The sequence below is a fragment of the Lycorma delicatula genome, chromosome 11 (genome assembly GCF_047948215.1).
Source record: "Lycorma delicatula isolate Av1 chromosome 11, ASM4794821v1, whole genome shotgun sequence".
In the NCBI taxonomy this organism is placed as follows: domain Eukaryota; kingdom Metazoa; phylum Arthropoda; class Insecta; order Hemiptera; family Fulgoridae; genus Lycorma; species Lycorma delicatula.
In genome coordinates this window covers 20,898,256-20,970,344 of record NC_134465.1, presented here as the reverse complement: position 1 = coordinate 20,970,344, position 72,089 = coordinate 20,898,256, and the positions used below count along the sequence as shown (strand labels likewise).

Genomic DNA, 72,089 nt, shown 5'->3' with positions numbered 1-72,089 from the left:
TGGAATTTTCACAGATTTTTTACACAAAAAGAAACTACATACCATAACACGTAATTTTCCATTCCATTTTGATGATGAGAAAGGATAAAATATCTTCACTTATTACACCACTACTTGAGAATGCGTGCCGGAAGGTTGCAATGGTGTGCTAATTGGACTCATAGTTGTAGGAAACTCAAGGTACTGATGATGTGCCTGCATTTTGCAGGGTTGCCATGTTGTCCTAAAAAATTCAGTCTCATTACTTTATTGTTCGATTTTATATATGCACATATGTAATATTACATGTATATTTCATACCCAAAAATATATTTTTTTTAAATTTGTGAATATGCTTACTTATTAATAAATAAAACAAATTAAAGCAAGTTTTTCTTTGTAAGGGAGAAAGAGTGTATTTGTAAGCGAGGAAAAATTATTGTATATTAATAAATAGGTCTAATTAAAATATAAGTTCTAGGAAATTTGTGCTAAACATAAGATAACTTGGATTTTTTTTCTAGTTTTTATCAGCCATAGTAATTATAAGCATTATTAAATTAAATTAGATTGTAAAAATATTTTAAGTAGTATTGTTTATATTATCCATTTTGTTTTATAAACTGCTTCATCAATTTGTCATCTATGGAATGTATATAAATGTATCATAAACCGTTTAAATTACATTTAATTATCTATAACGTATAATAGTCATTAGTTAATATTATATCTTTATTTTGAAAGATATTGTTTTGTTTTGGTTATTGTTTGTTTTGAATTTTTTTTTATCTAACAATAGATTTAAGTTTTAATTGTATAGATTATTGTTATTAATATTATATAAACAATTAGCACAATTATTTGTTATTAACTCAAACATAGCCTTACCTTACAGCATAATCTCTTTTGAAAATTACTTTTTTGGTCTCTAAAAATTTTGTTTGCTTTTGTTATCAATATTTTGGTAATTTTTATTTTTATAGTTGAAGATTTTGCTGCAAAAGATCCTTATTGTATAACCAGTATTTTGAGAAAATTGAAGTTGAAAAAATATCACTATTATTCATTGGTGATTGATTATTATTTATGGGCTTTTTCGTTCTGGAATTTATTTTATTCTCCAATTTTATAGCAATGAAATTATGTATGTAATTTTTATTTTTTCGTCTTTTACGACTGCATAGGATTACTTTATCAGTCTCTTCGAAGGGACTGGTAGGGTTGTGCAGTCCTCCCAGTACTTTTTCTTATGTTTTGATCTCTGTGCCCTTTCTGGTGTTCAAAATGTTTGTGTTTTGAGTTTCTTTCTTGTGAGTGTGAAGCGAGTGTTTTTGTAATTGATTTTTTCTGCAAATTATTTATAATAATCAAAGTAAAAAAGTCTTGTGTAAGATCTTTTTTGCATCGACCTATCTGAGACGGTAAGTAACTTTTTTTATCACGAATTATTAAGAAAATAAATATTTGTAAATAAAAATATTTAATTATAAAAGAACAAAAAAAAAAAAATAACGTCTATAATTTTCAATAATATTAAAATTTACAAAAGAAAGGTCTATAAATCATATGATTGTAAATAACCAGATATTTCATTCATCCTCACCATTTTCACGTTTTAGTTTGTAATACTGGTGAGAAATATTTCAAATCACCTTTCAAGAATTCTCTATAAAAAATTCAAACAAATTGGAGATCTTCTTCTTTTAAAAAGCTTGATTTCAATTTTAAAAGCTGATGGTATTTTATTCAGACTTTTTCAAAGAATCACTTATGAATGAAGATAATTGGAAAATTGGACCGTAGTCCTTACTATTAAAATGGAAGTATTTAATATGAATGAATGCTAATCTGCTGTAATATTATATAGCGAACACATTAATTATGCTATAGGTTTTTACTGGAAAAATTGTTCTAGTGAAAAGCTCCAGTGTTTGATAATTCTTGCATCGTCAACAACGATTAGCCAATTACAACATCAGTTATAGGTATAATTTCTATAGTTGATATTTTTTTCAGGGACTTACCACAGATACCAAAGTTTCTATCATACTGACAATAACTATGTCCTCTGACTGAAAAAATATAATAGATGTTAATGTTGAACTTGCAGGGAGGAAAGGTACTGAAGGCACATGTACTATTTTTATTTTTCCCATTATCATTATCTGAAGAAAAAAAAATTGAAAAGGACATTTACTTTCACTGATCTTTTTCTCTTTATTTGTAATCAAACAAAAAAGATGCTACTGAACTCGAGTTTTTTTTTGGCTTCATTTTGTAAATAACAGTATACATAATTTACCTTCTTTTATAGGTATTTAATTTTAATCAGTTTATCGTGGTTGTGCATGTACAGAATGATCGTAAATGTTAAACATATTAAGCTACATGCTTATGTGCATAATGAAACACGGGCAAGTGTTCATGTTTCATAATGATAGTGGTTTTTTCAAAAATTTTTTAAAAGTAAAACATTTTAATTGACCTCTGAATTCTGAAAATAAAGCCTTTAATTTTTTTTGTGACTAGTGGCTTACAGTATGTGGAGAAAGTACCATAATCAAATTCCATGTATTGTCAGTAATTTTTTTAGTATCATTCTGTTTTAGTCTTTTTTTTTAAGGATGTGACTTCTTTCAGAAACCTTTTGTTTACTGATAAATTAAAGAGATTTAATATTTCAAAATTTTTCACAAAATATTTCTTATGAAGATAAGAAATATTTTGTGTCAAATTCATTCATGAATAATGTTTAAAAGGTTATGGCTTTATTTTCTTTTTTTCTTCACTTTTTGATAAACATCTTCACAGGGATACCTTTATCTTTAATTCGAAAAATTATTATTTAATTTCTATTTAATAATGTAAAAATGAAAAAGAAATATATTTGTATCTAAAATTTTGCAATATAAATTTTTTCTATATCATTTGCTGTAGTCTACCATTTGCTGTGTTTCTCTGCAGTATTTATATGTGAAATGTAAAGTTTGAAAATGAATAAGACAATTAAATTACCTACGAAATTTGACAATCTCTTAACAAAGCGATAGCATCTGGGAGTCCCAGGTTTGGAATCCTGGTCAGGCATGGTATTTTTCATGCGTTATAAAATTCCATTTCCATATCCCCATGAAGGAGCTTCAAAGCTTCTGTACTGAATTAATTCATAAGCATCCGATCGTTGTCTATAGCGTTAACACAATGAATAAAAATGGTTGAAAATTTTCTGAACAGTATAATAAGTGTACATAACAAAGAACATATCAGGTGACCCTCAATCATACAGATGCCTTGAAGAACGAGATTGATGAAATAAATAAAAAAATTGTTGATTTCTCATCACAGATTTAAAATTGATTTTTCAGATATTAGAGCAATTGTTGATGAAATTACCACCAAAAAGTATGCTACTACATTACTTGTTAATTTTGATTACTATATTCTAATACATTCATTGATATTCTAATATTAAAATGTGTTACGTTATTTATTTTTTAACATACGGTAATAGATACAAAAAAAAAAATATGAAAATATATTATCAAACTGAATTAAAACCATTTTTTTCCTGTTTAGCCTCTGGGAATCACCATCAGGTATTACTTCAGAGGATGAATGAACATGATATATATAAGTGTAAGTGAAGTTTAGTCTTATACAGTCTCGGGTCAACCATTTCTGAGATATGTGGTTAATTGAAACTGAACCACCGAAGAACACAGGTATCAACGAAATAGTGTTCAAATCTGTATAAAAGTACTGCATTTACTAGGATTTGAACTTTGGAACTCTCGACTTTGAAATCAGCTGATTTGCGAAGATGCGTTCACCACTAAACCAACCCGGTTGGTCTGAAGTAGAATCTTGGATAAATATTGCATGTACAAACCAGAAGATAAATTTAAAACAATGAATTCATGATTACTGTTTCTAGAAAGTACTATGTAAAAACTGGCATTAACGGAAAATTTTCCTAAATTATGATAACTAATTTAAAAAATACCACATCAACAGAATAATAGACTTATTAATGCATTTCCAATTCCTCTTTGAGCTTGAGAAAAGTGACTTTATAAATGTATTTTAAATGGCAGAATAAAGTTTATTTAATTATTATTATTATTGATATTTTTATTTATATATAACTGGTTTTATTCACAGTACCTCTTGATATTTTAATTAGGATATATTAAAAACAAAAAAAATTGTAAAGTAACAAAAAAAGATTATAATAGAAAATAATTTTCTGTAATAAATGAAACAATATTCTAATGATTCATATTTATAAAACAGCTTTAAGATCTTTTAGAATTTTATTTGGGAAGATATTCCATGATTGATCTTATACAAAAAAAATATCGTTAAATATTCACGATTGATAGAACTTCCAAGTATACTTCTGAATGAAAATCTTTGGCAACCTTAATAATTGTTTCTTTTTTAAGAAAAACAAAAGTGGTTCTTTGTAATACTTGCTGAAAATAAAATGATAAAATAATAATATTTACTGGATTTTAATGAATATATTTTTTTTTTTTTACCGCTAATTTTTTTAACTATTATTAGATTTACTTGTAAATGTACAATTGGTAGCAGTTATGTTTTAAACTAAAAATGTTTAAAAACAAAAACTATCAAATGAAGAAATGTGTTACTTTTGTTTAATGTATTAATTGACCAAGGACTTTGCCTTTTCGTGGACTATCTTATTGTTGCATTCACTACCACAAACTGATGTATTTTTTTTTTTAATGGATCATAAACTACCAAAACTGATAAACTAGCTGATTATATAAATTAAATTTTTATTTCATATAAATCTGATATATAAATTCTAATACTGAAAAGTCCAAGCTCCAAGTACCCGGAACGAATTTAGTATATAATATTGTAGCAGGTAACTAACTACTAACCAGATGACTGAATGGAAATAAATGTATATACTGTTAATCAAAATTTGAGATGTAAATAGTCGAACACTTGTGTACCTCATCTATCTTTATATCACACCTACTGAGAGTTTAGATGTAGTATCTGACTAGTATTTTTTTTTCACAACTTTATATAGTTTTCCTGGTTTTTTAATTTTATGCTTGTTTGACTTTTTCCCTTGAATACTCTCTTATGAAATGGCTACAGCCAGTTGTAGCATTGGTAAGATGTTAAGCGTTATCGGTTCCTCAAAAAACTTGTTTGGATCAATTCTCAGAATTTTTCATTGTTTCTCTTATAATTTTATTATACGATAAAATTATTACTCTTATTGAACACTTGTCGCTATAATAAATAGTTACAATAACTAGAAATTTTAGTTATGGATTTAGTACCAGCCTTAGACAACCTATCGCATGACAGAAATTTCATAATAGTTCAAAAATTGTGTACGAACTAATAACTAAAAGTATCAAAATGTTTCATCGATTTCCAAGTTTGTAATGAAATATTAAGATTGATAACCTTCAGTTTTCATTACAATATTTTATATTGAGATGCCATTAACTCAGAGACGCTGATAAATTAATAAAATTAAATAAAGATTAAAACCTATAAAAATTAACTCGTAAATATTTCCTAAATAATAGTAATTAAAAAGTATAATATCAGACATAAGTTATCGCAATCAATCGATTGACTTTTTTTCTTTTTTGTGGAACTAAATGACATTATATAAAGAGAAATTAACATGTAATAAAACATAGGAATCTATTTTGTGTTAATTATCAGGATTATTTTTAGAGCTGTGTAAACTGTAAATGTTTTGTGCCTGCTCTAACATCCGATCACTAACATAAGGTACCTCTCCCACACTTTTTAATCCCACCCGTAGATTACAATTTTTTAATTAAAATTGTATGTGTGGTGTGGCAGAAAAGTAATGACCGATTTATTTCTTTTATTTTACTTTTATACACTAATGTTATCATCTTCAAAGTAGTTCCCTTAGACAGCTTACATCGGCATAGTTGTTTCCATTGTTTGTAGCAGTTCTGGAAGGCTTCAACTGGAATTGACATCAGCTCTTTGGTTATGCTTCTTTGGACATTTTTGGCAGACCAAAATATGTCCTTTACAGTGAGTTTTGATCCTGGGGAGCAAAAAACAAGTCATCCACTGGCTGTGTGATAGGGGATGTTGTCATTGTGTAGAATCCAAGTCTGACACAAAGCACCCTTTTAAGGGCTTCCTTATAAAAAACTTTGTTGACAATTTGTCCGTGCAACACAAATTCTGTGTGAACAATTCCCCTACTGACAAAAAACAAATCAGCATGGACTTGAATTTCGATCTCCTCAATTGAGCTTTCTTTAGTCAATGAGAAGTGTCAGTGTGCCACTCTTGACTTTGATGGTTTTTTCTGGATCGTACTCAAAAAACATGATTCATCACCAGTGATCACATGATCGAAGAAATGTGGATCATTTTCTATTATGTCAAGAAGTTCAAGACACGCATTCTTCCAACTGTGTTTCTGTTTATTGGAAAGATTTTTTCGTGCTCAAATCTTGCCCCAAAATCTGTAAAGAGTAGAAAAGTTCAAACTTAACGCTATTCATCAATCTGAAAGTTAGTTGATCTCGCAGCAGCCCTCATTCTTTCCATATATTCCTTAGTTTTCAATGTTGAAGGCTTCTTCCCTGAGCGAGGTTTGCCTTCCGCTGCTTGCCGGCCTTCCAAAAATGCTTTGTGCCACCAAAAAACTTGCGCTTTTGATAAGGAATGTTCCCCAAAGACGTTTTGCAACTTTTCATGGGTCAGACTTGTGGATTCACCAAATTTAACATAAAATTTGATGGCAAACCGTAACTTCAAATTTTGCTGTTCCATTTACTTAATGCACAACTTCACTATCATGCTCTCTAGGGTCGCATAGTTATCAAATAAAGTTGAAACTTTCACTAAAAGACTGGGAGTGGCTGACACGCTAGCTGTCTGAAGCACAGCCTACAGCATTGCTAGATCGCTTCAATTGTTAACAGTTTCATTACTTTTTTGTCACTTCTCATATACTACATTCCAATGGAATACACCAAAAATTTATTGCTTCCTACACGGTTAAATTTATATTGTAACTACAATAATTTTTGCTTAAATAATATACAATATTGCAGAATTGATTCCTCCTCATCGGATCATATTAGATTATGCAGTTACTTGTGATGTATTGTAGGTATAATATTTTTTACTTTAAATTACGTGAAATAAAAAAGTGTTAAAATGAATTTTAAAAACTAAGTAAATAATAACTCAAGCCAGTGATTGCATTTTTGAACTTTTTTCCTGCAATTAAGAAAATTTAAACCAAAAAATGCTTACATTTTCATTGCAAAAGTTGTTACCTATTAATGGAAAACATCTGAATACAGTAGTCTCTATTTACTAAAAAATTTTCTTTTCAACCTACTAGTTATTGCTAAATACAAATAAAATATTAGCAATTAAAATTGCATTAATCATAAGTTTTCTCTATTTTGTGTCATTAGTTATAATTAATAAATGCAATTTAACAATGTATTATAATGTTTATTTTTTGCTACTTTAATATTTGTTTTAGATAAAATTAAGGTACAATGCTATTCTCGGCAAAAATGTATTGTCTGATATTAAAGAAGTGATAAAATTGCTTCTGTTATGCCCAAGATATCTTCTACTGTGATGAATATTAGAATGAAAAGCAGAAAAAAACTTTTGAAAAATTAATTTATAACATAAAAGAATTATAATGATATAAATATGATGAATATAAACTTATAATTAATGAAAAATTCATTAAAAAGTATTTTATTTAACAAGGCAGTTGTATAATAAAGTTCCTTTATTAAAATTATCCTTGAAATGAAGCTTAAAAATTAGAAACGGTTGGAGATACATGGTAAAGATTCTACGTACATTGAAACAACTAAGAAAACCAAAAATTATAGAATTTTTTTTGATCTTATGATAAAAGAGAAACCAAATTTTCATCTTACTGCAGGTTAAATAAAAGCCTAAAACAAAAAAAAAGTTTTTCCACATTTGTTATAGCAATGTATGTGATTTAGTAATACCAAAAATATTACACATATTTCACTTTTGAAAAAAATTAAGTCATGTAAAACGATGAACTTTTCTATTATTTGTGGAAGAAAATAACATTTTAAAAAAGAAGTAAACTAGAAAAAATTAAAAGTGTTCGTGTTGTACAAAACAACAGGAAAATTATATATTAGATTTTATTAACAAATAATTTAATTTATTAACAGTAAAGGAAAATTAAAAAAACTCTGTTCCGCTATTCTAGAAGCAGGTTTCATTTTTAATAAAAGAAATATGTCCTCTCACCTATAGCATTAACTTATTTTTAAATCATTAAAATGGGAAACCCTTAAGCATCCACCTTTTTTCTTTTTTTTATAAAAATCCACGCAGGTTTTTTATTTATCAACTTTTTTTAACATTATACCAAGATTTTAAATCCCTGGCAATTGAATTTTATCTGCAATTTGTAGATAGTAATTGAATATATAAAAAAACAAATGTTAAACCAATCATTTATCATGATTTGATTTTTATTTACAAAAGCAGATAATCTACAAATTTTTACCAGGGATCTCTTACTTATACTTCACAAGCAAGAGGCATTGCATATGTTATTCAATATTAGTTCTTGTATTTGTAATTGCCACTAGGTAGTGTTACTTGCTCAATCTCTATCAGAAAAAAGATTTTATTCAACTAGTGCTATTTCATTGATTACTTTGTGAATGAAACTACTTATAACAATAAAGTTTTGTAATTAGAGTGATTAAAGTGTTATACGCATGGAATCCCAAAATATTGCAAATTCATTATATTACTGAATTTTTTTTTTTTAATTTCTTACTTCCTGTTTGTTAATGTACTGTAGTGTATTATATCAATCTGTTTTTAAATTTGAGAATATAATTTTATTCATAAACTATTGGTTTTGTAGGTAGATCAAGAAATTGCTATAAGTTAAAATAAATTTGTTAAATATATTTTTCATGTTTAATTATATTGTGCCTAATGATGTACTAACTAATTTTGTATTACTGTATTGTTAGTTAATACTACCCTCTTTCTTCTAAATTACTTTGGTCTTGCTTTTTGTAGGTTTACTATTTGGGGTAAATCACTGGGATAAATTTTATGTGAAAAGTTGGGCATTATTAATCTGTTATAAAATTTATAAAATCATTATATAAAAAAAAAAATTGAAATCAACTTCTTTATACTTACAAATTAATTTAATTGAATGAGTTTTTAGTATGTGTGTTTTGTTATTGTATATGGAATTGATACTCAAAGAAGCATTTTTAATATTGTGTTATATTTAATTTTAAGGACATATAAAGCATTGTTTATTTTTTTTGTTTAAAAATAATAATTACAATTAATAAATATACAGTTAAATATTATATATATATTTATAAACAGTGTCTTTCAATTTATATATATATTATATTATAGTTATTATTGTCATTATAATTATATTTTATTGTAATAATTATAATCACATTTAATAAATATTGATATTACTATTTTATTATTATTGTTGTATAAATAAATATATTGCCAAATAAATTTTTATACATAGATATAACAGATTATAAATTATTCAAATCACTTTCAAATTGTTTTATATATATATATATATATATATATATATATATAAAAATGAATGTTTGTCTGTCAGTATGTCTCTTATGCCTTCCTAAATCGTTCATCCGATAGCGATGAAGCTTTGGGGAATGGTTGGACGCATGCCAGGGAAGATTTCTGAATTAGTTTGGACCTGCTCGGTGGCGCTGGCATCAAGATATTTAAAAAAATTGTATTTATGGTCTGATTTGCCTCATATTCAGAATACATGGAAAGAATTATCTCTGCAAAAAATGAACCCGCTAGATGGCGCTGGAGTTGAGATATATAGAAAAATTATAAATATGAATATGAATATTAGTTACGTGAAAAGAAATATTTTTGCAAAAACTATGCCCACTAGGTGAGGCCGGTGTCGAGATATTTATGAAACAAACAAATATACAGACTTTTTATTCTATATTTATATATAAAAGGCATGTTCGTACGTGTGTCTGCTAAAGACCAAAAAACTAATGGACCAATTTACATGCAGGCAAAAGGGAAAATGGAAAATGGGAAAGGGTAAAAAGAAAACTGGAAGAGGGCTGAGGGAGAAGGGCAAAAGGGAAAAGGGGAAGGAGAATAAGTGAAAGGTAAAATTTGTGAAGTTCAGTTTTTCAATTTTTTTATCAAATTTTCAATTGTGTTCATTTAAACTCTCTCTCTCTCTCTCTCTCTCTCTCTCTATATATATATATATATATATATATATATATATATATATAGCAATAGGGAAGCATTGCTGGGTCTGATAATATATATATATAAATCTAGTGGTGTTTGTGAGTCTTTTACTCTTTTTGCAAAAACTATTCAACCGATTGAGCTAAAATTGTACGTAAACACAGTCTTTATATCTGGGAAGAATGTAAGACTATGCTGACACGAAATTTTACACAGTTTCAAGATAGTGGCCAGTTTAATGGCTTGCAGTAAAAATCAGATTATGTTATTTGCTGAACTTTAGTTACTATGGCCAAACCATTTGTCAAATCAAATTCGGAGACAACTTACAGTATTTGAGATTAAATTTTCTTTGAAAAAGGTCTCCTTGTCTTTTTTGATATTTCTTGGTTATTGAGAAAAGTAGCTTTAAAGGTGCAACAGTGTGCGATGCAGTGGCTTAACCAGCACCACTGTTGTCACTGTTACTTTGTGTACAGTGCGACTGGCTGCACCTGTCTTCAATTACTTAAAAACATAAAATAAAAAAAAGCACAACAAAACATAAAAAATAAAAATGAAGTACAGTCACCTCCTCATAGTGTTTGGCTAGTTGGGAAGGGGAGCGGAATGAGTCCTGATTGGCTAGAATATATGTAAGTATAATATTTTTGTACCTATAATTTAATTTTTATCGTTAGCCATTGACGAGTTTGATGTTATTTTCCATTGACTTCCTTTAAATGCTTATTTATAGTCTTGAAATATTGGCTCCATTGTACTGTAATCTGCATTATATATTCTTATATGTCTTTTACTAATTTTTCATCCTCTTCAATTCATATTATTATCAAATTAAGTGATTCTAGATGTCTTATATTTTAACCCACCGGGTTGTTGGTCTAGTGGTTAACGCGTCTTCCCAAATCAGCTGATTTGGAAGTCGAGAGTTACAGCGTTCAAGTCCTAGTAAAGCCAGATATTTTTACACGGATTTGAATACCAGATCGTGGATACCGGTGTTCTTTGGTGGTTGGGTTTCAATTAACCACACATCTCACGAATGGTCGAACTGAGAATGTACAAGACTACACTTCATTTACACTCATACATATCATCCTCATTCAACCTCTGAAGAATTATCTAAACGGTAGTTACCGGAGGCTAAACAGGAAAGAAAGAAGATGTCTTATATTTACAATTTTCATCTTTTTATGAGATTTTTTCACAATTTTTTTTTCTTTATCTGTTCATTTAAAAAACTCTCTTTTATGTATGTAAATAACTATTTACACAAACTACCACGTAGAAAACAGAGCCCTCAAATTCATAGGCAGAAATACTCCCACTAAATTATGTAAATACCAATAATTCAATCATTGTACTGGTTCTAATATCCTTAGTACACATACTTTGGACACCTGGTAAAATTGAGAAACGTGATTACTAATGAAGGAGAAAAGATTAAGGATATTAAAAAAGGGTGAATAATGAAAAAAAAGACAATCTCTTATAGCTAGCTTGATTGATTGATTATAAATTAGATAAGAAGTATGATTTTACCCAGTAGACACTTCCACAATTAGTTAGACTTTATGTGCAACAACTGATTGGAAATAGAATCCTTGGACAGTCTATATCAATAGTAAATAGGGTTACCATTTGCTTTAACCATCACTGAAGAAGTAGCTGCCAGTCCCGATTATAGCATCACACATGAACTTAGGTCAATTGACCTAATTTATTTCTGAATTAAATTATTCTGAAATAGTGTTTTTAACGTGATTGAGTTGCAGTTACCTGAACTAAACTAGTCACCATGTCAGGAAATGTTTTTACATCACTCATCTAGTATATATATTTTTTTTATTCATTAATTCACTGTATTTATTTTAAAATAAAAAATGGGATTGATTATGCAAAGATGAAAAGATTTATATTTCCAATGGTTACGCAAAGAAGAAGGAATAAAGTTTAAGAATGAGAACAATCAACCCACAAAGGGAATCCATAAGGGCCTTTAATCAAGATATTTTTCATAAGCTGGATCAGAGTTGTTAATATTGTATTGTGGATAAAATTTACAACTTCAATAAAAGAATTGTTTCAAGTCCCATGAAGAGTGTGAATACCCATACCCTCACAATTCATAAGAATTTTTTTAAAGAGGTGAAAAATACAAATTTTTAAGAAAATCAGTTCATTTTTTGCCCAGGATGGTTGAAACAAATTATTCAAAGGTAATTTTGCAAAAATTCTTCACTAGCTCAGATGCAACAGTTATTATAAACTTCCAATTGCCAACAAGAACACAAGTCGTGTGTGTAAGCCATCAGTGATCTGTTATAAAGATGAATTGAACATTGTGTCTTCTCTACAGTAACATGTTTATTACACTGTTTAGATGAACAATATGTGTTCATAAAGAATTTAAAAAAATGATAGTTATGTATTTAGGCACAAAATTCATAGAACCTGAGATCATAAAACATCTTAAAATTTACTTTCACTTGTTTAAGGTCACCCTAAAGCATAAGCCTGAATGTTTGTGCCACAAACAGCAACTGAGCCATGAAAAAGGTTAGTGACCAGTCTCCTAACTAGCTCCTACAGCTAACCTAAAAGCGTGGTACCATACACCAGTCACTTGTGTGTCCACTGCCCACTTGTCATATATCACTAAAATGGGTAGGTGTACCCCATCAACTACTAAAACATATGTGATTATCAGAAATTAATTTATCTCGTCAAAGACAGCAATTCGCTGCCACTGAATGCCAGCAAGTACCTGTCCACCATTAAAGCGCTTGGGAGCCTTAATCTGGCTGGGTAGCCAGCCATATCTCCTGGTTAGCTTCCTACAGCAGCGTGGTAGGAGTTTTTTCCCTTAAGTAAACTACTGATGTCAGTTGAACGAAGCAACCGCATCAACGAACTTCCACACGGTCTGACAATGCGGCTCTTGCCACACTGACTTGCCGCTGTTGAGTGGCCAATTTTCCCCTTGACCTCTAAGTTCCAGGGTGGGCTGAGTTCTGGCCCCCCCAAGAGCTGGGCAGTCAAACATCATGTGTTCATTCTATTAGACCTCCTCGCAGATGCACAGCTCATCAACCGCCAGGTGGAACCCAAACAAATATTTGTTTAAATTTACATGGTTGGAAGTTAATCGGGCTCCCGTTGTACTTAAAAACTAAGGAGAGGCATACCGTTCCCTAGATCCTGTATAAATCTACACTAGGACCTTCCCTTAGTCGTGGCGTGCCATTCTTGCTGCCATGCTTACATTACAAGGCTGTAAAGCCACCTCCACAGGCGAGAGATGGGCAACCGGTCCATTGAGATCACCATTCCGCTTCGGTACAGGCCCAGCTCGAAACTGCATCCCAAATACCTCAGTCTCCCTGTGTCTTCACAATTTCCACATGGCCACCCAAATTTTCACCACTAAATCGATTAGGAGAGCTTTTACCAATACAGTGGTAACCTCATAGAAAGTTGTTTTAAAACACCAGTCCATACAATTAAACGTGCTTCATAGATCAATCATGGTTTCATTCTGTGGTTTACTTAACTTTTATTTTGAGCAGTTCAAATTAAAGGTTTTCAACCATATTTACCCCTATGTTCTTGATTTGATATCAACACTCATTTCTTTATAAGATGATGGTCTGGTTTTTCACCAGTTACAAATTAACAAAAATTTAATGGAGAGAGTCAAACTCATGAACCCTAATGATGAAGTTTTTTGTTAGGTTTAAAATCAGACAGACACTCAGCGCTGCCTATGGGCAGCTTTAGTATTAAGAACATTCAGTGTATACTGGTTAGTCGGAGTTGAACAGTGATAGAGTTATGATGTAAATGCACACCAGTACGGCCTCTGCAATGAGTACTAGTTTGTTTCAGTTATATAGTTAGTAGTTTAAATGTATTGTTTTTTCATTTAAATACAGTTCCTTTCATCTTTTTTATTGTGCTTATTACAGTTTTACAGTCCATTACAGTTTTGTTAAATTCGCTATAATGTACAGCCCGTTACATTAAGTTTTCATAAGTTGTAAGTGTTGTAGTAGTATAGTCATAAGAGTAGTGAGACTATGGGAAAAAAACAGTGTAAAATTTTAGAATAGCTTGTGTGCTAAAATAGGAAACTGTGGGAAATTTAAAAATGTTGAGGATCTTGATTACTTTTCACTCAAAAACCTAATCAAAGTGAATTTTTAACCGACTTCAAAAACAGAAGTTATGTACGCGACCTTTATTTTTCTTTTTATGTTGTCTGCGTATAACTTTTTCCTTTTAATCCAACTGAAATAAATTTTGTTGCAATCAGCGCAGCTGCTTTTTGCGATGGTACCATGTTGTTGAAAAAATTTTTAGACACAAAAACTTGGTCTGAAAATTGACAAATTCTGCACAAGATATATATAGTATTGTAGGTAATTTGAATTTCTTTACAATTCCAATAGCGTTATTAATTAAACCATCAGAAATTCATATATTAAAACTGGTATATTACACCTTCACATAACTCTTGAACCCTCTGCCAATTCATCCAGAGGTTCCAAGTTTAAATCCTGTTCAGGCATGGCATTTTCACATGCTAAAAAATTGTCATTTCATCTCATCCTCTGAAGCAAAACCTAATTGTTGTCCCAAAGGCTAACAAAAAAAAAGAATAAATAGAATTGTACATTATGCAACAGGCCACCTTAGTTACTGACATCTACCAGAATAATATTCACAGAGGGCGTTCTCCCATATGTTGCAGTTTTATGATTCATCAATAGCATTAATAAATACAAACTCTGTTCGTTTTTGATATCATATCAGTTATACTATGATTATGCTTTTTAACTAATTTAATAGTTGGGAATATTTTTATAGCATTTCCATCAGGCTATTAAAGGTAATCCTCCTTCTTTTGTAAAGCATTTCCAATTGGCCAGTTATAACTTCACCAAAACGCAAGTTATTTAATAAATCAATGAATTCTATGTCATTTCTTTGTCTCATATTTATTGTTGACTCACAAAATGAAAACTGATAACACAAATTTATTTCTGCTTCACACCAAGGAGGTTGAACAAAACACTAATGGCCTTTGACTGGAGGCAGGTGCATTAAATCACCAAAAAGGTGTACATTAAATCCACTGAATAAATTATCGTTATTAATCAGACAAAGAAAATTATAAGATAATTATTTTTTAAAGAAATGGACTTGATAAAATGTACTAAAAAGTAAGAAATATTTTCATCCAAATACTTAATTAATTCCCTACACACTTTCTTGAATCGGCGCCAAAAATACATAATCATACTTACGTGGTACTTGAATGGACCTGTAGATGGCGTATATAAAAGTATATATTAATCTCTAACTGAAAAGAAATAAAAGAATATAAATATTAATCCCACTGATACAATATTGGTATTGGTTTTTATGTAGTATACATATATGTTATAGAAAAAATTTATTTTATATCCAGAAATTAATTTTGTAGAAGCAGGCGCAGATTCAAAAAAGTGTAATTAATTAAGTATTTACACAAAATTATTTCTTATTTTTTAGCGCATTTTGACGTTGGTTCCATCTTTTTTAAAGTAATTATTTTCATCATTAATATGGATCATTATGTCGGCCTCCGTGGCGCGAGTGGTAGCGTCTCGGCCTTTCATTCGGAAGTCCCGGGTTCGAATCCCGGTTAGGCATGGCCTTATTACACACGCTACAAACCATTCATCTCATCCTCTGAAGAATGCCTAACGGTGAATCCGGAGGTTAAAAAAAAAAATGGTTCATTAAAATAGTACTTAAAAATGAGAACATTATAATATAATATTGACATAAATATTAGAATATTTAACATGTAGACGGAAGATACATGCAATCTGATAAAAATAGAAGAATGCAAATAAGCAATTATGATTATTACCAAACATATGCTAAGTATCGCTTGAATTTATATATCTTTTTAATTTTGCTAATACAAAAAGTACAATCGTATATAATCTGCAGTCAAATCAATTTCTAAAAATCATTTTTACGTCTATTGTTAATAACTGACAAATTTTCTTTTAGTTTTGTGAAAAAATACTTTGAATATTGTTATACTAAATATACATTTTATATATTACGAGAGGTTATTTCTAAAGTAAAGACCGTTTCATTGTAAAAAAAAGTTATTCTGAAAACTTTAAAAAATTTGTTTTATTTCTCTTAAACAACATACTTTATTATTTTTCTATATAATCACAACATGAATTAAGGCATTTTCAATATACATTCTTCTGCCGCCAGTTCATTATATGTTATATTCATTATGTGTGTAGCACATCAAAAATTCCAAAGCAGATCCTATTCGGATTTTTTTGTGACGTTCCGTTAAGACGTGCGGTACCCGACTTGCACAAACTTTTCTGAAGCCTAAACGGTCATGAACAATGTAACCGAAAATTTGGTAAAAAATAAAATTTAAACATGTACCATAAGGATCAAACTGAGAAGCTGCATCCTTTTTTTAAGTCGCTTTTCATTATCTAAAAATATTCTTTCAGACGAAAACCTTATCAAAAATACCTGAAAACCTAAAAACCTTATCCATTGAGAGATCGCTGGATTAGTGATCTCTCGATAATATTGCAGATCTGCAGTGTAAAACAGTAAAATTTTAGATTTACTAAAAAGTATACGTATCTTCACAGTCTTCCACTATTAGTCTGACAAGAAACAAATAAGCGGCCCCCACTTTTTTATAAGGGAAGGAATATTATTTTAGCCTTCTTGATAACTATTTCTTTTACCATGCACTGAAAAATTTAAAACTGATATTGGTTCAGCAACATTGTCATCCATCAACTTTAATTATAAAATGGCCAAAACATGGTCTGTATACTTACTATATTTGCATAAATGATAGTAAATTTTTCTTCATTATTCATCCCAAAACAAATGAGGCTGGTGGAAAACGTGTCCCGAAATTTTGAACTAATAAGATATACATGAATAAGCAAAGATATAGGGGGGTTATTATGTAATGCAATTGAATTATATATATATTTTCATCCATCTATTTCTTTCCTAAATGTTCCCCCTTTCAGTTTCAAATCTTTACCTCATGTATTAACTTTGTCCTTCCTCCCTTCATTTTTCCTTCTACTGACCCTTCCAGTGTAGTTGTCAAGTTTCCACTTCTTCTAACCACATGTTCTAATCTAACAGTATATTCTTTTGTGTACATCCAAATATAGGTGTTCTTTATTTTTTAATCCTGTTCAATGCTTTCTCATTTCTTACATTTATTTTCAACATCCTTCTCCGTATCCACATCTCAAAAGCCCCAATCTACTCTCTCTCCCTATTCTTTATCATCCATGTTTCACTCCCATATAACAAGACACTCCATGCATAGCATTTGGTTAACCTCTTCCTTAACACTAATTTCAGACTTTACAATAATTCTCTCTTCTTACTGAAGATTTTCTTTGTCATCATTATATCCATCATTTTATTTCCATTGTGCTCTTCTAGTCCTCTGTCCCCATTAGTACACAAATTTCCATAATTTTTTACTTTTTATATTCTTCCTTCATTTGTCCTTACAACTAAAAGTCTCTTTATTATTTACTTCCATTATTTTGGTTTTTACTATATTCATTTTCATTCCATACTCTTTCATTCATTCCTCCAGGGGTTTTAACAATTTTTGAAGCACAATGTGTGTCATCAGCTAGAATTACCATGTAATCTGTAAATCTTAAGCCTCTTATTTTTCATCCTCCTATTCTTATTCCTTATATTTTCTATGTAAATGTTGTACAGAGTCTGTGAGAGGCAACATCCTTGCCTAACACTTCAACCTAGACCCTCCTGTCAGTCATATTCTTATTTAATTTAATTGTTGTTCTTTGTTTCTTATGCAATTTTGAATTAACCTTCTGTCTTTCCATTTTAGTTTTTTCTCTTTAAGAATCTGTATAGTTTTCTTCATTTAATTCTATCGAATGGCTTCTCTTACTCTATGAAATACACAAGACATTCTCTTCCTCTCTCTCTCTCTCTCTGCAACCATCTTTAGTAGCCTATGGCATTTCTGATTCTTTTACCTTTCCTAAAGCCAAGCTGCTCCTCTCCTGCTTTCTCTTCCATTATCTTGCCAATCTTCAGTTTAGGACTCTTAAAAATATTTTAGTGGAAAATGATGTGCTATTAAGCCTTACTGTTCTGTGATCTGTCCATTTTATAGTATCAGTTTCCTTTAGAATACGTATCATTAGTGTTTTTACAAAGTCTAAGGCCATACTCCTGTACTGTATATCCAGTTACAGAGTTCATCTATTTCTTTCACTCCTTCCTCTAACCATTTATAAAATTCTTGGGGAAATTCATTATTCCAGTTGACTTTAAATTCTTCACTTTTTTAACTGTTTTCTGTAATTCACATTTTAATATCGATGCTCTTTTCCTCTTTAGCTGAATTCAGAAAACTGATGTTTTAAAATGCCAAAAAAGCTTTTTGCTCTAATAACTAGCGCGAAATTATTTAAATCTATTGGGTGTTGTAGTTCTGCGGGAATTTCATTGCTAAGAAAATTGTTTAATTCAAAGTAAAAAAACCCCGAAAAAATAATTTACATTTTCCCGGTTATTATAGAAGTCGATTTTAAAGTGTAAAATGTTTATCTATTGGTTAAATTAAGAGATAAATATTATTGGTTAAAATTGTCTTACCTGCCCAATCACCGCTGCTGTTAAATCATTGCGTTGGTAATGGAACAGGGGGTCGGTGCTCCAATATGGTGGATCAGCTGTGCTATTTGGAAATTATCGAATTTTAAGTTAATTAAATTGAATATTAGCCATGATTTTAAGAAAATGGGTTCAATTGCTTCAGTTTTACAGTGGAATTGTGATAATTGTACTTTGATAAATCCAACTGAACATATTAAATGTATCAGATGTGGTAAACAACGTGAATTTAAACCCTTAAGAAAATCTGGGTTTAGGGGAAGAAGTGCTAGTTATAGTGGTTTACCTTGTTCATATTCAGAAATAACAGTTTCTCCAGTTAAGGATTCTAGCGGTGAATGCAGTGCCTCATTTAAAGCTGTCGAAACAACTCGTGAAGTAGACAACAAATGTTCTGTGATTGGGTAAATTACGATTTATATGTTATTTTTACCTAGCTTTTATGTTGTTTTTGTTAGCTCGTTTGTATTTTACAACTTTGTTTACTATAGGACTAAATGAAATACTTTTAAAATTGCAATAGAAAACATATTTAATCGTTATTTTATTATTCGCATAGGCGATGCTTTATCGTCAGAAATATTTTTATTTGTTTTTGTAGTTGCGTTGTACTTCAGATCCAAGTTTTCGTTTTTACTTACACATTTATAGGTGATTTTTATTTTTATTGTAGTCACATTCACGATTTTAAAAGTATATTTAATTGTAGGCATGGTTAATCTTTTATATTTATTGAATCTGCTGTGTTAACAGGCATTTTTTAATTCAAAACAGATTACATTAATATTTGAAGTAAGTAGTCATGAAAATGCATGGGGATCGAGTTTGTTTTAAAGTGTATGGATCTATTCTAACCTAAAACCCAGTATCAATGATTTTTTTTTATTTACTTGCTGTAAATAAACTTCAGCTTTGCTTTTAATTTCCGTGCTATCTGGAAGTCAAAAGATAATTTACTTAAATTATATCTATATATACCTACTAAATTTTCATCCTGCAATATATATTTGTTACTTTCTTTTCAGATGTTTATTTGTAAAGTATTTTTCTGATTTATGTAAAGAATTCATTGTTCACTATGTGTGTTGTATTGTCAGCAGACTTACATTGCTGCTGCTTATTGTGTTTAGTTTATGTATATTTAATTGTGTAAAACATTGGTTAGTTATCTTCAGTATGTTAAAACTAGCCTAGCTTGTTATATATAGCAGTTTGAGTACTCATATTTAGCTGGTAAATTAATTTAGTAGGATACTGAATTGAGTAGAGTACACTATGGTCTTGGTCGAATTAAGGGTGTAATGTTTTTTAATGTCAGCTTAGGGAACATATTTTGACTGTGCAGTAAATACAGTTGATTGAATGATTTTTGTATAATAAATAACGCTGGTATTTTAATGTGATAAAAGTAGTATTTGTAGGCTTTATTTAGGTTTAATCGATCTATTATTATAACTACATGTTTGAAATGTGATTTAGGTCTAAAATAAAAATGTTTGCTCAGTTTCTTTGACATATTTACTAAAGAATAGTACAATAAAATGTTTGAGTTTCTATATTTTCAAATTATCTTTGGCTAATTTAGCGTATATTAGCACTAACGTATTATTATTTTTCATGTAACATTCATACTTATTATATTAGTTTCTTGGTGATAGTTTCAATAAATGCATCAGGTGTGTCTTCATCTTAATGTTAGGTAATTTAATAATTTACTTGTAGCCTCGCTTGTACATTTCTATGTATGAATTAAACAAATAACTGGTGGCACATTTCATTCTTGTATATTTTTTTAAAGTTTATATTATCATATTTCTCTTTTCTTTAAACTCAGCTGTCTGTCTGTCTGTGTGACACACATATTTCTTATATGATTAATTTTTACCTTTTTAGAGCATCAGTAAATCTACATACAACATATAAGTGTGTTTCCTGACCAGACGCCTGTAGGATATTCTAATGATAAGATATCATTGGATTAAAAAATAAATAAATGTAAATAGTAAATGCCAATTCTCCGCATTTTTATTTAGTGTATAATTAAATATGTGCTGAAAATTTTTCAAAATTGTTAATTTCAATCAATAAAGTGATCATCAGTAAGTGATCTATCCTCTCCCATTCTCTCAAACATCTCATTATTACAGTTATATCTGTCCACTTTATCTTTTCCATCCTCCTGCAGATCTATATTTCAAAAGCTTCTAATCCTTTCTAAGTTCCTAATCTTCCTTGCATAAAGTCCATACCTCAACCCATACAATGCTGCACTTCGTACAAAATATTTGGAGAGTCTTTTCCTCATATGTTTATCTAGCTTTACTACACAACAAGCGTCTCTATTGAAAGGTTCTTTTGCCATTGCAATTCTAATCTTTATTTCCATTGTGCATCTCATATCATCGCAGATAATGCTCCCAAAATAATTAAAGGACTCTCTCCACCTGTTCGACTTTTTCTACTTCTAAGTTAACTAACATTTTTTCTTATTTTTGCCAACATTAATTCACTTAGTTTCCTTACTATTGATTTTCATACCAAAGTCCTTAAACACTATCTACGTTCATCAGCGTGCCTGTAAGTGTCTGTTGGTAATTTCTGCTATCAATATCATGTCATTAGCAAATTTGCTGCATTCTACTCTCTTCCCATCAAAACACACACATCCCTTTACTTTCATGCACGTTTGTATGATCTCTTTAAGGTAAATGTTAAACAGGGTAGGTGAAGACAGCCATCTCTGTTTAACACATCTTCCAATTTTGCCTTCCTCTATTAAGTTATTTCAAATTTTCACTTTGGTCACAAATTTTGATCTGGGTACAAATACTTAATAGCCTTCTTTCCTTCTAGTCATAACATCTTTATTTTTAAATGGTCATTAGTTTATCCCACTGTACTCGGTCAAAAGTCTTTTCAAGATCTACAAAAACTCTATCCACCAGTTGTTTCTCAATGTACGTTTCACCTATAGTTTTCAGTAATCCAATAGCATCTCGTGTACACCTTCCTTTTTGAAAATCAAACTGTTCTTCAGCAATAAATTTGGAAACTGTGCTAGATATCCTTCTGTTCATAACCCTCAGAAGGACTTCAGCTGTATGGGACAACAAACTTATAGTTCTGAATTCCACACACTTGATTTCATTTTTTTCTCCATTGGTATCATTACAGTTGATGAGTCTTTTAGCCATTTACCTTTCTCATAAATTTCATTACACAAATATACAATACAATATACATATATCATTATACAACAATATATCGTACTTCATTTATTTCCCAAACTTTTTAAAACTATATATAATATACATAATTTATACATATATATATATATATATGTATAAATTACACGCACATCTACACATTTGCACATGCTTATGCATGTGTAATTCAACTTTCTTGGGTGAAAGGCATTGATTCTATTATTCCATTACAGATTTTGGCATTATATTTTGTAATGAACTTATTTATTTCATTACTTTTACTTGTTTACGTTGGTTTTATTTCAAATAATTATTATTTCCATGTATTGAAATTTGAAAAACCAATTGATTGAAGTTAACAAAAAAATAATAATATCTGTGCAGAGTGTGAGCATCTTGACCTTTCCACCAGGGTGGTCCTGGGTTTGAATTCTGGTCAGACATGGCATTTTTCGTAAACTACAAGATTCCAAAAAACAATCTGAACTACTGAAACTTCCATCTCAGTTTGCCCATTACAGCCTAATAATATGTGTCCCTTACATAGTAAATGGGAACTAACAGGATCTTAAATGGTTAATTGAGAATAGAGGTAAACAGGGTGGACGGGATCTGTATCAGACCTGGTAATCATGTAATAATGATGATATAAATTAGATATAATTAGAGATCGCTGTTGGTGGTTCTTATGATAGACTGCTTTCAGAAAATGTTTAATACATATTTGTATCTCTAAAATTTATCAGATAATGGTTTCTATCATGATTTAGCAATATAACTACATCATTCTGAATAAAATAAGTTTTTTCTAGTTATCTAATTCCACTTTAATATGGACACGAATAAACATATGATGAACATTTATAAGATGGGGCGATTATTCAATCCCTTAAATTTTGTTTAGTAGGGGATTTTTATTTGGTAATTACATATAGTTACCAACTCACCTCTGTTTTCATGAAATTTGGAATATACCTTATTTAGGACCTAAGTTATTTGTTACAATTGAAATTATTCATTGGAATTGCCTTTCATCTGAGTTATGTACCTCAAGTTATTCAGTACCCATATCTAAAATTTTGTTATTTTGTACTATATATGTATCTTGATACCACAGAAAGCAGGAGCAGATAAATGTGAAGAATACAGAACAATTAGCTTTACTAGCCATGCGTCAAAAATTTTAACTAGAATACTGTACAAAAGAATTGAAAGGAGAGTGGAAGAAGTGTTAGGAGAAGACCAGTTTGGTTTCAGGAAAAGTATAGGGACAAGGGAACCAATTTTAGGGCTCAGATTAATAATAGAAGGAAGATTAAAGAAAAACAAACCAACATATTTGGCATTTATAGATGTAGAAAAGGCATTCGATAATGTAGACTGGAATAAAATGCAGCATTTAAAAAAAATTAGGGTTCAGATACAGAGATAGAAGAATGATTGCTAATATTTACAGGAACCAAACAGCAGCAGTAATAATTGAAGAACATAAGAAAGAAGCCGTAATAAGAAAGGTCCGACAAGGATGTTGCCTATCTCTGTTACTTTTTTATCTTTACATAAAACTAGCAGTTAAAGAAAAATTTAGATCCGGAGTAACAGTACAAGGTGAAAAGATAAATATGTTAAGATTTGCTGATGATATAGTAATTCTTGCAACTCTGGAGAACTGCATCAAACCAGTCAAATGATTGAAAACAAAAAAAATATGTATCTTATGCATTATTTTCTAAATAATTTGATTTCAGTTAAATTTAGATATATAATATCAATAAGAGTAAAATTAGATTTGCTTAAGATTAAGTTGAGCAGAATTCTTGAATTATTACTTTATCAGGTAAATGCTGATGTTTGTGGCAGAGTGTTAGCAATTTAGCCTTTCATCTGGTGTTCCCAGGTTTGAATCCTGGTCAGGCAGGATTTTTCATGCACTACCAAATTTCATTTTCACATGCCATGCACAAGCCTTCAAACTTATGTGGCTAAATCATCAAGCAAAAAAATAAGGTTTTTGTCAGATTTATAAATTACTTATAAACCAACCTAACTGTAACATTGACCTAACCTAACTAAATTCTGTTAAATTTCACTTAAACAAAGTTATATACTATGTAAATAATGAGTATTGTACATTTACCAAAATCCACACCTTAAGCTTAACCCAACATAATTGTGTCTTAAGTGAATCTAATCTCATTATTAATTAACTTAATTCCACCAAAACCAAACTGTTTTTTGAAAATAATGTCTATCACACTTGTACAGTGCTGAACTACAAAATTTTTCATGAGTACACTGTGTAACTTACAAGGAACGTAAGAGTGTTTTTTGACAAATAATTTCATTTGTAATGAATAAAGGTAAAATTAAATAGGGTAAATTCCAAATTACATAAAAATCAGAGGTGAGTCTAACTATATAATTATCATTTATTTGATTAGCTTAAGGTTCATTCTATTTCTATCTTTCTTGAGATGATGTTTAAGGGGTGAGCAATCTAAGTTAGTTTCAGTGGTTTAGAATGTTTTTAAACTGAATTTACATTTAATAGAGTTTGTCTAAAGTGATACTTTATAATTTTACTCAACAATTATACATATTTTTTATATACCCAGCTATAAATTCATATTTTGTACTGTTTTGTTTATTATTTATTATTATTATTGTTATTCTTTACAAAAATCTGTGGTTGAGCGTAGTTTCTTTCTTTCATCCAGAAGGTTCTAGGTTCAATACTCACTCAGATTTAGCATTTTTTATGTGCTACCTTCATTATATTTTTTTCTTTTATTTTTGTTAAGTATTTTTTTTTTTTTTTTTTAATTGTATATTCTAATGCCTCAGTATCTACTGATGATGATCACTTAAAAATCAAGAAGAAATGACCAAATAGTTGAGATTAAAATTAATTCCTTTTCTTTGTATATGGTTTGACATTCTCCAGTTTTCAATTTTCATCTCAGTTGTTTTACACATCTTTCTTTGTATATCTTATATTAATATAATTGAATTATTCAAGCCTGTTGGTTATCATTAAGATACTTTTTTTGTGGTTGAGCACACACACACACACACACACACACACACACACATGCATGCAGTTTATTACTTGAGTTAATGATAATAAACTGGTTGTTGATAAAGAATATTGTGTGAATATTGAATTGATTTGTTTTTTAACTTAGACATAATTATCTTAAAACTACAACAGTTTTTATGATAATAATTATAGAATTTATCAATTTGTTTTAATTATGTTATTATTACGTATTTTAACATACAATATATGCAGTTTTACATTATAAAATCATATGACTCATCTGAATTTCTTTAGTCTTGTTCAGTTGATAATAATGAGATTTTAGTTTTGTTTAGTTTCTTAAACAAACTGGCACACTGAATGTGCCAGTGTATTGTTAAATGTACTTTATATCATGCAGTGATCAGCAAAATTCTTTTTTACTGAGTAAAGTGTAAATCAAGATTTAGACTTTACTCAGTTTTGAAGTTCAAGAAGCGGTCTTGTACATTTTTCAAGAATGCAGTATGTTTGCAACTAATTATAAATAGTTTTAATTAATTTGTATTTGAAGATTCTTTCATTGTACGGTGTACTTAATATGTATTTTTGGAAAACTAAGATTCCATAAAAATAATATGATAAACAGTTATGTTTTATAAAGTGGGATAAAAAATTTTGTTAATAAATCTTTTAAAGTTAATTAGGAAAACTGATAATAGATATAGCAAAAATAGTAGGCTCGTTTATCTTAACTTAAACCAATATTTGGACACATTATACAATTTCTTAGTATGGTATGCTGTTCCTGGAAAACTTTTAAGAGCTGATGTATATGTTTAAAGTGTTGGATTAATAATTTTGCTGAATATTATTTTTTAGAATAACTTAATTTGTCCATTTCGTGAAAAAAATGGTTATCTTTGTTTTGCAATCTATAATAAGCTGATTTTTTTTGTTGTTGTTATAACATGAAAGAAAAGATTATTTAAATTGTAATATTTACACACTATAATCTTTTCTTTGTAAAAAGTGTCCAAGTATACAAAATTGTGGGTAAGGTAAATAAATGGATCTGGAACAATGAATTTTGTTATAGATCCTTCTATAAAAATACACATTCTACCTAAGCATAGCACTACTAGTAAGTCAGAAAGTAGTATTTTATTGTTGTGTTTAGATATAACACAGATGGTGTCCTGTGCAGTTTGTAAACAGTAAACAGCTGTTGCTATACAACAATAGTTATGTTTACAAGGAATATATTTAATTTTGTATTTGAAAGTTGTATATCCATAAGTTGAAATTTTGTATATCCATATTTTATTTGCAAATTATTTTATTTATTTATTTTTATTTTAATTTTTTATTTATTTTATTTTATTCGCAAATTGATTATACAATAAAATAATTGCAGTAAAACTAGCCTTCATATTTTTTGTTAATATTTAATTTTAGACAGTTTGAAGCTAGGCCAATAAATGAGTCCCTTACCAAAATTTGTAGAGGTATGACATCTTAATCTAATTATGCTTTTGAGAATCAATCTAATTAACTAATGTCTGATCAGACTAATCAATTTGAATTTCGCAAATCTCTTTAACTGCTATAATGAATAAAGCTTCAAAATTTAAAATGGCTGGATAATGGTTTTCAAATAAAGATTTCAATTAGTTCTATCAGAGATTGAAAAACAGGCTTGTAAAATCATATGAGAACATTTTTTAAAGGGAACAACTGTGTAAAAGGGAATCTAAACAGGCTAAAATTTTTAATGTATATGTTGAAAAATTGTTACGACAGACTATTTTCAGAATATCTATCTTGAACTAATCCACACAAAATATTTAAACCTGAGATGTGAATTTTTCCACAAAATGGTTGACCTTGTGACTTTTTTTCTAAGAGTATTGCATGCCTCTGAGTATTTAGCATTCAGTTGTTTAAAATATTTCCAAGCACTAAACTTAATATTAAACATAGTTCTCTTATTTTAAAATATTTCTTGAATACCTATGGACAGTTTTTAGTATAATTTATTTATGAATAACAATTATGAATTTGTAATTTTTTTTTTGTGTGTGTAAGCAAATTATGTGAAATAAACAGGTTTTTAATCCAACTTTTTAATTTCCACAGTGAAAGCAAATTTAAAAAAATAATTTTATAAAATTCATTTAATTTGTTCAGTTTTTGTTAAAAGACAAAGTATTTTATGTCTACATATAATTTATTTTATTGACGGTAACCGCTATTAAAAAATAAATCTTTGCAAAAAAATAATCATTATATTAACAAAATGTACATGTACAGAGTGGGAATGGATAAATGAAAAAAACTAACTGATAATATGATATAAAATTTATATAATATAATTTTATAAAATTTATGCGATATAATTTATATAAAATTTCCTCATATAAAATTTAATGTATGACCAATGGTTGCTTTAAACAAAGTACAGTTTTATACTTGCACAAATAAATATGCTCCTATTCATGTTTCAGCTTTGAACTTTTCAGGATAAGTCCATCAATCCAAGTTATTGAATGTATTAACTGGATAGTAGTCTGGTTAGATCATTATCTGAAACAGTATATTTTTTTTATTGAAATAAAATGGGATTAAGGTAATATAAAATAGACAAATATTTAATAAGACCTCAGTGTTTGATGTATAAAAATTTAGTTGTCTTTGTAAGTTTGTTAAGCTTTAATGAAAAACTGCTCAACCAGTTGAGCTCAAACTTTGCATGATCATACTTTTTACATCTGGAAAGAACATACTACTATTGCTGTTATGAAATGTTTCACCATTTCAAGATGGTGGCCATTGTAGTGACTTGCCATTATATCTGGACTGTGTTCCCTGTTGGTATTCAACTTTACTTTGGCCAAACCATTGGTTAAATCAAATTCGAACACTCTTGCAGTGTTTGAAATTAAATCTTCTAAAATGTATAATTACCAAGAAAAGTAGCTTTAAAGATGTGAAGCGTGTAGTGCCATGGCTTTTACTGTGTGTATGATGTAACTGGCTGCGCCTGCCTCTGGTTGCTTGACTAAAAAAACATATAGTTTATAGAAAATGAGAAATGAAGTACAGTCAATAACCTTCTTGTGATGTTTGTTGAGTAATGCTAAAAACCGTGCAAAATATTTTTTTGCCTGCGTGAAAATATGAGGGTGAATCAAATATAAACAGCAATTTTTTTTTAATAAATTTATTGATTAATAATATACACGATTCATACCTTCATAATTTCTCTACATAGTCTACCGCATAATCTACACACTTTTGTCAATGATTGGGAAGCTTGAAGCTTGAATTTACTTGCCAATGATTGGCAAGCTTTTTCCTTTTTCATAAAAAGTTTGAGGACATGTAGTCAACCAATTGTGCACGTGCTTCTCGATATCTTCATTGTTTTTTAATTGTTTCCCGCCAAGCAATTCTTTCAAGGCCGCAAACAAAAAATAGTCACAGGGGGACAAATCTGGATTGTAAGGAGGGTAATTGAGGGTTTCGCAGTGCATTTTTTCCAATTTATCCCTTGTCAAAGTTGCAATGTATAGCCTGGCATTGTCATGGATAAAAATGACATCTCTGATGGGCACAGTCCATCTTTTGTTTTGGTAGGCTGCTTTTGTTGACTGTAGCAGCTTGCAATAGTAAGCCACATTCATTATTCCTTGATTGTGAAGAAAATCAGTGAGTAAAACCCCTGGAGCAAAAAAAAACCATTGCAAGAACTTTTCTGGCCGACAGACGGGTTTTGGCCTTCACTGGGCAGCCCTCATCCTTCCTTTGACACTCCTTACTCGCCATTTTTGACTCCGGAGTGTAATGATGGACCCATGTCTCATCACATGTGATGATGCGCCTCAAAAAATCTTCCCCTTTTTGCTGAAATCAATTCAGAAGTCTCACAGATCTCCAACGTAACCTGTTTTTGATTTTCGGTCAACACCTTGGAACCCGTTGAGCACTAATTTTTTTAAAGCCAAGATGATGAGAGATAATGTATTGATCACTCCCATATCACCCACTTCTGATGCTATTTCTTCAACATTGAACTGGCGATCACCTTCGATAAGCTCTCAAATGACATGGATGTTGTCAGCTGTGAGTCTTTACCTTAGGCATCAATCATGATTTTTGTTTTCTACACTTTCTCGCTCGCCCTTAAATTGTCTGGCCCATGTATACACTTGGTTCTGGGACAGTGTAGCATCCCCAAACTGTACCTTTTAACAAGGTAAAATTTCCATGGGTTTAATGCCTTCATTAGTTAAAAACTTTATGATTATATGCTCACTCATGGCTGTACTGACGACAGAACAAAGCGAAGGAGTTAACCAAGCTGGTTCCCCCCCTCTAACACACCGAACATTAACCCCTCACTTCACCTTCCTGCTCGGAACTGCTTGCTGAGTAGAATAGCAAAATTACTGTTTAAATTTGATTCTCGCTTGTACTTTATCAGTATTATTCTCTCAAGTATGAAGATAATGAACACAATGGTGTTTGGGGGGGAGGGGGTGAGGCAGTGGACACTGTATACTTAATATACATATATTTTTTTGATATTAAACAAAGAAAATATGTAGTAATAGAATGAAAATTAATATTTAAATTTGTATCATGTCTCATTTTGTATTGTTAATAACATTGTTTTCCTGCTTAGTTATAGCAAATTTATTTAGCAAAGGTAAACATTTTCAATTTTTTATAATTTTTGAAGACTGCATATATATATTTGCATATAGTGTTAACTTTGTTTTTAATGTATTTTGATTTTAATTTAGCCTTTCTGTGTTTTAAGGGATAATGTCGAGTTAAGTCCAGATGAAGGCTTATTAAGTCCTGAAATAGTGAATCGTTCTGTACGGAAGAAAATTAATGAATTGACTTATAATGGGAAGTTTGCAACATGGGCTCATTCTACAGAGAATTATTTAGGTCTGTATTATTTTCTTTTTCTTTTAAATTGTTTAAGCAAATGAAATCATATTAGATAAATAATTATTTGCTGTTTATTATTATTATTATTTATTTTTTTTAAATAGAGAATTTTCTTTTTTATTTTCAATTAATAATTCAAAACTAAAATTGTTGGTAAGCCATTGCATTAAAACTATAAGTGAGATAAAGAAGAAAAATGTAGTTTATGAAAACTTCTATATCTTATGAAACATTTAATAAAAACAAAAGTTTTAGACTTCATAAATTATTATTTTTTGCAATACTGTGGTGAGTTTCAATCTGTTTTTGTCAGTTATTCCAACAGTGCAAAGTTTTTTGAGAGACTGTAGTATAGATTTTTATATGTTTTCTTGGTGTTTAAAAATACTTTTCAGATGGTCACTTTTTATATGGTGGTCAGTTCTAAAAAACATTTTTTTTCCATTTTAGTAAGTATAGAAAATATTTTTTTTTGTCCTAAATAATTGTTTTCCAGATTATTCCATTTATTTTAATTATATTAATTTCCTATCTGGTCTATGAATGTCTCTTTGTGTTAGATCTTAATTCTAATTTTTTTTGTCATTAGTATTGTAATTTAACAAGTGATATATTCAGAGAAATATCCGAACCTGTTATTAAACGTGGGTGACTAATATTTATTTTTTAAGATTTAATGAAGATAGTTGAATTTGTAGTATACATTCTTACCTTTTTTTTGTGTTGGAGGTTGGAAAATCTAACAGCACCACTAACCTGCATTAGTGGTAGTGTCAGGTTTTCATTGACTAAAACCCCTCCTCCTTCTCAGAAGACATGAGGACCAGACCCATCTTAAAAATATTATACAGTCCCCGTGGTTATCTTTTGGTGCCAGTGTATCATAAAATATATATCCAGGTGACGTGGTTATTTATATTTTAAGACCCTTGGAGTCCTGCAGACATCATCATCCTGCAACAGCTGCCCTCACACTGATCTTAGGCACCTACAAACAAGTTGCAAGCTATTCATCTACCGTTAGGTCTCTGCTTAAACTACTTACACTAATCCCATGTTATTCTCTTCTCTCTTGGTAACCATTTTTTTATTTATTTATTCCCATCTATCTTTTCCTTCCAGCATCTTCTCAACAATATCCAGAAACATTCCAAACGTTGCTGATCCCATCATGAACAGCAAAATAGCAGCATGTGTTCTGCTGTACTTTCATGTAACCTCTAATCTTCTCCTTCTCAAGCAGAGGTATGCACAAAATTTCCATGGCCGGTAAGGAACTGTTAATTTAAGGTTGTGCTCACCATGTTTTCTACTTAGCCATGGCTTTATTCACAGGATCAGCTTCCTCGTCCAATTTCCAATCTCAGCTTTCCACCACCTATCCTGCCAGCTCTCTAATATTATATCTCTTACTTGCTCATACCACCGTGTCTATCCACCTTCCTAACACCATCAAGCCTAATGGTGGAATTCTGGCAATTATAAGTGCCACCCCTACAGACACAGTTCTATATGCCAACTTTATCTTGATAGCAAGGATTCTTTGCAGCCTGTAATGTCTTTCTCTAGCTCTGTTGGATGCTGGAGCTTTTCCAAAATGGAGCTGTGTACAAAACTGCTGAGTTTGCAAATGATGCAACCGGCCTCCTCAGTGGGAACCGAGGTCCATCTGTGTAGAAAATTAATTAGGTTAATGCTGAAACTGCCTTTTCAGATTTCTTTACACACTACATGCATTTAAAATGAATGACTTTTATCTACTCAGACTTCTAAATTTTTGGTACATGTAGATGGGTACACCTGCACGTCGCCAATACTGAAGATAATCGTATCCAATCTCTTTCTTTCAGTCATAACCACCGCTTTAGTTTTCACAATAACAAGTTGCAGGCCCCTGTCCTGTAGCCGGCTTATAAATTTTAGAGCTACATTGCCAGAGCATACATTTTCACTTGAAAATACATAAATAACTATTTGTAGATTTATGCTTTAATGTAATGAGGGACTGGTCATTCCAAACAATTCTATTCCTGTCAAGTCTTTGAATGATAAGCAATGTTAATACTGATTAACTCAAATCATTCATCAGACTGATTACCATAAGTTTACTTTTTATCTTGTTTTCATTTTTGTTTATTTTATATATATAAAAAAAAAATTGTAACTTTTATAAACATTTAATATGAAGATCTCACTTGCTTCAGTCTTTTAAGAAAGATTAAGTCAGAATTAAAGTTTGATCTATTTTAAACTGAATGTAACAAGAAAGTTGTATGAAATGGAGCTTCAGCTTTGTCATTAATTGTTAAGTTTATTCTTCTGCTATCATTCAATTTTTTTTATAATGTTAAGATTTTTGTGGATTGATTTTGATAAAATATAAATACAGTTCTTATTTTCATTATATTATTGATTAATTCAACCAATTCTCTGAGTTAATGTTTCAATCTGCCGATTTAATCCTTAGAGGTTCCTTAGTTTATGATCATTAATACGAATTATTATCATGAGACACTTATAACTTATGAACGGTTTCATTTTATAAGCAATATTTAAACTGTAGTCTGTATTTGTTAAATCAAGTTTAACCTTTTTTTATGTTAAACATAATGTATGCAACATAATTGTAGCAAGAGATGAATTTCAATTTCAAAATACAACAAACGGAAATAGAATTGTGTGTTTTTTTACATGTTACTGTAACTACTAGGCCAAAAAAAATAATCATATATTTGATTCTAAATGGGTAATTGATAGTATTTTCAGTATTGATTTATTTGTATTGAAAATAGTTATTATATTTTAAGATCTGCTATGATATTGAATGCATGAATTATGGTAGTATTTATTTTATAATTATTATTACTGTTCTTATTTATTGTTTATAAACAGTTAAGAAAAAAATTTTTTTTTACGGGCAGTATGTTCAATCATGTAAGCATGCTCTTTCTTTTTCCTCTTACTTATTGTTTATAAACATTTAGAAAAAAATCATTGATTTTTTGACAGGCAATATGTTCTATCATGTAAGTATGTTCTCAGCTAAGGGGGACGGACAAACACACGCACACAGACAGACACACACACACTCACACACACATACAAATGCCCTCTATATATATATTCACACACACACACACATACATATACACACAGCTCCCTCTCTCCCCCTCTCTCTCTCTCTCTATATATATATATATATCTCACTCTGCATATTTATAATTTTTATTGTTGTACCTCGTATGAATTTTCATACATCTCAGTTTTTTTATTAACCTTGGAATAAAATTTATAATTTCAATGAATATTATTTGCTATCTGTCATTTTTATTTTCATCCTTTTGTTGCAGTTTTGGTTGGTGATATCTCAAAAATAATAATAATAATAAATAAATAAATCAAATGGTTTCACTGTTGTTTTTATTGAGAAATTTTGTATAAAAATAATGTGTCTTAAGCCCATTTTGCTATTTAAAAAATTAAAATTAAATTAAAGTTAGCAAACCAAGATAATGGACAACAAAAGCTTTCTGCAGAACATTTGTAGCATATACTTCTGTATCTTAAGTTAAATTTATAGATCCTTAAAATGTCATATTCATAAATAAGTATATCATTCATTAAGAAAAAAATTGAACCAAACTCAAAAATTTATACTTATCTATTAATAAGTCAATTAAAGTCCTTCATGAAGAAAAAATTAAATTTTGCCATTTTATTTATGTATAAAAGATGTTTTAATAAGAACTGGTATTTTAAATGACAGTCATTTTTGAACTACAAAATTCTAAGCCACCATATTTAATATCTGTCGCATTTGGAGGTTATTAGAAATGCCATGTTACACGTTAGAGCAACATTTATTTATTGTAAAACTCATTACAAAAATGGAGAGATTTTGGCCAGAAACAATGAGAAAAATTATGTTTTCATTTCAATAGACACAATGTTCATCTTGGTCAACTGTTGAAGAGATGATTAAAAAATTTGAGGCCATGTATTCAGTCACTGATGATGCACAGTGTGTGCATCAATGTTCCAGTCGGTCTGCACAAAACATCATTACAGTGAGTGAGAATGTAACAATGGATCCTAAAACATCTATATTCCATCAAGCATAAAAATTTTACATTTCATGGACTGTAGTATAATGAATTTAGACAAAAGCTCTTTGCTTTCATCCATACAAAATTCAGTTGATGCAAGATCTGCTTCCTAGAGACCATCAACTATCACAACTTGTCAATCGGAAGTAGACAAATGAATTTCAATGAAAAATAATGTTTAGTAACAAGGCTCATTTCTAACTAGCTTCATGAATTTTTTTTGTCTTCAGTTATTTGACTGGTTTGATGCTGCTCTCCAACATTCCCTATCTAGTGCTAGTCGTTTGATTTCAGTATACCCCCTACACCGTACATCCATAGAAATTTGTTTTACATATTCCAAACATTGCCTGCCTGCACAATTTTTTTTTTCTACCTGTCCCTCCAATATTAAAGCGACTATTCTATGATGCCTTAATATGTGGCATCATATGTCTGTCTTTTCTTTTAACTATATTTTTATTTGTCACAACACCTCTTCATTTGTCACTTTATCCACCCATCTGATTTTTAACATTCTCCTATAGCACCACATTTCAAAAGCTTGTAATCTTTTCTTCTTAGGTACTCTGATTGTCCAAGTTTCACTTCCATAACATATACTTTCAAAAATCTTTTCCTGACATTTAAATTAATTTTTGATGTAAACAAATATACTTCTGACTGAAGGCTCATTTTGCCTGTGCTATTCGGCATTTTATATTGCTCCTGCATTGTCCATCTTTAGTAATACTACTTCCCAAATAACAAAATTCTTCTACCTCCGTAATCTTTTCTCTTCCTATTTTTACATTCAGTGATCCATCTTCGTTATTTCTGTTATATTTCATTACTTTCGTTTTGTTCTTGTTTATTTTCATGCGGTAGTTCTTGCGTAGGACTTCATCCATGCTGTTCATTGTTTCTTCTAAATCGTTTTTACTCTCAGCTAGAATTACTATATCATCAGCAAATCATAACATCTTTATCTTTTCACCTTGTACTTTTACTCCGGATCTAAATTGTTCTTTAACATCATTAACCTATAGTTTTATGTAAAGATTAATGAATAAAGAGCTTCATGAATAAAAAGAATTTTTATATTTGGGGTAGTGAAAATCCAAGGGTAGTTCACATGCATTCCATGCATCCACAAAAAGTGACTGTATGGTGTGTAGTTTGGGCTGGAAGAGATTGGACCTATTTCTTTGAGATTGATGTTGATGTTACTATTACAGGAATGCATTTCTTTATTGTGTGATAGTCGGGAATTTTTTTGTCAGGATTTTTTTTTTTTGAAGATTTGGTTGTAGAAGATATATGGTTCTATCAGATCATGTGACCTGCCGTGTAGTACATGAAACCATCCAATTATTGCAGACCAAATTTCCAGATTGTGTAATTTCTTATTTTGGAAATCAGAACTGGACAAGGTCTCACGATCTAAACCTTTCAATTAATTTTTATGGGTTTATTTGAAGATTAACGTGTACGCCAATAACCCAAAGATACTCCTAGAGTTTAAGAATGAAATTTTCTGTACTGAAAAAATGACTTGCCGACATGTGACTTTGTATTTGAAAATACTACTAAGATTGGGGACATCTTCCAATAGAGCCTCGGGTAGGGGGGTCATTTGGCTGACATTTTCCATATTTAATCTCCTACAGTGTACTTAATATTAGAATAAAAATATTAAATATTGTTGACAAAAAAATGAGTTTTTTTAAAATACTGGTTCATATTAACACCCTACATTAAGGTATTTAAGAAATTTAAATTCACTTAAAAAAAAATTGAAAGTAATTCCTCAAATAGTAAAAGAAAAATAATAAAATATTCTGTTAAAAAATAAACAAGTTCCTAATCCCCTAATTTTTAAAAATAAGAAGAGGAATACAGAGAAATAGCATAAGGGGATAGTTACTAAGGATGAGCAATTCTTGCTTTGTGAAATGCAGAAATAAGTCTTGTTTTTTGCTGAAGTTTTTCAAACTAATTAATTTGAATTTTCATGTGAAAGTATTTAAGATATCAGAATGGCTTTAAGTTATCAGGATACATATTATGGTGCTTTAACAATTAAATACTTAGCAATGATGACAAAAAAATAAATATTTTCAAATTATTTCTATGAAAAATGTAAATATTTGTTGAAAAATTCTTGCGTAGAAGTCATTTAGAAAAAAGTTATTAACTATTTTATTTATTTAATAACTCTACTTTTAAATCTATTTTGTATTACCAAAACATATATGTTAGTGGTATGAATTTATTTTTATAATTCAAGTTTCAAGGTTACTATTTGTTTGACTTTTTGTAATGATGACATAAATATATGCCATTATGTATTCTTAAATATAAAAAAAAAAAATAATTATTTAAATATTTCTTATTCTTATGATACTGTGGTAACCTCTGTAGACACAATTATACATCTTTGTGGTTATTTTTCTTATGCGATTGTGACCTTTCTTACGATTGTGACATATGAGTCATAGAGTTCCCTTCTCTTAGAGCAAGTCATTGTAATGAACAAAAATCACTTGTAGGACCACGTATCAATTGTTGTTTGGTAGACTGAGCCCTCAAATATGCAACATTTGGCTTGGTGAAGAAGGCACTTTGAAATTACTCCATTCCTTACTTTAGTAAGCCTGGTACGGAATGTTGTATTTTAAAATGATTGGATTTTACACCTCTATGACTTCTGTCAGGTTGCCTAGATTTTTTTCAAATTATGTCTGGGGGCGGGTTCTGTGTTCGTTTTCAACCCTTTAACTCTAGAAGTAGTTTTGAAGTTTGAAAATTATGTAACAGTCCAGTAATTATTGAAATTAATGAGTAGAAGTAAATCTAGATTTACTTATAAATTCTTTAGAAAAATAGGTACTGGAAAAAAATAAGGGAAAAAGAGATTACATTTAAGATTTTAGTAATCAAAAATATGTTTTTCACATGTAATGCATCATGATAAATTCAACTCATAAATGGATGAATTAAACAACTAACAACAAAATAACTAAACTAATGTTTCTAACAGCTGACTATTGATTGAAATAACTGAACTAGGCCAGCTCTTGTTTATATTGTGTATAAGATGGCAAATCCAAAACAGGATTACTTTGAAAAACACACCTTGTAATTAATTTTCAAGCCTTCTTTAAATTTTTGCCTTTGTAATTAGCAGCAAAATAAAAACTAACTATAACCAATCTACTAGCCAGCCCTTAATTTAGCAATGGCTTCAAAGACCAACATTTAAAAGAGAATTAAAAAGTTATAATTTTTTTAGATTTTAGTAGGTTTTTAAAATCAATTTTATTATTTTTTAAATTTTGTTTTATTTTTTTAATGTTTATAATTTGGACTGTTTACAAAAATCATGGATTATGACAAAGAAGCTGCTCACAAGAAATGCAAATGCAAGAAACCAGTAATTTGATAAGGCTGAAAATCATAAGAAGAAATTGCCATAGCATGAGCTAAAGCTCTCTGGCATATGAATTATGCTTTAGTCTTTTATTTCAGCTAATTTTCTGGAATTTTCATGCAAAAATACTCTTAAATATGAGAATTGCAGGCTGTGTACCATTGTGCCATGATAGTCATTGGATTAATCATCATTATCATCACATTAATCAGTGATCATTAGACTGATCATCTGATAATGATGATAAAAAAATTATTTTCAATTCATTTATGTACAGAGAATGTTTCATTTAAGTCTGCCTTTGTAAGTGTTATGGAAAAACTTACAATGGGAACTCCAGAAGAACTTCCTGTATGAAATACAAAAAAATAATCATTGAAGTCAGAAATTTGATTGAGAAAGTTATTTTATTGAAGATCATTTATAAAAAAAAAAAAATATATATATTTATGTAATTTAGTAAAAGTTGATCTAAAAGTTTTTTTTTTTTTTTTTTTTTAATTAAGCTCACATTCTTGCATTTATCCTTCTGTTTTTACTTGATCAAGTTAGTTTCATTATCTTCAAAATAAATGAATCTGGTTGGTGAATTGGTGTTATTATTAGATTACTGAATTTTATAGTGTTAAGTTTCTATGAAAAATTTAATTTTAAGCCATTTTTAAAAATTATGTAAACTTAGATTGGTGGAAGTATAATTTTGCTTATTATGTGTTTAATTATGATTATATTCGTGTTTTGTTTGCAGGTGAAAATGAAGATAAGAGATTACAATTGGTGCGGTCCAGCAGCATGCCAAATTTGATGGCTGAGTGGATTTGTGTAAACTGTCAACTATTCAATTCAAGTGTGACCGTGCACTGTGCAGCTTGTGGTGAATCATCATCTAAGATGGCCGATCAGCAACCGTCATCATGGATTTCATCTTCGGCACCAAAATCACCAGAAAATAACAGTAACAACACCGGTCAGCTTCTTGACTCAACCGATTGTAGAAATTGTGATGAAGCTCAGTCGCAGCAAAACCGGTCCCCAAAACGTAGTAGCCCATCTGTGTATGAGAAAGTTAAATCAAAAGTTAGTAGATCGTTATCAAACGGTGGTGTTGTGCATAGACGTTGGTATGAAGTTAAAAATAGACCAAATAGTTTAGTTATAGACACAAAATCAACTGATGTCAACTGGAATTTAAACGGTTTAAAATCATGGACGTGTCAACGTTGTACTTTAGTTAATTCTAGTGATGTTGAACGTTGTGATGTTTGTGAAATGCCAAGAAAAGTTAATTTACCAAGTAGTTGTAGTAGTACTTTACCACGATCAGGTGTTGTTATAACTGTTCCTGATTGGGAAAAAAATCAGACTTTACAATATCCTTCATCTCGTGCCAGTTCAAATGTTTCATCACCAAATGGTATCGTTATAACAGAAAATCGTGAGTTAGAAACGACACCCACTAGTCCATGGCTAAAACCATTTTGTAGACGCTCATATTCAGAAGTGTTACCGAATGATATGATGAGTAAATTAGATAATAAAAGTAATAACCGTAGAAGTTTAGTTGTCGAAACTGATGCTCAAAACAATTTACCATCATTGCAGCAACAAACAACACAAACTCCACTGCCACCAAGACTTGTAAATAATCTTAATTTACAGTTAACAACAACACCGGTTAATAGACAACCTAGCACAACAAAATACTCATATATTGGTATATCGGAACCGATTGTTCAACATTCAAGAAGTCCACAACCATTAACACCTGTTAAACAAATATCATCATCGGTTTCTACTTCAACTCCTCCAGTAATTGATATTAATGACAAAAAGACTGTAATAAATTCAAATAACGATATAAAAAATGGTTCTTTTGAAAGAAAGTGGACATGTATAAAATGTTCTTATGCCTATAATCCACTCTGTTCAGATATCTGCGTTATTTGTCTTTCTGTTAGGACTCCACCGTCATTAACAGAACCTAGTTTAATTACTGTAACTAAAGATAGCGTTCGTTATATTCCACCGAAATCACCAGAACCTAATTCGGGTTCAAATAGTTCATCGTCTTTAGAACAAGTTCATCAAAAAGATTCAAATGATCATCTTCAGCAGGATTTGGAAGATGACTTTCAGTTTTTGCCCGGTGAAGTTCAGGAATTAGACTGGACCTGTAAAAAATGTACATTAGTTAACATCAATACTGATTTGGCTTGTGTTGTTTGTGGCGGTTCAAAATTACGAAGTATTACGTTAGTTCGTGATATGACATTAAAAAAAGGTGAATTCTGGACTTGTCCTCAATGTACACTTAAAAATCGGTTACAAACAACCGTTTGTCAAGCTTGTAAGGCTGCTAAGCAACAACGTTTGTTAGAGGTTCCTTCATCAAAAAGTGCAGTACCTAGAAGTCCATCTCCTCGACATAATAAATCACGCTCAGTCATATCAAATCCGGCATTAGGTGCTATACCTAAACAACGTCAGATAAAAAGAAATAGTAATAACGGTCCCAGTACACCACGAAGTAATCATAATCAAGTACGGCCAAGTCGATCAGGTGTCGTTGCAAATTTTACAAACGGTCCAACCGTTGGCAGTAATGATTTATCTGTGATACCAGCTCATGTCGGTTCTCGTAGCCCACAAAGTTGGCACTGTGCGCATTGCACGTTTGAAAATCAAACAGCTTCTCCGACATGTGAAATGTGTCAAAGTTCTAGGTCTGTACCATCCTTAAATTCTAGTTATCCTGGTACACCATCTCCATCACCAGCACCTTCTGATTCACATTCCAATATCTCAAAACCTGCTAGACAGGAGAGTGAACTTATGGAAGATCTCAGACAAATTGAAGAACGTGAAGCTTTAGAAAAATGGAAACAAATTGTTCATTTTTGTACAAAGGTATTTATTATATTTTGTAACTTTAATTTTTTTACATCATTTTTTTCTCTTTGTATTATTATTAGGTGCATTGATTTCTTTTCTCATAATGAATATGTTGTAATGTATTTGTTACCTGTTTTTATCAGCATTCTCTTGAATTGATATCATTGTAGCATAATACTGTTTTAACATGTGTATATGTTGCTGTGTTATAATTGAGATACTTTTATTTCAGCTCTTGACTGGAATGCAATTTCTACTGATATGATTGTTCTATGAGAAGGTAAGACTAAGAGTTGCTGTGTAATGTTATAAGTAAAGACTTGCCCACCTGTAAAGCAGCTAAGTTACTTCTGACACAACTTATTATTAACCAACCAAGAGCTACCAGACTTGTTCTTCTTCCTAGGAGTTAGTGTTGTTATATGATGAAAAAAATATAATGGAAGAAAAATTTAAATACTATTTATAATATATGTTGATAAATATCCATGACTTTATAATTATAATTTGCACAAATAGTAAGAACAATATCAAATTCATATAGAGAATGATTGCTATCTTCACATAATAGATAATAAAAAGTGAAATTTGATTTTTATAATTCTACTTTTTAATTTAAAATCTTCATGTTATTATATTTAAATCTTTTTTTTGTCACCTGATGCTAACTCATGAATAGTAAATTAAAATCACTACTATCATTTTTAAGTACAAGATTTATCCAAAAAGAAATGAAACTTTTAAAATAGCATGCCAATGCATCAGTCCTGATTATTTCATTGGTGCCATATAATGGGATTGTTTAGAAATAATATTCTGTCATCACGTCACTCAAATTTTTTCATTCCCTGTTTGCAAGCATGTAAGTGAGGCTTTGTCTAATGCTTACAATAACTTTTTGTTGCCAGAAGAAAATGATTCTTGAAGAGCAACTTGTTTAGGTGAAGTTTTAATTTATATTAGGCAAGACATTTACAGAGACTTTGAAAATGTTGCAAAAAGCTAATGGGTGAGCTGTATGTAGTGATTCGTATCAAAATTTCAAATCAGACTGAACATAGATTGAAAACGATAGAAAATAGCATGGCTGTCAACTTTATATGATTATAATCACGGTGAAAAAATAATTGCTATGCTTTCTCTTGTGGTCATAACATCAGTACAGAATTTTTTTAAAAAGTAATGTGGTTTTTGTGGAATGAGAAAAGGGACCTAAAGTGTGGGCAAACAAAACATGGATGCTGCACTATGACAGTACCCCTATATTTATGGCGTTTGTTGTTCAAGAAGTTTTGGCTAAATGTAACACAACTGTTGTTCTCTTATATTTTTTCCTGACTTCACATATGTGGACATCTGCTGTTTCTGAAAATGAAAGTCGCCCAGAAAAGATTCTCCCCAACAAAAATGAAGACGAAGAATTCTTCACCTTTATTGAGTAAAATCTAACTCTTTTTATATGTCTATCAGGATTAAAACATTTAAAACTAAGTTCTTTAAAATTGCTTGAATGTCAGTTTTATTCATTTTTCAGAACATATCAAAACTTGTTTGCTTTTGAACACAAACAAGCGACTACACATCTGAAACTTTGCAACTAGCAATTGAAAGGATCATATTTGTCAAGTGTCATAGTCATTTGGTTATACTTGTGCCGTTCGTGTCAGGCCTAGAACTTTATGAAAAGCACTGGTAAAATATATTCATAAAATATAATGAAAAAATTAAAAAAACTTGTAAGTAATACATTTAGAATTCATTTCTTTTCAAACCTGATCTGTATATTTTTTCTATTTGTGAAGATATTTTCCAAAGAAAAATTATTCTTGGTTTGTTAACTAATTTTCATGAAGTAACTATTCTACCCTGAGAAGCATTTTTTTTTAATATTTGCTTTGTCGTCCACAAACTTCAACTGTATGCAAGTTTTTAATTATGTTATTTTTCTCTTTGGATACTCTGCTCTGTTTTCATGTCGCACAGGTATTCAGAAGTCTTTACTGTATGTGTGTCTTATATTTGTATTAGAGTACTTCTTTTACAAAATTAACATTGCATTTGACTCTATATTGTACTTAAAATTCTTAATTTGTAGTTATTCAACAGAAGTAATTTTGTTAATTTTATTATTAATTTTTTGGTTTTGATTTTATAGAGTAATGAACCGTTTGTAGACGATTCATTTCCACCAGCTGCTAAATCATTATATTATAATCCAAATGAAACAAAAGATAGTCACGTAGTACAGTGGTTAAGGCCGCATCAAATTCATACAGAAGGTTGTGATTCAAAATTGAAGTGGGCTATTTTTCGCACTCCATTGCCTTCAGATATTTCACAAGGTTATTGAATATATTATGATTTTCTTTTTTTTTAATTTTAATAATAAAGATAAAATTAATGTGTATACTGATAAATCAAGCATTCAGCTCACAAATTATAATCATGATTAATTAAAAATATATAAATAACTTTTAAACTCGTGTATGTATGAAATAATATTTTTCTCATGATTAACAAATTATTTATTTTAATTAATTCTGCCCTTTATCTTTATGAATGTATTTGTATAGATTTTTTTACTTATAAATTTTATATATTTATTTTAATTATACTTAAATAAATGTTAATCGTTATAAAAATAAACTACCTGTAAACCTACCAAAATAGCAAGTTTAATAATATATAACAGTTATGTAATTAGCTATGAAATGTTGTAATATCAAGTAATGCATTACCATTGTTACAAGTAAAATCTGTTAGTTGTTTTTTTTTTAAAGAAAAGACTAAATCATGTTCGAGGGATGTTCAATAATTAATGAGACAAATTGATGTAGAGAAAAAACGGTTCATTCAATGATAATGAAACTATTTGAGCGTCAAGTTGGCAACCTTGGGAACACATTTAATCAGTTGTTCGATCATAATTAATCTAAACATAACCTCTTTTGTTGATTTCAGAATGCCAGCTCCTCTTGAAACATGGCTCACAGAAAATTGGGGGGTACAACTGATCTAGGAAGGCAATGGCTGATTAAAAAAAAAAGCAAAGTTATGTTTTCCTGATACTTCAAATTAAAATTAAATACCTGCTATACTAGTACAAAAAATTAAAAGGACTCCAATATTTTATGATTAAAAAAAAATGGTTGTATTCAAACTACTTTAACTTTGCAACCAAGGTGGTTAGAGAGACAAATAAAAAAAGAAATTAAAGTCTGAATACTCCACTTTTGACAGTGCACTTCAGATTTCAAAAATTATCAAATTAAAAAAAAATCAGTGAGAAGAAAAACTTTTTAAATTTGAATATTTTTCTTTGTGTTTTATTAAGCGTATTAGGAAAAAGAAATTTTTTCAGTAAATTGCATTAAAATCATTTGAAAGCTTAAGACTTTAGCTTTAATTTCTCTTTTGTATGTCTACGATTTTTCTGAACCAAAACATTCCACTTAAAGAGAAAAGGCCACCTTTTTTTTAATGCTGGTTATCTCCTGATCTAAGCAACGTATTGATACAAATAAATATGGAAATTAAAGGGTTTTGATCTAGCTGATCTGACAAATTGTGAGGTCTTTAAACGTTGCAGTTTTTGGCTTATGTTCATTTTGTGCCGAGGTATTGAAATCGGTAAAGATTGAGATTGCAACATGTATCACCCAGTCTCAGCGTAACTCAAGATTATGTTAACGTGTCAATCATTAAAGATTTCAATATGTCTGCACAAAATCCAAAAACTGCAACGCTACATTAAAGACCTCACAATTTGTCATTAAAGCTAGAAGAAAACCCTTAAATTTCCTTATTTGTTTGTATCAATACCTTGCTTAGATCAGGAGATATGCAGCATTAAAGACAAAAGTGACCTTTTCTCTACAAAAAAAGAAATTAAAGCTAAAGTGTTAAGTTTTCAAACAATTTTAATGCAGTTGACTGAAACAATCTCATTTTCAACATACGCTTGATCAAACACAAAGAAAAACTTAAAAATTTTTAAAATTTGTTTTTACTGATTTTTTTTTTTTTAACTTGATGATTTTGAAATCTGATGTGTGCTGTCAAAAAGTAGATTATTCAAGCTTTAATTATTTTTTTTTTATTCATCTCTAAGCTCCTTGGTTGCAAAGTTAAAACAGTTTGAGTACAGTCATTTTTTATCATAATATATAGTTGTCCCTTTAATTTTTTGTATCAGTGTATAATATAGCAGTAGTATGAAATAAAAAAATTAAAATGATTTATACGCTTTGTTATACAGCCACTTTACTAACACAAGTTCAAACCTTTGTTCTGTGTAGCAGTCACCAAATGTGTCTTTTGACGACTACTTATAATAAATATGTCAAAACAAATGAGTATTTATTATATACAAAAGCATTATTATTATCAATGAAGATATGAAGAAAATGTGACAGGAAATACATATACAACACAAAATAAAATTGAAGTAGAAAAAAAAACAACATAATTTTAATTTTTTATATGAATTATAAACAAACCAATTATTGATTATTATATGTTTTTATACCAAATTACAGTTTATGTCATCCCGCTTAAAAATGCTGTTTAGTTTATGTCGTAGCATTTCTGAAACATTTATTATGATAAAGTCATCAATGCTTATGTCAATTTTTATATGACTTCAGGTCTGTATGAATTAAACAACATGATTTGTCCAATCCTTCATGAATTGAAAGGATTATCAGTGCTTGTTCTAACTTACTCAGTACGAATTCTGTCATTTAATGTCAATATTTTACTCACGTATTTGTGAAGTCAAAACCTCTTGGAAGCAAAAGAGAAGAAACGGCAGTACAGTGCGGAATATATTAAATATCGGTTTATTGAAAATCCATCATCGCCAGTGTGCCTTATTTGTCAAAAATCTTTTTCATATGAAACGATAAAGCCTTCCAGGCTACAATTTTATTTTAATAAAATGAACTCGGATATGAAAGACAAAGATGTGTCCTATTATCAAGATGTGGAAAATAAGTACATAGCTCAGCCAACTATATCAAAATATTTTTCAGTGGCTTCCAAGCAAGACAGTAACAGACTTCAAGCTTTGTACAGTATCTCATTGTTAATTGCTAAAACGGGCAAACCACACACTATTGGGGAAGATTTAATTTTACCGGCAGTAAAAGAAGTAATAACCACTGTGCTTCATAATGCGAAAAATTCGTTTGAGCAATAGTTCTGTACAAAGACTAATTGATGAGATGGCTGAAAACATTGAAGAATCATTATGCAATCATTTGAAGACTTGCCAATTTTCAAATCAGTTGGATGAGTCCACTCAGCCAATTAATGAAGCATTGTTGTTGATATATGTGGGGTTTATCAAAGATGAGAAAATATGTCGAGAACTATTATTTGCTAGAAATTTAGAGACAGATGCAAAGGGAGAAACCATATATAATACACTGGTAACGTTTTGGAATGCAAAGAAAGAATTCCTTTTTAAAGAATATTATTTCAATTGCTATGGATGGTGCTCTGGCTGTGACAGGGTGTCACAAAGGTTTCATAGTTTAATTAAAAAAATAAAGTTCCAGATGTGCTTGTCGTACATTGCGTCATTCATCACCAACATTTAGTTGCAAGAAACCTGAGAGAACGCTGGTATACATCACTGCAATATGTTGGAGCATTTAATAATATCAGAAGCAACTTACTAAATGACAGATTATTTAGTTAGCTTTGCATTGTCAATGATGAGATTTCAATCACTTACTGCTTCTGTTTTGCACACAGAAGTGTGCTGGCTATCAAAAGGTACTTGTCTGACTTGACTTTTCAATCTGTTTGACTCTGTGATAGAGTTCCTTGAAGGTGCAGAGTTGTGCGACAACCTCATTACATCAAAAGATGATATACGTATTTGACAGACCTGTATAAATTGTTTAATGATGTTAATTTCCAGCTCCAAGGCGACAACTTGAATTTGATTAAAACAAAAAATGTAGTTGCTGCTTTGGTAGCCAAACTGCTAATTACATAAGAGAAATATTAGCAGATGTGAATTTAATAACTTCCCTTATTTATCAGCAGCATTCAACAATGATGACTTGTTTGTTTACTGCCAACACTTGGAAAACCTTCACGGTGATTTCAGAGAATGATTCCAGGACATTTTAAATATGGACGTACCAGACTGGGTGGTGTTGGATATTTTTCAAATGTCAACACAGCAGGAACATGCCAGTTAGAAAAACAACTTATAGAACTCTCAACAAACGAAGAAATAAAAATAAAATTCAAGAGTGGCTACCAAGAATTCTGGCTGCAAAAGCCAATCCTATGAGTGCACCCTGGATTATGGTCAGTTGTTCAACAATTTCCGATACTGTTCCTGTCATCGTATTTGTCTGGACGTGGATTTAGTGTTGTAGCAACGTTGTTAACCAAAAAGAGAAATCTCTTGAGAAAACTGAGAAAACTGCATGTTACTGAACGTGGCGACTTATGGCTGCTTTTAATTGAATTTGAGCCTAATGTTAACAAACGCGTTAAAGCACATCAGATTCATCCTTCACATTAATGTAAATATAATTTTTCAATTGAAAGCTTTGTTTTAATATTGTACAGTAATATTGAATATGCTATCAGTATTGTTTTATATAACTATATAGATACAATTGTAATTTTTTTGAAAGCAGTCTTAATAAAAATTCTTTCAAATATAATTAAATATGCGTTTTAATTGCTCTCATTTAAAATGTAAGTTTCAACAAAGAAATACGATATACCACATTTAAAAACAATAATTGCAATTGCAATTATTATTTTTAACAGATGGTAAGTTTAAAAATTTTGGGGGCGCTAGAAAATGTTTGATTCTCAATGTGGGCAATGGGCGAAAAAGTTTGAGAATCGATATAGAAGAACAATGTACTGTGAACAGTGATTTCTATTCTAACATGCTCCAACAGAAAGTGAGATCCATGATAAGGCGAAAACATCAGGGCACCCTCTCAAAAGGTGTGATTCTCTTGTGTGACGTGCACCCTCACATCGCTCAGAGAAAAGGAGAAACGTTTGAGAAGTTGGGTTGGGAGGTGTTGTCACATTCTCCTTACAGCCCAGACCTTGCCCCATCTGAATTTCATTTGTTCAACTCACACAATGACTTTTTACATGGCAAGAAGTTTGACGACAACAAAGCGATCAAAAAAGTGATATAGGGATGCTACATACAGCAAAGTAGAGACTTATGTACTGTGAGAATCAGAAAGCTCAAAATGGTGGGCCAAGTGTCTAAATGTTGCTAGAGACTATGTTGAAAACTAATGTAAGTTTCATTGTCATTGAATAAATAGTTTTTTTATTTACTACATCAATTTGTCTTGTTAATTATTGATTGTTGCTCGTATTAGGGCTACAATAAGCTGTTGAATCAAGTCAAGCCTTGCAACTAATATCATCTTGTGATGTGACCACTACAGCTGATTGTTATGTAAAATGGTAAAGTTATTTAAATTAAATTTTGACCACTACAGCTGATTGTTATGTAAAATGGTAAAGTTATTTAAATTAAATTTTTTGTAGTCCATATTTTTTCTGTACATAAATTCTAGCAAATTACAAAATCTAAACTTATTCAGCCACTCCACAAGTAAAAAATAAAGAACATTCTTACCTGACTTTTCTTTCCATCAAAGAACTTTTGGCCCTAAGCCAATCTTCAGTAATGTTTGTTAAAAATTATTTATTTTTTTCTCTTTTCACAATTATATTTACGATATTAAATTTAACTTTCAAAAATGTAAATGTGAAAAGAGAAAAAAAATTAAAAAAACATTACTGAAGATGGGCTTAGGTCTGAAAGCGCTTTAATGAATAGAGAAAAGTAAAGTAAGTGTTCTTTATTTCTGTACTTGTGGAATAGCTGAATAAATTTATATTTTGTAATTAGCTAAAATGGTAAGTATATAGGAATATGTTGTTTTTAATATCCTGCATTTAGACCAATTCATTTTATTATTTATTTAGAAGCAAAAAAAGGTTGACAACCAATGATTAAATTAATGTTAATGATTAAATTAACTGTTACTGGTTCAAAATTCAGCAGCTTTTTTATATGTTGCTGAATTTTGTAGCATGTAAAAAGTAATTTGTGGTTGGACTCAAACCTGGAACCTCTGGTTGAAGAGCACAGTAATGTAACCACTTTACTACCAAGATTGGCAGAGAGGTACAGATTATGATCTACGGATAATAAACAATCATGCATATCAAATTGTAGTCGGTTAGAAAAATATAGTGGGGTACATTTCCTGATCGTATACCTAGCAAATGTATAAAACAGTTAAATATAGTGTAATTTATATGTTTACATTTTAATGTTAATAAAAATAAAGATAAAACTTTATAAATTATAAAATTTAATTTTTAAAACCTGTAATATTTTTTTAAAGGAGTGCTTGGTAATTGTTGGCTGTTAAGTGCCCTTGCTGTTCTTGCTGAACGTGAAGATCTTGTCAAAAAAGTAATGGTTATGAAAGAATTTTGTCAACAAGGTGCTTATCAAGTTCGTCTATGTAAAGATGGTAAATGGACAACTGTTTTAGTTGATGATTTATTACCTTGTGATAAACGTGGACATCTTGTCTATTCACAGGTTTGTTAATACAATTTTTTTTTAATGTTAATATTTACAATGAAAATTTAAAAAAAATGATTGAGGGTGTATTAGTTGCATTTTATATTTGAATTCTATTAAATAAACCCCCTAGCACGGAATATTGAGATAAGACATATTACCTTAATTCAATATTATGTACTAGGTGGTTTATTTAATAGAATTTAAATATAATTTAACAGTACAGAAGAATAATAATATGAATTTTAAAAAGATGAATTTCAATAAAATAATTGTATTTTATCTAAATTGCTGATGTAATGAGAACACAAAATTTACTTAGATTATTTGTGAAACATGTAAAAATTCCTACAGTTTAAACTACATATTATGTAGTAATACATTAAATGTTTTACTACATAATACGTAATATTACGTACTACATTATATGTAATAATAATGTTTCTGAACTAATTCAAATTTAAGCCTCAAAAAAATTGAAATTTATAAATTACAAAGAGCACTAGAAAATTTTTGCAATAGGATCTTATTTTTATTTTTTTATAATTTTCAAAATAATTTGCGCCACAAATTATATTTTTCTCTGCGGTTAAGTCCTAGTACAGTTAAACTGAAGTTAGGAAGTAAGGTAAAAATCCCAACAATCAAAGTTTATGTTTAGTAAACTGTTTCCTGTAGGTTAGAGAAGTTAATGTTCGGTATAATTTTATTGCGTACTGCATATTGTCTTCAATATGATCGTTTTATAATTGCTACGTAATAATGGTTCATTAAAAATGTAATGAACATGGTTTCCTTAAAAATAAGTTCGTGATTTCAACAATCACACGCTATTGGTAGTATTTTGAGTATTGATTTCATGCAGGTAAAATATTTACCTAATATCCCAATTCAAGATATTTTCTATTTCTGCTAGTTGAGCATGAATATTTTTGGTATTAAAAATCTTAAAACAAATGGTTCAAAATTTTACTTGAATCATGAAGGCATAGTGTGCAAATCATCTAATGAAGTGTGCTTATTTGTGTATGATTACATTTCGTCATTGATACTCCTAGAGGTTATCGAACTTATGTTTATAGTGACAGCTGTGATGATGAATACCTAATTGTGCTGTCATAAAAATGTTTCTAGCTTTCATACAACGTAAGAAATTTAAGAGAATTTCTTTTAAAGATATTCTCTTACTATTTTAAATTTCTGTTTATTTCTTACTATCTTATTTTCCAATACCTGAGCATTCTTATCTGCCGCGTGACCAGGATTTTGGGGTCATCAAAAATAAACTTAATCTGCCAGAATGTATGTTCCATGAGAAATAACATCTGTTGCTTTGTAATGCAGAATTAAATTTTGTTGTTAAAGAAGTTGAAAATAAGAATATTTTAGATTTAAAGAGTTGGTGGCCAAACTTTTACAAAAAAAAAAAAAACATGTGTTTCAAATGAAACCTTAGGTAAATCTGAGCTGAAGAACTAAACAATTTCTTGAACACATGCCATTGTATATACATTTTTACAATGGCCTACTCGCAAGAAAGATGAAAATAAAACAGCTGAATTTAATAAAATGATAGAAGTTCAAGAAAAAGAAATGTAATAAAAAACTTAAAAGATAAAATTATGAATTTAAAAGATTTAAAAATACAGATTAAAAGAAATAAAAAGATTTTTATTTAAGCTTAATTGGTTAAAATATATTAATATTCTCCTGAAATTGGGATTTCCTTAATTTTCTTGTGACTACCTCCAAAATAATCATTTGTTTGAGAAAGGGCACAAGTCGGAAAATTAAAAAGAAAAACTGTCAGAACTGTATTTAGATGTTTTACCTTTTGGTGTACGTACTGCACTATTTTTAAACTAATGAACCCAACAAACACATCCATTTACCATAAATTTGCTCAACTGAACATTTTAAGAGGTTTTTGCTCAGAAAAATTTACATTTTGTAACTCTTGTCCTTTCCCAAATCACCGATTCATTTGTTTTAAGCTGTAATTGAAAAATTTGTTTTACAGCTTCACCAAAAATTTGTATCTTTTCCGTAGTTTATTATAGTATGGTGTTTGCATGTAATTTCCAGGCACTAACAATCTGTCTGATTGTTCACCAGTTAAAAAAACAATCCGTGTTCCATTTTCATTAAAATAATGCACGGTAGGAACATTTATCTGTAAACCTATAGGGAGACCTTTGCTTATCCGTTGAATTTTGTGACATATGTTGTAACTAACTAAACTATAAATCATTCAACTTGAAATTTCATTGTAAGAAATATTTGATACGGAATATTCATTAACTGTTTAGCCTACAGTTGATAAGAAAAGTAATATTTGATATGTAATCTTTACATGCTTGTACCATTGATACATATATGTCCAAATCTTCATCACCAAATTTGTGTTTAAACATAAATGCTTTATGAGTTGCAGTTCCCAATTTAAATAAAAAATATTTTTTCAAGATGTCTTTTTATATTCCAGAAAACCATTTTCAGTGTTCCAATCTTTTAATTTTTCGAAGTTTTAGTTTTTCTCCTCGTACAACATACTGTCAGCCAGTATATCCCTTCTGTGTAATCCTATCGATTCTTGCCATATTCTATTTCTACCTCTTTCTTCTATTTCTCTCTTCATATATCTCATATATTTATCATATAAATATCTTTCATTTTCTCTTTCTTTCATTTCTCAGAATGGTGTTCATTCACAGTTCTGATATTTCTAGGTTCTATTTCTACAAATTGCTCCTTTCTTATTTTTTCTTCATGCATACCCAACCTTACCGGAAATCGTTTTCTATTTTCCTATCTTTCAGATCTTAAATTATCTATTAATTGTTTTTTTAATAATTGCTACATTTCTTACCTCTGTTATTTTATACTTTCATTCATTTGTAAATATTTTTTTTTTGTTTAGCTGACTTTCCTATCATTTGTCTTTCTTCCTATTTCTAATTACATAAGGAAATCTCTTCTACTTGTTTTATATGAGGGTAAGTCAATTATTATCCACAATGTAGTTATAAATTTTATTGCATTACAAATAGGAAAGTTACATGTACATCATTTTTCAACATATTCCCCTTGCATTTCAACGCACTATGTCCATCGTTGCACAAGCTTCTTGATGCCCTCATAAGAGAACATTTTCGGTTGAGCTGCGAGCCAGGAATGCACCGCTTCTTTCACTGTTTCGTCCGAGGTAAATCAACGACCTCTTAATGCCTCTGAGTGGACCAAACAAGTGGTAGTCAGAAGGGGCAAGATCAGGACTATACAAAGGATGAGCCAGTACTTCAAAGTTTAGTTTTTGGAGCGTTTCAGCAGTGTGGGCAGCAGTGTGGACGGGCATTGTCGTGCAACAACACAACACCTTTTGACAGCAGTCCTCAGCATTTGCTTCGAATTGCAGGCTTCAACTTGGCAGTAAGCACCTCACTGTAATGTGCACTGTTTATTTTCGTGCCCCTTTCGTCATGATTCAGTACTGAGCCTTGTGAGTCTCAAAAAACCGTAAGCATCAGTTTTCCTGCAGATGGTGGAAATTTGGATGTTTCCATTCCATACTCTGCCGTTTACTCTCCGGCTTGTAATGATGGATCTGTGTTTCATCACCAGTGATGATTCTGTCTAAGAAGATGTCCCGTTCGTTACCTTAGTGATCCAAATGTTTTTGACAGATGTCCAAGCGCATGTGTTTATGCAACTGTGTGAGTTGTTTTGGGACCCATCTTGCACAGACTTTATGAAACCCAAGTCTGTGTGGATGATTTGGTAGGCAGAACCGTGACTAATTTGCAGATGATGTGCCACTTTATCAATAGTTACTCGTCTTGTCTAAGAAAACACTGAGCATGACATGTTTTTCTCCTGGAAAACATGACATGGTAAGAAAACCATGTCATGTGCACGCTCAGTGTTTTCCTCATTTGTGGCGGTAAACGGTCATCCGGCTCCTTCGTCGTGCGTAACACTTTGTTGCGGCAACACACTGTTCTCGTACTGTACCGAAAGTCTTTGGTGAATTTCAGCCCCTGATACACCTTCTGACCACAAAAAATGGATCGCTGAACGTTGCTCTTCTTTAGTACAAACAGAAAGTGAAGCAGCCATGGTTAATGGCAGGGCAGCGATAATGGAACTAACCTAGCAGCATCAAACCTGCACAGACATAACAACAATTAAACCACGCATGCGTCATCTACGCAACACAACAATACTACCAACATAAACAAAAATATAACTAAATTGTGGATAATAATTGACTTAACCTCATATATTGCTTTTTTAAAATTCATTCATTCATTTTCTACAGTACCTGTTTTGAAGTAATCTCTAAACCTGTTGCTGCAGTTTACGTAAACTTTGTTTTTATATTTTCGTTTAATATGCCTGTATCTTACACTTTTTTTCCTAATCTCTCTTTTACCTTTTATATCATAACTTTCTTTCTTTTTCTGTTATCCTCTGGTAATTACCTTTCAGATAACACTTCAGAGATGAATGAGGATGATATATATGAGTGTAAATGAATTGTAGTCTTGTACAATCTCAGTTCAACCATTTCTAAGAAGTGCGATTAATTGAAACTCAACCACCAAACAACATCGGTATCCACAATCTAGTATTCAAATCCGTGTAAAAATAACTGAATTTACTATGATTTAAACACTGGAACTCTCGACTTCCAAATCAGCTGATTTGGGAAGATGCGTTTTCACCACTAAACCAACCCGGTGGGTTTTATATCATAACTAATGATCAGTATCCATGTCTGCTTCTGAATTTTGAAATACTTGCTTGATTTCAGAATTTTTGCTTTACTTAATCTACTGGATACTGCCACAAACTTTCACTCATAAATATCTTCTACTGTTTTAGACTTATTTTCTATTTGTTTGTTTCTTCATTTACCTGATGAAATTATTTAATTATTAGAAATATACATTTTTTTAAAGATATTTAAAAAATTTCCAAGGGTTGAAATTTGTCTTATTTTATAAGTAACTGTATTTTTCTTTTGTATTGAAGATTTATTAATAATTAATCTTTATGTTTTAATTGTGTTTTTATAATGTTTAATATACTTTCTAGGCAAAAAGAAAACAGCTATGGGTTCCTTTGATTGAAAAAGCAGTTGCTAAAATACATGGCTGTTATGAAGCTCTTGTTTCTGGACGAGCTATTGAAGGACTTGCCACTCTTACAGGTATAGATTTTTTGGCTTTTTTTAATTTTTATATATATTTTCTATATATATAGAAAACATACATAAAAAAAATATATATATATATTAAATATTATTACAAAATATAGACCACCAAAACACAGTAATTAGACAAATTAAACTTACCATATTGATTCCAATAATCAATTTTTGATCCCACATCTTCAGCTGGTATTGAATTCTGTAATTACATTAAAACATACTGTTTTAGAGTTTGTGTTTTTCCAAAATTGTTTTATAAATTTTGAAATTGTTTTGAATGTATTTGCAAATTTTGTTGTCCAGAACTGGAATGATTTAATATTTAAAATAGCAAAAATTTCCACAAATTCACTATAATCTACTATAGAGCAGTATATTTTAATGCAATTACATAATTCAATACAACTGAAGATGCTGGATCCTGTGAAAATCAATTATTGGAATCAGTATGGTAAGTTTAACTTATGTTTACTGTGTTTTGGGGATAAAATTTTGGTGTCACATATATTGATATAAGTTCACCACACAGCAATTAATTATCATTTCTAATGCCGCAAAAGTTCCACCTTGAGTCATCTGATTTAACATTGCATCTTTTCTGTTTGTACCTACATATATCATTTTTAGCAAATTTAATACATTCTTTATTCCTCTTATCAGTTTTTTAACTTAAACTTTTTTTAACTGCATTTCCTTCTGAAGTCTTCAGCCTGTATTTTTAATTTATTTAAATGAAACCTATGAGTCAGTTTGTTTTCTTTCATAACCACTTCTTGTTATCCAAAATATCCATTATCTCTGCTTATTTTACTGTCTTGTACTTTTCCTCTAAATCAATAATTGCATTGAGATTATATTAATCAATTTGCTTAACTGTATTGGGTAAACCTGTTCTTAAATTTTTGAGCAGTAAATACAAAGGCAGGATACCTTTTTGTGTAGGTTTGAAAGCATGTAGTTTTCTCAACAGTGTCATTGTAGATTATTTGTTAGATGCCTTTGTAGTTGTTTTTTCTTCTATTCACATAAACTATGTAATACTATACTGTAATACTATGTAATTGATTTATTCTGTTTTAAAGAACAATGTACAACAAAGTCTGATGATTGAGATTCTACTTTTTGATAATTAAACTAAAATGAAGTTGAAACTAAAGAAGTTTTTATTTTATTTTAAATTTGACTTAAAATGTAAACAAGTTGAAAACTTAATTCTTTGTGTGTTTGATGTAAAACCTTCTTAAAAAAAATTCTCAATAATTTAAAAATGTTAAATAAAATTATTCATACATATTTTATTAGTGGTTGTTGTACTTTGTCCTTCTTATATCTGTGAGCAAAGATATTTTTTGTTGGTTATCTTTTTTATCAGTGCAAACAAAGAAACCATAAAATTTTATTCTGGTCTTATTAAGCCTGGCACAGGATGTTCGATGTGTTGAGAATGGATATACCTATTGCAGGAGTGACTAATATTTCATATCAGATCACCAGCAAACGCTTTGGTTTGGTACCTAATGTACAGAAGAAATTACAGTTACCTATTGCAAGTTATAGATATGTGAAGCATGGGGATTCTGTGGTATTTATAAAAACATATTTCATATTTCTGATTATGAAAGTGAGTAATACAGTCTAAATATTACTAGATTAATTTTACCTTCATGGATTATGTTCTCGGCCAATCTCGCTTCGCCCTGCTCCGATGATGTGCCAAGAACTACACAAAAAAAATGAAAAATGAAAATGTTTTATAAAAATGATTACTGAAATTTAATTTTGTTAGGTTTTTTTGAAGGATCATTATTAAATAAACTGAAATACGCTTAGAAATTTGAATGTTTGAATAGATTTAAGTTTTATTAATGTAATTTGCCTTAAAAATAATGATTTTAATGTTGGGATTCATTCACCCTTTGATGCCGGCCGGACGCTCGCTACATCACAAAGGGTAGTCATCTTTATACGTATTAGACTTTCTCCTACGTTGTTCCTCTTCCACCGTTCATAGCATCCCCGGTCGCCGATCTTAATGGCTGGATCCTGCTCCTTCCAAGTCCAGAGAGAGAGTGCTGAGTGAGAGTGCTGGACCGTCTCCTTCTAAGTCCTGAGTGAGAGTCTTAGACTGTCTCTACTCGCTTACTAGCCGGCCGGTGAAAAAAAAATGTAATTGCTTTCCCCTTCCAACAAACCTTATTATGTTACAGCTCGTATGCACGAGAACGTCAACATTTAAACACTAACACAATGTCAAAAAAAAGCGTTACTTATATTAAATCTAAAACAATTGAATAAAAGCTACATACAAGATACAATGTTAAAAAACGTTACTTATATTAAATCTAAAACGATTGAATATAAGTTACATACAAGTTACAATTACATCTAATACAATTGAACATAAGTTACATACAAGTTACAATGTTAGCTTTATTCTTTATTCATGAGGTTTGACACGCCTCAATTACTAGATTAAGCTTTCCTTAGATTAATTTAGTTTTTTTGTTATTTATTTATGCATATTTCTTTTCTAGGTGCCCCTTGTGAGAGCGTACCATTACAACCAAGTTCGTTACCATCAGAAGATGAGTTAGATAAAGATTTAATTTGGGCACAACTATTAAGTTCTAGATTAGCAAGATTTCTTATGGGTGCTTCTTGTGGTGGTGGCAATATGAAAGTAGATGAGGATGAGTATCAGCGTAAAGGACTTCGTCCTAGGTAATCATACTTATAATTAATAACATTAAATGATCAAATTATTGTTATTTATTAGAATAATGACTATCGCTTTATTTTCATCTTTTATTCTTTTAGAAGAAGGTAAACTTAAACCTGCCATTCTGTTGGCTTCTGCTGAAAACTATATTCAGAATTAAAAAAAAAAAAGTTTCTTAAAAGAGGAATTACACAGAAAAGAAGATTTTAGTGAATAGTTTGATGTGTTTGAAATAAAACTGATAGATTTTTGGTTAGATATTAACAGATTTAAAAAATTAGCATATGTAGGAAGTAGTATCATTATTTTTCATGAAAGAAATAGGTATGTGCACTGATTATGTACTATTTATTACCAATTTTTTTCATTGCAATTTGTTGAAAAAATTGTTTTGAAAGAAAAAGTAACTACATTTTTGTTGGAACAATTGTAATTATTAGTAAATAAGAGATTATTTATAGCTGTAGATATTTGAAATGATAAAAAATTAATAGTTTATTTATTTTATTTTTTTTATAAATCCATGATTTTTTATAAATCCATGATTAAAGTAAAGCAATCCTTTATAAAAACTTTCTGGCAGAAAGCTATGATTAAAACTTTTTTACACAACGTTGCTTTACAAGTACAGATGGCCATTTATAAATAGCCTCATCCATGCAATAATATGGACATTGGGTTAATTGATTTAATCAATATTTTGAATGTATTATTTATTTCTGTGTTCTGTTAAATACCCAAATTAATACACTGAAATTTTCACATTGCCTCATTTTTATTAGTGTATTGAAATCATTATACTCGAATGAAGAAACAGGTGGGTCGACTACTGTTAGTAAGGTCAAGCCCTAGGTTCGATGGTATGAATATACTGCAGATCAGCAAACATGAGTTCAATTGTGATAAATGTGAGGGTAGTGTGCAAGAGCATTTGTACTGAGTGCACAGTAACAGTTGAGTGTACAAGCGTAGTGTCACTAAAGTATTCTGTTTTGGTATAGTGTTCTTGTTTGCGGTTTAATATGGGAAGCTATTCATTAGGTAAGTTCATATGAACAGGAGGGGTGACATATACACAAAATAAGGTGACATATTTCATTGACAGAAGTGTGAGCCGGCTTCTTTTTCTAAATATTAGAATCAAATGATTTTGTATAAAGTTAATTATTGATTTTGTAATTGTTGTCTTACTTGTTATTGTAATATAATCACTTTTAATCTTTTATTAATTTTTATTAAATATTATAAAGTTCATAGTAAAATCAGAATTAGTTTACAATTTATTATTGACTTATTTTGTACATAACAAAAGAATTACTTATTTAAGAATAGGGTAAATTGTATTTGTAGAATTTTTATGTGTGGCATCTCTCAATATCCTTGTTGAACGACTAACATGAACATACGATAATATGTGGGATGTTGACGATTGATAATTGTCACTTTTAAGGATTAATGAACTGTAGTTATCAGTTTATTGATTGTATTTTTAGCTGATTGTTTTTTCTTCATGTTTTGTTATTTTTAAGATACAATTTCTTGAATTTCAGGTATTGTCCAACATCCCTGAGAGAATCTCTTTGGTTATTTTACCCGAACCTACTATTTATTAATATTATTATTGGTTTGGTGTAATATTAGTTAAAATAATTTCCAAACACAGGTTTTACTAAATTAGAAAAGCTTTACAGAACTTAGTTGAGCCATTTATCTAAATAGATTTGATCATTTTGATATTTATTTGTGCATTTTATTTTTTGTTTTAGGCATGCATATTCTGTACTTGATGTTAGAGATTTATCGGGTATAAGATTAGTGAGATTACGTAATCCTTGGGGTCATTATTCATGGAGAGGAGATTGGAGTGATGACTCACCCATATGGACACCGCAGTTACGTGAATTACTAATGCCTCATGGTGCTTCAGATGGCGTGTTTTGGATATCATTCGAGGACGTTCTAAAGTGAGACTTCAGTAAACGTATGCATGGCACGAATTATAATAATTCATTTATTTTTTTGTTATGTGTATAAATTTTTAAAAGTAATATTTGCATGAATGTCATTACTTTATTTATATATATGTTAGTTTTTTTTTTAATTTTCTTATTAAATGAAATAATTGCCTAATTGAGCTTATTTTTTAAGTCTTTTGGTTATATCTTTGTTTAGCTTAAACAAAAAACACATATTCATTTTATTTTACGTATTCATTTGTTCATAGACCTGATGGTTAGGCTGTAACTTTCAAATAACTGGAAAAAGTCCGCTGAATTTCCCAGAATTGCTTTTGAGGTGAAAGTTTTATGTTTCTATATTTAGAATTATTCATATATTTGTATTCTATATATTTTATAACGGTTAGAATTTCATTCATCTGGGTTAAATCAAGTCAAAAATGGAGTTGGGGATTTTTGCGAATCTCACATTCCAGGATCCAACTGGTTAATCTACACCAAAAAAAACATACGTGTGTGTATTTATTTATATGGCCCTATATGTCAGAATTTTTTTGGCCTTATATCTCAGGATTGATCTAACCGATTTTCTTCAAATCTATTTCATGTACAGACATATTAATTTTTTTTTTTTAAATTCATTAAGGGGAAGGGGATTTTACAAAAAAACCAATTTCAGTTTTCTTTTTAACCATTTAAGAGAAAACTTTATTAAATCAAATTTATTACTTACAGTACATATATGAATAATCAAAAAAAATCTTTTCAAGAAATGTTAACCTCCACCTCCTAAAATTGAAATGTACGTTTTTTGTTCTTTTGCTTTATCTACTTCTATTTTTTTTTTAATGTTTTAAAGTTTATACTTTATATAGAGTTATCAAGAAATGCTAAAATTTTTTAAAAAATATAGACCCTGGACCTGAAATGCAGAAAAGGTTTTTGAAATTTTCATTTTGTTATTTTAGCCTTTATTGAAGGATGTGTTAGATTTAGAGAAAACTTTACTTAAGCAAATTTTTTAAACTTAACATACATATGAATATTTAAAGAAAACGTTTATAAAAAAATTATTCTGCTCTAAAAAATATTTTTATATTTTTTCTTTTTTTTCTGGTTTTTTTGACTTTAAGTTTTATTATTAATAGCCCAGAAAGTTGTGCAAAACTTTGGCAGCTCTTTTAGAGTGGCAATGTAAACCCATTATTTAAAATTTCAGCTTTATAATTAAAAAATCTGCATTTTTTCCTTATCTTGTTTCCAGTTTTTAGAAAATAAATAATATAATTATTACTTCATTTAGATACAAGAAGAGTATGGGTAAAACTTACTTATTGAAGTTATTGAAATTAAATAGTGCTGAGTAGAGTAAACAAGTGTAATCTTGTTCTGAAGCTTTAGTTGTCACTGGGAACAGATTCAATAAACATGCCTTTGGCGAATAGTTTTTTCATATTAAATTATCTCATTATATGTTATATATTTTTTCACATTAAAATTATCGTTTTAACAATAATTTTAATGTATTATTATCAGTAATAATAATACAGCAATTTAAATACTTTATTAGCTTTTTATTGGTTAAAACATATTTTAGTCTTGCTATTTTTGTGTATGTAGGTATATGTATATATATAAATAATTTAAACAATAATATGATTATAAAATCATAAAATCAAAACCACCAAATACAGTACATTTAAAAGTAAGAGACAATTACCAACTCTTCTGTTACTTTTAAACATACTGTATTTGGTGGTTTTGATTTTAGAATTTTATCATTGTTTAAATTAATAATAATTCAATAAAGTGGAAAAAGTATTTGATGAAATAATAAATATATATAAATTCTATTAAATAAACCACCTAGTACAGAATATTGAGATAACGTGTATCTTACCTTAATTTTTCAAGAAAATACTTTCACAGGATTCCGGATTTTTATATATTATATATATATATATTTTACTAGTAGGTAATTAATTTTTTATTCCTTGCTATATTTAACTGAAAATAGTTTGAGTAGAAGTAATCAAAGTTGATGAATTAAGGGCCTGTCCTTCATGTAGTTAATGTATTGTTTATTGTATGCCTGAATCCATAAATTATTCTCTTTTACTGAGTTGTATAAAGTATCTTCTTTATATATATGATTTGTGAATTGATCATCATATATTTAGTTTTTTGTTTCAAGATTTTAGTATTAATATATTTGCACATGAATATTATGCTATTTCCTTTTAAAAGTTATCTTGTGTGTGCGCGTGCGCATTTGTGTGTACTATACAATTGTTTAAAATAAATTTATTGTATAATTTATACTGTATAATTGTTTAAAATGTATCCTAGCATTAAAGAATAAGTTTATATTTGATTTTACCCACTGTTTGCTGTCTTAATCTTTTCCTGTTATAAGACAGAGAGTGGTTGTTTTTTACTTTCTATTAATTAGTTTTTAAAACTTTTTTTTAATTTAAATGCATTGTATTTTATGATTTCTTAGAAAAGTAATAGCAGATTATGAAAACACTCTCATAATGTTTATGTTTATAACAGAAAGGAACTAAGGCAGTAAAAAACAAGTATCTAAATATGTGTATTTTTTTACAGATACTTTGATTGTATTGATATATGTAAAGTTCGTGCATCAGGCTGGAATGAGGTTAGGTTAAGAGGTACACTACCACCTCTGTCATCAATTGATCATCTTTCTTGTGTACTTTTAACTGTTCTTGAACCAACTGAAGCAGAGTTCACTTTATTCCAAGAAGGACAAAGGTTAGTTTGTTCATTTTTTTACCATAAAATTTGAATTTTTTGAATACTCTTTGATTGTCGCATTAACAGTGACTTTTTCTTACAGAAATTCTGAAAAAAGTCAGCGATCACAGCTTGATTTATGTGTTGTCGTTTTTCGCACAAGATCACCTGCTAGCCCTGAAGTTGGTAGGCTTGTTGAGCATAGTAAACGACAAGTTCGTGGCTTTGTTGGTTGCCATAAAATGTTGGAAAGAGATCTTTATATACTGGTTTGCCTTGCATTTAATCATTGGCACACTGGTAAGTTCTTTAAAATATTTTTTTGTATCTAAGTATTAAAGTTTTTAGAACTAAATTTTATAATTACACTGTCATCTGTTATAATATAATGAAAGCTGTTTTGATATTGGGTTTTTTTTCAAATATGTATACATTAAAAATGTTTTCTGATGTTTAACTTTAGGTATGGATGATCCTGCAAATTATCCAGAGTATGTTCTTGCTATACATAGTTCAAAGCGGTTACTAGTTGAGCAGATATCGCCTCCTGCTTATATATTGGCTGATGCCATAATAAGCCTTACATTAGCCAAAGGACAACGTCATGAAGTCAGTATTATTGTTGTGTTTTGTATATAAATTAAATTTAAAAACACTAAATAGATAAGTTAAACTTACATATTAGTTCCAATAATAATATTGATATATATATTTTTAAATTTATGTATCAAATTTTATGGTGTAAATACACATATGCCTATATAGTATATATATTTTGTAGATTTATTTTATTTTATATAGGATAACAAAAGCAGTTGAATTAATAAAAGTAAATCAAGTATAGGAATATGTAGCAAAGCAGGTTTTATAAAGTAATATGTGGAAAACAAGACTGAAAAAAATGATAATAATATGATCACTAGAAGCTATAAAAAAAATTTGTCAGACATATCAACAAGCGTACTAGAGTAATAAACAAAAGTCTGATTATGCACAGTGTATTGAAAATACAAGTATTAAAAATATTAAAAGTAAATAATTTAAATTTTGTTTGAAAAATTACTCAAAATAATAATTTCAACTAAAATTTTTAATTATGACAACTGAATCAGAGAAACTAAATTTAATAACCATTTTAAGCTGTATTTAAATAAATGATGTAATCATTAGTTATAATATCCACACAGATCCAGTACTACATAAAGTTTTATTAAATTACTAGGAGACAGATGATTACTTACTATATTTTAAAGCTATTGTTTTTTGAACTTTTAATATATCCATTTGAAAAATAAGTGATCAATACAAAAGGGCTCTTGAGCACATGTAACAGATTTGAAAAGCCATCCTCTTTGTTGTTTCAGCCCTTTATACTCTAGATTGATCTCTTTGGTTATGTATATTTCTAATCAGACTTTTTAAAAAAAAAATAATAAATACAGATATTCTCCTTTATAAATACTATACAACCGTTTGTTAAAAGTCAATTTCTTAGGGAATAAGTAATCAATTTTTTAGAATAATTTAAAGCACTTCTAAATGGACCATGCATTTTCTGAAAATGGCTCATTTTTATTGTTTTTATAAATAGTGTTCACTTCTGTGAGTTTGAATATTGTTTATATTTATGTTTTAAAGTTACGTTTGTTTTTAATTTATTTTATTTGTTTCAAATAATATCTTTTGATGCAACATTATTTACTGCAATATTGAAGATAAGTAGTAAATAATACTGGTCAACAGAATTTAATTTTTTGTTTGTTAAATGAGAGTGAATGGCTGTTCCTTATGGTATTTTTTATGCTGATTTCATATATGTTAATAGATGTTTTCTATCGAACTCAGTTTTTTTTTTTAATTGAAATTTCTTTTGAAACAAAAAATGTATGGTGAACATAATATGACAATACATTATGTGCATTTTGTACTCACCTAAAATCTATTTCTTTTGAATTTTTGCTGTAATTTGCTGTAGGTAGATCTCTCTTTAGATTCAAACAGTAGTCAGCTAATATTTTTGGGTTCCATTTTCCCTGGTATCGTGTTTCAGTTGTATATCTCCTGGTAAAAGTGTTCTCCATGTTCATCACCGATTAAAAAAAATCCAGTTTATCACTAGAAAAAATCCAAATGTGAATGCAAGAAATGGATTTTGAGTGACATGCTACACCCAAGTTCTTTGTAGATTTGAACTTGTTCACTCACAAGTTCTCTGCAGTTACTAGCATTATGATTTCCAAGGAAGTTGTTTATCACATTTTGAAATGATTTCTGTGCAGCAACCTCCAAGTCATTCAAACATTCTTCAAACGCCAGATCACTCATTAGTTTTCTAATTTGTAATCCAACAAATATACCTTCCTTTATTTTAGGATTGCATATATTATGGAATTTGTTTTATAGAAACTGAGACCCTGCATCATTATGATCAGTTACTTTAACAAAATTTTTGAATAAACCTAGCTTAATGTGTAGTGAGGAAGATAAACTTTTTCTGATTTTATTAATGCCTGAATAACAACATTCTTCTACTCCTATCTTTCTGGCCACTGCTCTTTTATGTAATGGCTTTTCCTATCCCTGCTGTCCCACTCGCACAAAACCAACAGAACTTAGAATATCCGAGTTGCAGTCCCAAGTAAAAGCGCTATTACTTTCAGATCTCCACAAAATATGCCATAAATATTTCTCATACTGAATCCGGTTCAATACAATTTTCATAAGACTCCTTCATGTGAACAGCGTATGCTAATGGTATTGATGGGTATTTATTTCCAGTGTGAGGTAGAATAGCTTTCAAACTAAGCTGTAACGAGTCAATAAAATGTTGCCATTCGTCAGGATGGTGCATATGTCTCAAAGCTTCCACTAAAGACTCCACATCATTACAAACAGTGTATTAAGTTTTCTTACTGAGAAAAGAATTGTTCAAATTCTGACTATCATGGAAAGCACTTATTTTAGTGTTTGGTTGTAAAAGATATATCCTTTCAGTCTTGATGCTGGTATTTCTGCTTGATTCTTTGATAAATTTAGATTGTGAACTAGATCATTTAATTCTGACTGATTAATTAAATGGGATATTCAGTATATCTATTTTTTTAAAAGTTTGGATCTCTTTCTTCATCGCCTGATAAGTCAGCAGTTCTACATGTTCATCTAAGTTCCATATTTCTGGTTGGACTGGAATTGGAAGCTCTTCACTATGTGGCACTGGCCGCATGGCAGAGGGAATATCAGGGTATTTAACAGTATGTTAGTTTTATCTGCTATCCCAGATATCTTTATTAGACAAAAATAACAGTGTGGTGTGATCCTTCGGTTCTCTTCAAACCATTGGAATTGCAAATGGCAAGTGATGAGATCCGTTTAGCCAACCGGTCAAAAATGTTATACAAGAAGCAGATATGAGGAGCTCAAGATTTGTCCGGATCAGCTAATTTACATCCAAAATACAGTTCATATGACTTTTTTATCAGTGAAGTTATATTTCTTTTCTGAGACTTCAACGTTACCTGACTGCAGATGTAGCAGAAGTTGTTTGGATGATTAATGCAACTGTGAGGCATTGTTAATGCATTACAATATTTAATATATATTGTTTAAAAATTAACGCTTTATAAACACACCGATTTAATAAACATACACTCACTTTACTGAACAACTTATACCCGCAAATCCAAAAGCCAATGTGAAAAGCCAAAGTCGAATTTGAATGAGAATTAAAAATATTTCTGTAGTTTGTATGACAGTTTGTAAGTAAATACAATAATAACAGAAATAACTAATGAGCGGATAATATGTTTATACCAAGATGAAAATAGAAAGAATGAGTCGCATTCTTGTTCATTTTAATTAATGTAAATAATAAACATGATGACTAATATCTAACAAATCAATGCGACAATGATTAAGGTACTGTAAAAAATAAAAGCTATTTAGTTGATAAATAATATAATAAAATACGTTCACAAAATGCTATGCTTTGGAGTTCATGCATGATACTGCCTGAAAATAAGAATGGTAGTTACAAAAAAACTAAGCCTGATAGAAAATTTTGAATTTAATATTTGAAATCAGCTTGAAAAATACTATAAGAATCAGTTATTCACTTTCATTTAACAAAATCATTGTCGATCAGTGTAATGAACACAAACATATTATATAGAATGTAATAAATGTGGATAATGACATCATGGAGATTTGCATTCATTTTTTGATGTTACTAAAGGTACAGAGTTAAATCCAAAAAAAATTGAAAAAGTTTAACTTGACCTGAAGGACAGGTAGAAGGGAAAAATTGTGTAGGCAGGCCACGTTTGGAATATGTAAAACAAATTGTTAGGGATGTAGGATGTAGAGGGTATACTGAAATGAAACGACTAGCACTAGATAGGGAATCTTGGAGAGCTGCATCAAACCAGTCAAATGACTGAAGACAAAAAAAAAAAAAAAACTTGCCCTTTAAAAAAAAAAACATTTTTATATGTTTAAGGTTTAATCTAAAATTGAATTAGTTTCAAAATATAAAGCCAATTTAATAGGTACCCATGATTAAGAATGTAGTTACTGCTACATTACAAAGGATAACAACTTAAAATATTAAAGTAATTATTATGTAATTAATGTTAAATAATTTTGAAATATAAATTTCACTGCTTATCTGTAAAACATGTACGAAGCATTAATGATTATAAAGGTCTATATTTGGCTACATGTGTTGTACATTTTGGCTGTTGAATATATCAAATTAAGTTGTGTAAAGTGCAATAAACATACACAATATAGAGCTTCTGAAAGTTTTTGGAATATCTTTACAAAACTGTGTAAAATAAAAGTTGTAAATTGCATTTTCCTCAAATTAGTTTCCATTAGCATCTACATTTTAGTTAACATTCATGAATTTTTAGAAACATTCTTGGAAATGTTCAAAGAATCTTCAGCTGTTTAATTATATTTCATGGTTATAATCATAGTATTTTCATTTCAGAATATATTTTAAGTTAGAAATCATGTAAATATTAATTGCTGCCGTGTCAGTAGAGTATATCAGTTACTTAGAGACATTATAGTATTCTGTAGAAAATAGTTCTTGACCACATTGATCTAAATGCTGGTACATTGTCATTCAAAAGAACCAAATTTTTTCTTATCCATTTTTTCAAAACAGATATTTCTGATTGTGTACTGTAGAGGATGAAGGATATTGATATAATTTTGTTTCTCCATTGTTTGGCTTCTGGAATTTATTTATAGATAATAGCCTATGAATAAAAAGTTTTCAATTCATTCTTTGCCAAATGACATTTTCATGTTAAAGGAGATTATATCAGTTTCTTTTGCAACAGATGATATTTAATCTGCAGATCATTTAAAAAAAAAAAATTGTCTCGTGATTGTGGCCAGAAAATTTTTATTTTATTTTAGTTTCCTGATTTCATTCATATTTATTTGTGAATTGCAGATAATATTTATGGAACATTGTGTTCACAAATATGATACTTTTTCAAGCCATTGAATACTGTGGCAGGTTTACACATTGCGATTCCAGTTTTTGATACTACATCTTAAGCAGAATCCTCTTTCTCTTAAAATACTCAATGTTTTTGTTATTTTACAAAAACATAATGGATAATAGATGCCAGGATCAACATCGTTAACTCATAAGCTTGTTTCTTTCATTGCCATTCCACCATATGATTTTTCAAGCAAAATTAATGTGTAATGGACATTTTGTAAGCAGTACACAGAATTTGGCATTTATTTTCTGTTCAATAATTAATATACTGAACTAAGACTATTTCACTAATGTTACTTTAGCACATAGGTGTAGTTACTGTTTGAAAGGAAAATATATAATATCATAAGTTGGTGGCTTTATTCATAACAATATGAATGTCTGCTATTATTCAATAATAATTTGCAGATATTCTTACTGTTATGAATATTGCCAACTTATGAAATTATATATTTTCCTTTTAAAATAACTATTTTAAAGTGAAGGTTCCAGTTCTAAAACATTGCATAACATTGTATTACGTATATGCAAGATAGCTTCAATGTTTTTAGAACAGTTCATAAAGTTATTTAATTTAATGTTTGTTGATATTTTAATTATATTTTTATTACATAATTCAATGTTTTTTTTTTTTTTGTTCTTATGAGGTTTAGTTAAAAATACCAGTTGTTATTTTTCTCCTTTTTAGGGTCGTGAAGGCATGACTGCATATTATTTGACTAAAGGTTGGGCTGGTTTGGTGGTAATGGTTGAAAATAGGCATGAAAATAAGTGGATTCATGTCAAATGTGATTGCCAAGAGAGTTATAATGTTGTATCGACTAGAGGGGAATTGAGAACAGTTGATTCTGTACCTCCTTTACACAGGTAACAATATTTCTTTGCACAATGTAAACTTTGTTTTTATACTCTTCTAAAATATGATTTCAATTCTTTTCCTTTTCATTTCTTTTTTTTTATTGACTGCTGTGCTCATTAGCTGTTAAACAAAAAAGGTATCAATTACTAAAATGTAGTCTTGGCTTTTGACATTTATATTTTTACTTTATATATCTCGGTTTCTAGGATGCACTCTGCGTATAATGTCTTGACATTTTTCTTTATAAAAAGCATAACTTCAAGTCAAGGTATTGAATATTATCGCTCACAAAATTTAAATAAAATCAAGCAAACAAATTTTGTTATAATTTTAAAACACTATTACAGAAGAGCCTTGTTTTGAAAAAAAAAACAAATTCAAGGCAGAATCCTTTGAACAATGTTACTTGCAATATTGCTTTAGATGGTTAGTGGTGAATTATTCAAAATATTGGTATTAATGATAAACTGAACTGGAATTATTTAAAAATGGTTTTTTTTTACTAACAGTGACAAGAGATGCATAATATCTCAAACCCCGTTAACTTTTAGAACCATGAACCACAGACTATTCGATACACTCATGTACTTGAGGCTCACGTAGTAGAACAACACTAAAATATCTAGCACACAAAGTGCTAGAAATTCTTGAAGATTATGACTTAAACAAATATACAAAACATTAATTATATACTGAATGAATAAAGTTCAAATCTAATAAATCTATTGCATTACACATCTTTATAACTTTAAACAGTTCTAGGAACATTCATCTAAAGTCACTGAAAATGGATATTAAAGTAACTGAGGCATGTTTTTTAAGTAAGGGCTGTTTTGGTATAAAAATTGAAATAAGCGAAATAGAAAAAGGTTTATTATAACAAAATAAACTTATATATATATATATATATATATATATATATATATATATACACACTATATTTCTACTTATTTGCCATTCACTGCAATATATTTTTGATATCGGCTTACCAGCTTCATTATTCCATTACTGAAGAATTCTCTCGCCTGTGATTTAAACCAATTCATTACTCTGTTTTGCAGTTCCTCATCATCTTCAAACTTCTGCGATCCAAGCCATTGTTTTAGGTGGAAAATATGTAATAATCACTGCCAGATTCAGACTGTAAGATGGATGTTATTTCCCAATGAAATCGTTGCACTTGTTCTGTGGCGTTGTTTGGTGTCTGAGATTGTGTGTTATCATGGAGAAACAAAATTCCATCTGTTAGCTTCCTGTGTCTTTTTCTTTTTAATTGAATGTCTTAAGTTTCAGTAAGCATTTCACAGTGCGTATCGGCATTAAGAGTTCTTACGCATTCAAGAAATTCAATCAGCAATATCCCTTCGGCATCCTAAAAAACTGTAACCATAAGCTTTTTCATTAAACTTTCTCGTTTAAACTTTTTGGGCTTCAGGAATGATGAATGCTGCCATTGCACTGACTGCTGCTTTGTTTTAACATTTGAATAAGATATCTACGTTTCATCAGTGGTCATAACGTGTTCCCATAAATCATCACTTTCATTTTTGTAACGTCTCAAAAATGCAGCAAAACAAGTTTTTCTTTGTGCGTTTCTGCCCACAATTTTAGTACCCATCTGGAACACAACTTTCTGTAACCCAGTTTTTCAGTTAAAATGTCATAAATTACGGATCGCAAAAAAAAAGGTTGTTAATTCAGAAACAGTAAACCTTCTGTTTTCACGGATTTTTGCATTCAGAATTTCAGTCAGTTCATCTGTGATACCAGTCGGAAACCTCTACGTTCTTCATTGTGAACAATCATTCTTCCTCCACGAAACAAACAACACTATTAGTGAACTTTACCTTTCGCACATAACACTGGGTCTGTAAATATTGACAATTTCTCTATGAATATCAGCAGCAGATTTGTTTTTTGCCAATAGATAATGAATTACTGATCGCACTTCACAACTTGCAGGATTATTTATTGTAGCACTCATTTCAGCCAAGCTATACACAACTAATGCGAATAACGTTAACCTATTGTTACAAACAGATGATCGTTGATATAAATAAACATGTTATACTAGCATCATCAATTTCCACTGCATCTAATGGTGAAAAATTTAAAACGATCCTTACTTAAAAAACATGCTTGTAATAACCTAAAATATCTGAACTTCTCATTTCTGAATTCTATCTTAATTTGAAAGATAAATAATTATAAAAACCAATAAGAATTCTTTTTTTTTTCTAATTTTAGTTTACTATTTAGCTCTTATAAGAATAGAAATTTGTGTAACATGTTGCTTAGTATATTTCATTGTGCTAACAAATGTATGGTAGATTCCTCTATTTTTATAATTTGTTGACTTGTAGGAAAAACCCATAAAATATTGTATATATAGTGTTATTTATTCTTATTCTAATTAAGCTTTAATATCAACAGAGTCAACAATCCAAAAAATTCTGAAAGTCATTATAAGAGTTAAAAACAGAGAATTATAGCATACTGTTGCAAGAAATTAATTTATTCAGATATCAACTATTAATCACCACCAGAAAGGAAAAGAAAATGCGTCTTTAAAACATGGGAGTGGGTTTATACATGAAGTAATATATTAGTGCAACTGTGAAATGACAAATGAAGTTATCATGTTTATTGATAAAAAAAGAGTCTCTTTTTCAAAGCTTATAAGAAAGCAGAAAATTTTACATCGGCAAATTTTCCCTCCTACATTTTTCCAGTTATGAGATATTTTACTGTATTTTAAACTCTGTTTGGTAAATTTTAAATGAACTATATGTTATAATAATGCTTATGAATTTTTTTTTGTTTCAGACAAGTCATAATAGTTTTAACACAATTAGAAGGAAGCGGTGGTTTTTCAATAGCACACAGATTAACGCACAGATTGGCAAACTCAAGTGGATTACATGATTGGGGTCCACCTGGTAGCAGTCACTGTCCGCCGATCGATAAACAGGTTGAAGGTTTACATTCTCCTCGACTTATAACGTAGCATCACATTATTACTTATTCAATGACTCTGTTGTCATCAGATAAATCTTTGATGACGTCAACAACTATGTATTTACCACCGAATTCATCATTGCCGTTTTACTTTAATAATATAAACTATCGACATAAAAAATATTATCCACATTTTTATGACAGGTAGTAGTTATTATTTAGTTATCTAGTCATTATTATTTATTTATTGTTACTTGTTTTTATTTTCATCTTCTCATTTGCCAATCTAATTAATATTCATTTGAGTTTGTTTTTTACTGTAACTTCTATTATTTGTGTTTTCATACAAGTGTAATTAATAATTAAATGAAAACACAAAGTCCTTTAAAATGTAATAATTTTTATTATTCTTATAATCTATTTATTTACTTTTCACTAATTTAAAATTTTACTTAATCAAGAATTATTAAAAAAGTGAACAATTGAGAATAAAGTTCAAAGAGAAAGTTTGTTATTAGTACTGCCATTCAACCAGCTTTATAAATTGTGTAATAATTGTAAAACATAAGTAATAAAGAAAAATAACTTATTTATTGAGAGTTGATAGTAGTGGATGTAGATAAATAATTGTATTTTAATTATGATAAGCATGGAGTATATTTAATTTAATTTTTGCCTGATATTCGCTTAATTTTAAACATCTTGTTTCCTAGTAATCGAATGGGGCTCAATACGAGAAGGCATCTGAAAGCCCCTGAGATTAATAATTTTGATATCACTAATATTTCTGATGTTAATAATTTTTTAGTTAAGAGTGGTTCAGAGAGTATGGTAAAATGTAATGATGAATGTTGATTTC

At 29.6% G+C, this 72,089-nt stretch overlaps 1 protein-coding gene across 1 annotated transcript; it reads left to right on the top strand.

Annotated features, from left to right (window-relative positions):
- The first annotated feature begins 19,145 nt into the window (after positions 1–19,145).
- LOC142332134 (calpain-D-like) lies at positions 19,146–71,500 on the top strand. The gene is made up of 13 exons (XM_075378389.1): positions 19,146–19,442; positions 30,089–30,225; positions 38,495–40,653; positions 42,794–42,980; positions 49,062–49,264; positions 54,344–54,458; positions 56,993–57,179; positions 58,944–59,141; positions 61,746–61,913; positions 61,999–62,195; positions 62,359–62,504; positions 68,102–68,280; positions 71,099–71,500. Exons 1-13 carry the CDS (start codon positions 19,165–19,167, stop codon positions 71,277–71,279), a joined length of 4,335 nt encoding a protein of 1,444 aa, XP_075234504.1. The 5' UTR covers positions 19,146–19,164; the 3' UTR covers positions 71,280–71,500.
- The last annotated feature ends 589 nt before the right edge of the window (positions 71,501–72,089 follow it).

Excerpts from the sequence above, each read along its gene's own strand:
- LOC142332134 (XM_075378389.1), top strand. The coding sequence starts at position 19,165 with ATGGGTTCAATTGCTTCAGTTTTACAGTGGAATTGTGATAATTGTACT. Across the intron at positions 42,981-49,061 it reads GCCTTCAGATATTTCACAAG|GAGTGCTTGGTAATTGTTGG; the intron begins GTTATTGAATAT and ends ATTTTTTTAAAG. Across the intron at positions 57,180-58,943 it reads CGTAAAGGACTTCGTCCTAG|GCATGCATATTCTGTACTTG; the intron begins GTAATCATACTT and ends TTTTTGTTTTAG.